Below are 72,089 nucleotides of genomic sequence, written 5' to 3'. Positions count from 1 at the left end.
ATACTCCGAAAAATGTTCAGAACCTTTAATTTGGGAGAGTAAAACTGAGGAATATACTTATATACATCTGTCATCTCAAAGTTTATTGCCTCAGTTACAAGGAAAATGTTCAAAGAACGGCAATGGCAAAAGCTATGCAAATGGCTAAACGGTATTGTTATGAGCTTATTAAGGAGCTATTTATAGTAAAAGGACATGCTTACTGTAAGTCCAAAAATGCGAGAAAATACGGCAACATTAAAAAATTTTTCACACTTTTTAAATATTTTCCTTTGTTTTTGTTAAATCTGGTTTCACTTGTGTCGGGAAAGTTTTTAAATAAGAAGGTTCCCAATGATGAGGCTTTGAAGTTTTCTTTCATCATTCTAAAATGATGAGGTCCCATGGACCAGAAGGCATCTCGATCTTTTACTGAGAAGTATTGCTTACCTATAGCAGAGAAACCATGTCTTAAGTATTAAGGGTTTATTTGAAACAGTCTTTTAAACTTTCGGGAGTAAAGGGGGAATTCTCAAGATGGTGAGAATCAAAATACAAGAAAGAACTGTAAAGCTAAGGTGCTTATTTTTCTGGGTATCCTCACTTCAGAGAAATTAATGATTTGTTATTGGGGAAATAGCCTATGGGCAGAGGGAATGGCCAGTGAAGAGGTCCTAAGCTGAGACCTACTTCGTATTTTTGGACACCTGTGTGGCTGGTGCACAGTGAACTGGTCAGGGGTGATTGTGGGATGCAGATCACATAGGATCATTGGAGGGTGTAAATGGAAGAGTGACAGTCTGACTCTTACTTTCTAGACCACTCTTACTGAGTGCAAATATACTTAAGGGGGACAAAGTCTGAAAGCATGGAGACCAGTTAAGAGGCTATGGCAATAATCTAAGCAAAGGACAATGACGACTTGAACCAGAGCTGTACAAGTGAAAGTGGTGAGGAAGTGGTTAAATTCTGGATGTATTTAGAAGGTAGAGATGTCAGAATTTGATTTGAGTTGTAAGAAAGAAGAGCCAAAATGATTTGTGGCTAAAAGAACTATAAAGATGGAGTTCTTTTGACCTAAGTAACAGGTGAGGAATATAGAATTAATCTTTGGATCAAAAAAAAATCAAGTAAATTTTTTTTTTCATTTCCTAACTGATAATAACCTATCAAGAGAGTTGCAGCAAAGCAACCAATTTAAAGATTTATTAGAAAAGTTTGGGTTGCAAATTTTAATTTAGTAAATGGAGTGCCCCTTTATTTGCTTTGCCATTTTATTAACATAGGTTTTTGATAAAACATCCTTTTCAAAACCTGTTATATATTCACTGTAAAGCCTTCATATTTCAGAATGCTTAACAGTGTTGTTTTCTTGTTTTCTTTTTTAATACTGGAGGTTACTCCCTAATAGCTCCATTACTAATGTAATCAAGAGAGCACATTTCAAATCTTTGCCACACCTACATGGACATAATTAAGCGTTTTTTAGTTAATCTCTAATTTCATTTTGACAACAGAGACACTTCACATAACACAGGAAAGACTTCCTGAAAGTGGAGAATTTTTATGAGGTAAATTGGCTTTCTTTTAGTATTTCATTTTTAATTTAAGAGGTTATAGGACAAATGTGTTTGAAGATCTGCGTGTAGGCAAATAGTGTAGTGAGAACAACCATCATAGGATCTGGAACCAGAAGTGAGAAGCCCTGCCTTAGCTATTTACAAACTGTATAAGCTTACAAGATCATTCCAATAGGCTGAAATAATGTATACAAAAGTAGATTGCAAATTCTAAAATATACTATCAGTGTTATTAGTAATTTTTAAAATATACATAATATCCTCTAGAGCACTTCTGTTTCCTGTCACTATTCTCTGTTCATCCTTATTGCTTAAAAAAAAAAAAAAAAAAAAGTTCCTAAGAGATTCATCTTATTGTATTCATCCAAGTTTCTTCTGCAGGTAATGTTAACTCGCAGTAGCTACTTCCCAATATTATCAGTCTCTAAAATTTGTTTCAGCGTTTATTTTTACCTTTCTATTCTTATGAGTTTTCTAGGCAATCTCACCAGTCTCAGAGATGCAGAATTGAGAATGCCCTATTTAAAGGTTAATCTTAATTCTCAGTTCATGAGGCTAATGTTTCATTTAGTCAGGTGTCTCAAAGACTCATCAGCAGACACAAATACAAACAGCCATATACATTCTAATTTTTCATAAAACGAAGAGTTCCCTTGAAGAGAAGTGAATCTGCAGATCACTTTTTGTAGCTTAACTGATCTTGCTTCCACCCTTACCTCCTACAGTCTACTTTGACTCAACATAGCAGCCAGAGTAATCCTGCTACAATGTAAATCAGTTCACATTACTCCTCTGCTTGTAACAATTAAAGCCACGTATTTATAGTATAAGCTCTATGGCATCTGGGCCCCTGACCCTCAAGCAGCTCTTGTTAGCTCTCTGACCTTATCTCCTATTGTTCTGCCACTTATTCTCTGCTCCAGCCATACTAGCCATGTTGCTGTTCCTCAAACATACAAGGCAGGTTCTCCTAAGGTCTTTGCATTCGCTGTTCCCTCTGCCAGCAGAGCTCTTCATCTCATACCCCATGGTTTACCTTCACCTCCTTCCAGTCTTCCCTCAAATGTAACTTTGTCAATGAGGCTACCAACACTCTGTCCCCTTTTCCCTATTTTATTTTTCCCATGGTACTTTAAGTTGTACCCGAATTATTTATGTATGCATTCATTCATATCCCCCCTTCCCTACTAGAATATAAATTCCATAAGGGTTGTTATCTTTCTTTAACATGTTTTAGCACATAGGACAGTTTCAGAGACAGCGTAGGCGCACAGAAAACATATTCAGTGAACTAGTAAGTGAATGCATTAGAATGGTAACATGGTGTGGTTCTAAAAGCACTAGGCCAAGGGGTAATAAGACTAATTTTCAGCCCTTTTCAGTTAATTTGCCATATAAATTTAGACAAGACACACTTTCTGGGTTTCAGCTTCTGCCATCTATAAAATGAGGGAGTTAAGCAAATTAATCTTTAAGATACTCTCCTGATGTAAGAATCTACAATTCAAGATCCTATGTATACTGTAACCAGTTATGTGGAACCACACCTCAAAGTTAACCATTAACATCTCTGATCCAAGGTGTCATGGCCAAAAGAGTGTATCGATGGATGGAGTTGTTTACTCTATCAGCCTTGACGCTAATATTCTTGAGCCATATAGCAGATGGTGACCTCGATTCTGGGCAACAACAAAGTAGGGACAACACACGAGTTTTAAGTGGGGGTACACTTCTGACATTACCTTACATGTAAGGAAAAGTACGAAGTGGGCAGACAAGAAATAACATTTGCACGTGTTCCTTTTTTCTCCACCCTAACAATGACCATTTTGATCATTTCGGTCTTCTCTTTGACTTTTCCTTTCCTTCCCATTCCCCCTTCTCTTCCTCTCCCTCTCTCTACACATACACACCCTTTTGCTATGGATTTGAAAGGGGCTGGGTGGAGAAGGAGGAGAGAATAAAGGAGCACAAGAGATGAAAGAAGATGGGGCTAGTGAAATGTAATGTGAATTACTTAAAATAGATAGGAAGATGAACTTGAGAGTTAAAATGGAAAATTAAAATTTAAGTCAAATCACTGTTTTGGCATCCTGAAAGAAAATTTAGTGCCTGTTTGAGTCACAGATGCCCCTAAGGGTATGCAGGGTTCTGGGCAAACATTTTTGTGAGGTCTGTGTCTATAGAAGCAATTTCCTTAAAAGATGTATTTTAAAAATTTATGGGCCCATGTAAGATACAGTGATTTACTGATGAAGATTTAGAATGACAGGTAGAGGGACTTACGATTGGCTTATTGTTAATCATTGTGCATGAAGATTTTCCATTGTGTCCATGCACTATCTCTTCCTATTCAGGTTGAAAAACCATCTCCTCAACATTCTTTAATGTCAAATGAATTGTTCCTGTCTTATTTCAAATTTCCTACCTTTTAAAAGAAAATTGGCAGAGCTGTTACTACACATATGCAATGGCTCTTTATAATTTCTGTTTAAGCACCATAGTTCTTTCCACCTCTGTGGTGTCTTAGTACCGTTTATGTAATACTGATCACATTGTTTCTCATTAAGCTCCAACATCTATCATGCTCATCCTGAATACTGGCTTCAGTAGTTTTCTCAGAGACTGTGCTCTCTTAATGATGACCATAAACACAAGTCTTACCCAAAGTATGCAGGAGAATGGGAATGATCATTTGTTTTCTAGTTATGTTAAATTTACCTCACGTCTTCCAGCCATGTCTTGTTTTGATTTCTTTAGACCATAATCACTGAATTCCTAGAATGAGATCTCTTTCCATGTTGGCTGTATCCAGCTTTTCACACATTGCCATCAGCAGGGAGGACAGGCCAGGTGCCTCTGGGCAGAGCCAGACAAGAGTGCCATTCACATGCAAGGGATGTGCTTGACCAAGCAAGAGCACAGCATGTCTACATGATCAAAGGTCAGTGAGGGCAATGATCACAAAAGCAAGTTGTAAGCCTCGGAAGACAAAGTACACACCTCCCTAGGGGACTGCCTTATCACAGGCATGCAGCATGTGTGGGCGCCCACCCTGGGTGTGACCAGTACGGTGAGGACTGCTGCCACCCTGTGGGTTCTGGTACTATAGACAATGTTGGCACCTCTGGTCGGAATATCCCAGCTTGGAGAGAGCCAGAAAGGGAAGACACTGGCTCATGTGAGTGGGTCCCAGAAGTTCCCAAGAATGAGCTCAAACACAGAAGGCACTGATGGCAGGCACTACTGAATGGCATACTAAATTTTATTATTTTAGTTCTGCCAGTAATTACTTGGATGGTTTTTGCTTTTGACTTTATCATAAGATCTATTAAATCATTATAGGACTAAAGAGTCTTATTATGTAAGCAGCTTTTTCAAATAAATTCAAATTATTTCAAAATGAAGTAATGGCAGGCATAAACTTATTGATAAAAAGCTGATTACTCTTTGATTTATGAAATTTATATAATCCATAAAGTACCACATAGATCCAGATTAGTTTTTTCTCTTTGACATTTGTTTTCCCACATTTCCCATTGGAATACGTCTACATCATGAAATAGTTTATATAGTTCTGTTGATGTCGCTAACTGGAAACTACAGAAGAAAAGCGCATTTATATTATTTTTGTTTGTAATTTAGGCTGAAATAGTTAAAGTATATATTCAACCTTTCTGTACTTTGGAACACCTTCAAGTATGAGAACACATTATGTTTAATATCTTTATAAAATATTATAGATACATTTATTTTCGAGGAGCAATTGTTTTATCTATGGCATAGCATTGATGCATATAGAACTATGGAATGCTTCTCCTAGAAACTACCTTGAAGAGATCATATTCCAGAGGGTGTCATTCATGACAGGCATTCATGACAGGCATTCATGACTGAAATGTATTGATATGCATATTAATTTCCTACTGCCACTCTAACAAATCTCCAAAAATTAGTGGCTTTAAACAAGGCAAATTTATTGTCTTATAGTTCTGCAAGAATAGCATGTATTTCTTACTGTTCTGACACAGGTCAGACACAGGTCAAGGTGTCAGCTGGGCTGTGTTCTTTCTGGGGGCTTAAGGGGAGAATCCATGCCCTTGATTTTTCCAGCTTCTGGAGACTGCCCACATTGGCTCCATCTTCAAAGCCAGTGATGGCAAATTTCTCAGGGGTCGCTCTGACATTCCTTAACACTCCTATTGCCTCTTTGCCTTCTCTCTGACTCTGATTCCTTCTGTGACTTTCTTATAAGGATCCTTGTGATTATGTCGGCCAGCCAGGATAATCCAGGATAGTATTCCAATGTCAAGATCCTCAATCACATCTGCAATGTCTCCTTTGCCATATAAATTATAAAGTAGCACAAATTCCAGGAATTAGAACATGAACATCTTTGGGGAAGCCATTATTTAATAGCTTACCACAGTATTCAAACTGAGCTATGTGAGCCTGTGTCTGTGGATATGCAGTTTTCCTGGATATTTCCTCAAAATAGCTTTCCCCAGAATGGCTCTTCAAAGGGGTCCATGACTCAAAATAGTTTAATCACTCTTTCCCACAAATTTAATCTTCCTCCCCTGTCTCTTGTAAGGAAAAATTAAAATCCCAGAGATAATGACTTGCATAAGACCATATAAATGATGAGAGAGTATGATTTCCTGACCCTCGTTTGACCCTTCGTAACTACGGCCTTTTGAAGATAAATCAACAGATTATAGTGGTATTCTTCCACTCTCTGAATAAGAAAGCATATACTTGAGCTTCCTTGGCAAGCTTAAGTGTGTGACTAATCAGTGCTGCTGGCTGCTCGGTAGCTCGGGTCCAAAGTTATGCCTCAGTAAGAGTGGACGAGTCACTTTGCTAAAAAGCACAGTGCCTTGAAGGTGAGCCCTTATATATGGTACAGTGTCAGCGGAAGAAGAAGAACTCAGATCTGACATGATATCTTAATGTTGGGGCTCAGAATGTTTTAGTTGTTCATTGACAGGTGTAGGAGAAGAATCTGCTAACACCTACAAGGCCCTGAACAGTTTGTAATGTGCCTCCTGTTGCCGTATTGCAGCACAGTGCTGTGGATGCAGGGTCACACGTCAGACTGCTGGCGCTGGATTCTGGCGCCATCACTAATAGGTGTGTTACCTTTGGTGAATTGCTTGACTTCTCTGTATCCCAGTTACCTCCTCAATAAAACGGGGGGACTTATTTTATTGGGGTCAAATAGGTCTGGATTCCATGATTCCATGAACCACGATTCACCAGTTATCTAATAAAATAATTATATCAATACAAAAGCATTTCATTAGTATAGGACTTTATACAAAATTTTTTCTGTCATTTTCTGTTATTTAAGGCCATTTCAGAAATCTGTTTTCTAATATGTGAATGTATTTATCAGTTTATTGTAAGCAGTATCATTTTTTTTTTTTAAAGCAGTTGGAATGTAGTAAACACCATACAAATTATTTTTGCTACCACCATTACTACCACTACAGGTGCAGCCACCTGTCTGGACCACTGGAGGGCAGCAGAGTTAACTATTTGAAATCCATTTCTTAATGAAGTTCTAATGAACTGAGATCAGACTTTAATCTTACTTGGTCTTTAGGACAGAAAAATAATTAAGGTCAAGGGTAATGTAATTTGTACCTCTGGACATACCACCATCCATTGCTCTTTGTTCCAGAGGTCACAATTATAGATGTGTGCCCCCATAGCTCAAGGAGACACTTGTGTAGCTGTCTACTCTGAGGACAGCCTACCAATATTTGTTCTTTCATGACCAGTGCTAAATTGTATCTCTATACTTTATATTTTGAGGTAGCAAATACTACTTAGTCTTGCTGTTGGAAGGCCTTTGGTTGGCTGTGATATTTCAAAGTTTTACGGTTAATATGGTTTCCCTTTGTGCAAACGATAGAATGCAAACAAGCATTTGAAAAATCACATTATTGTTTCTTATTACAATAATGCATCAGAATTTTTAGAAATGGAATTGGAGATTGAGAACAGAGAAAGGAGACAACGAAGATGACAAGTATAAGTATGACTCTGAAATTGGAAAACATACAGAAAACTGAGTAAACACGTCTAAACACTGCGTTGTATTTGTCTCCTGGAAAGGAGGCAACTTAGATGCAGCAGTGGGGTTGGGGAAACGACAAAGTTGAGGTTGAGAAATAGATATGACAAGCTGTGGCATTTGATGCAGTAGTCAAATGCAAAATATGAGATAGTATCAGTACGGAATTGACCTTAATTATATGTTTTAAAATTACATAAATCCAATAAGCATGAAAAGAAGGAAGCACAATGTTTTTAATGAACAAGTTTGTCTAACTGGCAGTGAAACAAAAGAATACTCTGGACAAAAAAAAAAAAAGGCTGAGAATTTAATTTATTTAATTTGAAATGGATGTATACAATGAAGTCTCAAGGATGTGTACCATCCTTGAAATGTTCAGTAGATGGCATAAAATCTTTTGACGCCGTGTAAAGGAGCCAAAGAATATTTACAATCCTTTGCTACAAAGCTATAGTGGAAGATCATGATGAAGTGATTCAAAATATAAATTGTATATTTCATTTCTAAAAGAATCTAATGTAGAAAGGGCTTCCAGAATCTAGTGAAAAGTTTCCTGGTATTAGTATATAAACAACTTTTCTCTTCTTTCTGATGATATATTTTTTTAACTTCATCTACTCTTTGATTTTGCTGTCAACTGGAGTATTTACTGTGTCATAGTCTCTGAAAAATAATAAGATAATCATAAGCATACAGTAAAGTGTTGATTTAACTAGTGTGTCCCAATATAGAGGAATTTCAAAAATTCTCAGATACATAGAGCCATAGAATTTTAGAGCTGGAACAGACTAGAGAGAACAAAGAATACACGACCTTCTATGTTTATGTGGCTCATTTGTACCAGAGCCAGACAAGGACCCTAGTTTCCATCCATATTTCTGTTTTTTAAAGATCCCTCTTGGAATGTCATATCAGTACTGTAGATAGTTAGGTGACAAGTAGAATAGCTTTCTTTGGCCACGTGTAAAAGATATTAACATTTTTAAAAAGTGGAATGCCATCAGGTGTCATCTAAAAAAGCTTAAAATCAAAGTCAAAGATATTTTTATTCAGTAGAAACAACCTGGGCCTACTATGATTCCAGGAAATTGTGTACATATAAACATAAACATAAAACTTTTATTAGATTTAGAAGGGACCTCAAGAATTTATTTGTCCATTTCCTTGCATTCCAGCAGGTAATGTCTCATTATTCCTATTTTACAGATTAAAAAATTGAGTCCCAGAGAGACTGAGTTGCTAAATGAGTAATGAAAAGGGAGAGAGAGGTCTCCTGTCCTAGTAAAATGCTATACTATGCGTTTCTTGCTGGTCAAAAAAAAATTATTTTGTTTCCTTAAAACTCATTTTCTATTTGTTTCCGTTCAGTTCGAGGGACCCATAATTTCACATAAAACAGACCCCTTCTTCTGTAATTGTGTAAAAGTAGATTACCAAGTAATTGATTGCATTTTAGGTAGTCAAGTTCTCAGGTCTCTTTGAAAGTGAATTTTGAAAGTCAGCTTGACTATTGATAGTTGGCCCATTGCCCAGTAAATAAGTAGCCATCGTTTTGGTTTGAAAAAATAAATAAAGGCCCTTGATTTGCTTATTTTGTCCAATGAACCAGTTGCTTGCATGAATGTGACAAAAATCAGACACAAGACACTACATATACCAGGAATAATCAAGATAAATTAGAAAATTGTCTAATATTAGAAGTGCGAAGCCATGCAGAAGAGTCAGACAGGTTTTCCTTTTTGGAGTTCTAGATAATGAGTATACAAAAAAGGTGTCAGTCTTGCTGTCCCAAGTGGATTTTGAATGCAAAGTTGCAATTTGATAATAAAAAGGTACAGGTGGTGTTCCTGTAGTGGAGCACATGGAAAAGCGTTCTTGAATAAACTTTATATGTCATAGCTATAAAAATACTCCTAGCATGAAGATGCTACAAATAACATTTATGAGACTAATGATAATAGAATAATATGTCGCTTTTCCTTGGTTATGGCAGGATGACTCCAGACCTTCTTGCATGGCTTCTCTCTTACAAGTTACCAGTTTAGAAAGGGCTTTTTATCCTGGTTCCCAAAAAATCAGATATGTTAGCTTGGAGAAAGAAGAAGAAGCAGTGAGAAGTACCTGGATATTACACAGAGATAGAAAACAAACAAACAAACAAACAGCAACAACAACAACCCCCCCCCCCAGAAATTAGAGACAGAGAAATGTGATACAAGACACGGAATGCAAAGATAAAGGGAGAAAGTAACATTTATTAGCACTTATTTTATGAAAGGCACCATGGTAAGCATTTTGCTTATTATGCTTAATCCTCACAATAGCTCTATGAGGTAGCTTCTATGTGCAGATAACAAAGTGGCAATTGAAAATATTAATTTTTGCACAACAACTAAGCAGAGTCAAGATTCAAATTTTGATATGACTCCAAATTCCATATTATTTACATAGACCAATATAAGCAATACCAGACCATCAATGAAATTTCAAAAAGAGAGATTGGCACAATTATCAGACAAATTAACTTTGGAAACAGCCATTTTGGATGGACTTATGCAAAGAAATATCAGAGACAGAAAAGAATGAGAGATTCCATTGAAACTCTATCATCATAAAAATGAAGTATCTATTAAGCAACTTGAATTGCGAAAGGTGCTACAATCAAGGTTTTAATTCAATATCTCCCAATTTGCTTTCCTCATTATGCTCATCCACTTGGTCTCCAAGGAAGCTATAGTGACCTTGCAAGTCTTCACCCATACAGAAAAGACTGGGTGCTGAAATATCTTTCCAGTCCTGACACGAAGGAATACGGATGTGTCTGACATCTTCATTTCCAGGAATGAAGCCAAATAGTTTCTTTATGCGCTGCAGGATGACAAAACGTGAGTGCTGCTCTGCTGCTTGTTCAAAGAGCTCCCTCTCATTGCGGAGGTGGTGGGTCCAGTAGCATTGCTGCAGAGAGGTGAGGGGAGAGCAGCACCTCACCAAGCAGCGGGAAACTAGGGCAGCCACAGTTGCCAAGGTGATCAAAATCCAGGCCAGCATCTTCACGTAATTATTTAAAAGAAAAATAGAAAACATCACTACATCAAATATTCAAGAAACAGCCATCGTAGGAGGGAGTCTTACAAGACTGAGAACTAAATTGTGAGTAAGATATTTGTTATTCTAGTTTTTAACATATTAACAAAGTGCTAATCATTTGAAATGAATATGGTTGTGATGTATAGGCCCAACCATTTCTATTTGGTTTTTGGATTACAAAAGACTTGACAGTTAACTTGAAAGGAATTCTAAGCGTTGTCTTTGAAGTGGCACCAATATAACACACCAATTACCCTTGCATAAGGTACATAAACTATGTTCTTTGCTTTTGGCTTAACTTTACTTTTGAACCATCAGGTAAAGGTGCTTTCTCTGGGGGCTTAATAAATATTTGTAAATGATGGTGATGAAAATGATAATATGATAGATAATAATGGTAGCCTCCTAAGGCGTCTTCAATAATGTGCCAACAAATAGTCATTGATATTTCTTCCTGCGTTCCTCCTTCCTTTTATTTTTTTGTGACCAAAGAAGGAAGTCAGTGAGCAAACTCTTATGTTCCTAAATATCTAGCACCTTATGGTTTTCCTTTTCATTCCCCTTCTCCTTCAAATAGTCATTTGCTAACTAGTTTTATGACTTGTTTTGAAATACACTTTGAAATGAAAATGAACTAGATTTCATTTGCAACTATTTAGTTCCTGACATTAAAGACAGATGTGAATGTCTGTTTCTACTCTTAAAATACTTTTCTTAAAATCATTTTTTCAACATTTAGCTATTGTTATGTAAAGTGAGAGACACAAGTTCCACACATTTAGGGAAGCCAGTGGTAGGTAGCCACAGTCTGGAAGATGAAGGTCTCTTCCACAGTTTGTGATTCACCAACAGGCCTAGAATTACCAGGGTGTGCACAGCGGGATAGCTATACTCTTGGAGGCTAAAACCTACAAAATGATAATCATCACAATTAAACACGGTGGAGCAAAGGCCATCTCAGATGCCTATTAATTCATCAACTATCATTTATTGAGCTCCAGGTTGACTCCCCTGCCACCATGTGCTGCGTATGGTACTTGGTTATGGGGACTCGGATGTGACTAATTTAAGATACAGTCATCCTTTTCACAGTCTTTAAGCCAAAAGAGGGAGACAAAATAGCAAGGTGAAAAATATAGTAAAATATTTCTCTGAAGGTGATGCTCAGACTTAAATTATTAAAGAGGAATTCACCAGATGTGAGAAGTTGAGGAGAGTTCTACTAAGAGAAGAAGACAGAAAAATAAGAGTATGAAGAGTTGGGAAAACCTCAAGAAATTTGGATTTATAGGGTCATAGGAGTCATGAGGAAAAGTGGTCAGGGGTCAAACACTGAAGGACCTAGTAGGTCATGCCAATTATTTGGATTCGTACTTAGGCTGGTAGGATATCACTGAAGGATGTTATATGGGGCATGTAGGGGAGAGCTCATCACAATCTGCGTTTAGAAAGATAAATTTGACCTAAGTGTAAAAAGTAGATTGAAATGGAGTGAAACTCAGTTCAGGAAGGTATTTTAGAATGAGGTATGGGTACAGAAAGGATTTAAACTTCTGTGTTGATCTTATGGTCAATACAGAATAATTCAACTGAAATACAGCATATGTTCCTCAAATGAGATTGACATGCAAGATAGTTGCAAAAGATGACCTGGTGAAGTGAAATGATGTTTTCAATATCTCAATCAGCTGTTTATTAGCTTTATGAATTTATGAAAGTTACACAAACTCTAAGTTTTGGTTTCTTCATCTGTAAAATGTGGTTGATTTTACCTATCTCTTAAGATTATGAGGATTAGAGTTAAGATATAAAATATTTATACAGTATATGATGAACATCTCAATATATATTAGTTTTGTTGTCACTAAATTAAAAAGTCCACTGGCTAAGTCACTCAGACTGTAAAACTGTCTTTTCACAGAAGCCTGTTTATCATTAAATAAGATTTTATTTTGACTATAAGAAAATCTTACCATTGTGTATTACCTTTTAGTTTTTCTTGACTTTTCACCTATATTCACATAGCTCCTCTGCCTGAGCTTTAGGGCCAATACAAAAAGATTGAGACAAAGCTTATCTTAATGGCATCTCTAATTTTGCTTACACTGAGCCATATGCAACACTTCATTATTTTGTGCGTTGATAGTAATTTTTTTTAACTAAATATCATTACACTTATAAATTTTAATAACTGAAAAGTGATGAGTCAAAAAATACCTTTGCAATCAGTAGGTTAAAAGATCATATTTTTTACTATATTACAGTATTTTTTAGAGAAAAATATGTTTTTTCCCTAAATGCCTTGAAGAAACTGATGAAAGCCTATAACTTTTTACTAATGAAAATGCAATTTTACACTCTTTATATTTAACCTGTAAGTGCATTTAGTTTGGAACTTCCCCCCACCTCACCCCACTCCTCACACAAACCTATCTAAGGATACTAAATTTAAAACCATCATTGGAGTTTATTTTTAATTATATTTAAGCCTCCTGTAAATTTAGATGATATTTTAACATATAAAAATGCATATTCAAGGATATACATGCAGCAAGATGAAATTTAGTAATGTAGTAAAAATAATTTCGATATCAATATCTAGAATTTATTGTTTTTATAGATATAGATTCAAGACACAGTTTTGAGCACTTTAGATATATTAGCTCATTATTTGTCATGCTAACCTGATGCTATAGATCTTATTAATATCCCCATTGTATAGCTGAATAAGTGAAGCATGGATAAGTTATATAACTTGCTTAAGGTTTTGCAGGTTAACAAGTGGCAAAGACTCAAACTCAGAGCCCAGCTTCCTCACTGCTGCTCAGTAGAAATCACTTGGATGAGTGGCATCTATTATCAAATGATATGAGAAACTGCAGGAATGTGAAATATTACCAGTGACTGTAGTTAATATGGAATGAGAGAACAGACAAACAAAACAAAACAAAACAAAACAAAAACAACAGGAACTTACTTGTGACTGATATCTGTGCAGAAGAGCTACTTCATCTCTTATCGGAATCACATTAGATGGAGCTGATATGAAACATGGAAACCCAGCTACAATTTCTTCCCTTTTGCTGGCACTCATATTGTCAAACACTGGGTAATGATCCACAGATGCAAATTCACTTGCTGCACATTCGTAGTAGGTGCCTGTCATCAGGGTTGCTGCCAGCCAAGTCAACGGAGCAACAAGTGCCCTCCCAGTGATGCTGAAGAACCTAAGGCAAGCCAGCTTGCGCTCCAGGAGGCTGATGCTCCGGTGTGGAGGGGCACAGCTGCAGCAGTATTCACTGGTAATTGTCCACATTTGGCTTCTCAGAGCATAGCCAGCAACCAGAAGGATCAAGGCAGGAATGACTAGAAAAGCAGAACCATAGTAGAAGTTTTTCCCAACCTGACAGGGACATCTGAACATGAAAGAGGAGAATACCTGTTGCCCGCCAATAGTCAAAGCAGCAATCAAAGAATTGACAAATGTTCCACTTCTTTGCAGAGAAGATACAATACTGTTGAGAGTTGGGCCCATTATTGGGAAGCTCTTACACAAATCAACTTGTAGCCCTTTCTGATCATTAGACTCCTCCAGCTATAACCATTTTATGGGATCTTACTGGTTTAACTGGCTGGGTCAGTTGACCAAACTCCTTACATGTTTAAAGGGTTCTATCATCTTTCCTTATGTACTTTGAGAATCCTGAGCTAATAAATGCACTTCAGATTACAGCTAGAAGAAATTAAAGAAGAGATTCATCTGGTATGAGTGACAGGGAAAACTCCAGTGTATCTTCCCACTAAAAAGAAAATGGCTTACTTGCAAAGCAGACTGCTGTCATTTTCCCATGTGCTGCATTGTGTGACACAAAATGCTCCGCACCAGGAAATAGAGCACTGGAAGCAAAACAGAGAATATTCTTACTATTTGTACTAGTCCAGGATTTGGTTACCATAGAATTATGGCATAAAGAATAATGGGAATTGTCGAAAATTTGAGTGATCCAAAATTGAGGGCTATTTAGAGTGTCCATAACCCAAGAGTTCTGCCAGAACATTCTAAAAGCTTTCTCAAAAGAAAAGAACAAGGCTTGGATACCCCTAAAGCCAAAGCACAACAAAAGCATTCTAATTTTACATAAAAATCTGTTTGTATGGACAGTCTAATATATGAATGTATTGCTTTACAAGTTAAGTTGCAACTTTGTTTATATGATATCTTTTTGTTATATAAAAATATGATATTGGGGTATTGATTGTTATGTATCTATACAGAATAAATAAAATGATCAAATATGTAGAGCATTTTCTATATTTATTTAATCAGCAAATATTTTTTGTATAACTTCCATATAAAAGGCACTGGACCAGGCTTGGTTTGGCTTATAAAAAGTGAATGAGATATAAATTTCTTTTGTCAAACTCTCAACTGGACATGATTTAATACATAATTAGTGAAGTGAAACATATGCTGAGGCTTTCATCCAAAGTTAAGTACAAAAAGACAAGGAAATAAAATATTTGAAAAACCAATGAAAGGAAGAGAAATTAAATGATTCCATGGTCATCTAATAGAATTTCCAGAAGAAAAAAATGAAGTAGTCAGAGAAGCAATATTTGAAGAGAAATAACTGAGAATTTTGCAGAATCAAAGACACTTCTCACATTAGAAGAGTGTTCGATATTATGAGTAGTGTAAATAAAGATAAACCCATGTACAGACACGTCATAGTAAGAGTTCAGAGTGTGAAAAATAAAGAGATATTATTAAAAGCTACCAGAAAGAAAAGATACATAGCCTACAAAAGAAAGACAATAGACCTACTGGAGTCTTATCAACAGTAACAATAGAGACCAGAGGAAAATATCTTCGGTGTGCTTAATAACAGCTAACCTATCATTCAAGACAGACAAAAATAAAGATACATAAGACTAAGGGAAGTTACTACACACAGAAGCTCATTCAGAGGATTATTAAAGCGTATATTTCAGTAAGGAGAAAAATGAACACCGAGAAAAGACATGTGAGCTAAAAAGTAATGATGAGTACAAATACGATATTTTTAAGACATTCCTTTAATTATTAGTTATAGAAATAACTACTTTTTAATTTAAAAGATAGAAGTAAAGCAATACCTGGTTATAATAAGATGTCACTATTAAAATGGCTAAAATTAAAAAGACCAACCATACCAAATGTTGGTGAGGACTGTGGAATAACTGAAACTCCCATACACTGATGGTGGGAATGTGAAATGGAACAATCAGTTTGGAAAATTGTCAGTTTCTTTAAAAGTTAACTATACATCTACCATATAACACATTTATTTACTCAAGAGAAATGGAAGCATTTGTCCACATGAAAACTTGTACATGAATGTCCATAGCAGTTTTATTTATAATAGCTGCAAACCAGAAACGACACAAATGTCCATCAACAAATTGCTATATATCCATGTAATGGAATACTAATCAGCAAGATAAAAGAAATCAACTATTGACATACATAATAACAAGAATGAATTCAAAATAATTTCCTGAATCAAAGAAGTCAAGCAAAGGAATACCTAATGTGTGATGATATAAAATTCTAAAATATGTAAATTAAACTATATGGAAGGAAATAGACCAGTGCTTGCTTAGGTAATGGGGGAGGAGAAATGAGAAGAGAGAGATTACCAAGGAGCATAAGAAGAGTTTTGAGCATCGTATCGACTTGTACCAGCAAGATTTTAATTTATGGAGGTGATTCAGTGATGACACAGAGAGGCCAATGCCATTGACAGAAGAATTTATTACTTACGTTAACCAAGAGAAAGGGGCATGCCAGGCCAAACAGGGCCACATGGGGAAGCACTGTGTTTGGTCAGGGGGCAGAAAGGAGGAAGGGAAAGCCTAGGCAGAAGTTTTACTGGGGTTTCTGTGAAAAAGACAAGACAGGGCAGGAAAACCAGGCTAGGACTGGCTAGTTTAAATGATTTTAGTAGGCTTTGGGGGATAGGAGCTGCCACTACTTGTCTGGTACCTGGGCTTGAGTTGATCTAGAATAGGGGAAATATTAGCTTGGTGTATAAGAGATCAGAAGGTGGTTCAGAATATGGGCTCTGGATTGTATGGGAGATGTAAATTATTTTGGCCATTACTGTGACACTGTAATTAATGGATGCCAATTGACAAAGAATCTAAGAGAACACAGTTAAAGCAGGGTGATGGAAATGTCAATTATATTGATTGACTTGATGGCTTCAAGGATATATGTATGTATATGTCAAAATTCATCACATCGTACATCAATTATATATCAAAAACCAGTAAAATTTTAAGTATAATTATCAAATAATAGAAATACAGTATATAAAGATCACTCAAAAAATGGAATGAAAAGGGAATATTGTAGGAAAAGAGAATAAACAAAGGAAAAAGGGTAGCAAAAAGAAAACAAAATAGTGGTAGAAATGAGACCAAATACATCAATAATCACACAAATTTTTTTTTAAATAGCTAACAATTACTGAATGCTTACTATATGTCAGGAACTTTATCTTATTTAATTCTCACAATAAGCCTATGATGAGGTATTAATATTATCCTCAGCTTTTTTATAGATGAGAAAACTCAGGTGTGGCGAGATTAAGAGAATTGCACAGGGTCACACGGAGATGAGTGAAAGAGGCAGGATTAGGACCTAGGCGGTCTGGAATACGCCCTTAACCATGACACCAGGGCTAGGGTAAACTTAACCTACAGAGTAGCTGAAAAACACTCATGGTGCTTGTAAGTGACCCACCTATAAACTAGACAACGCACAAATCTTGAAAAATAAAGGTATTTTGAACACTATCACAATAAAAGGAACAATCCATTATAAGATATGACAATCATCAACTTGTATGCCCGTGGCTGCATAGCTTTGAAATATATAAAACAAACACTGATAAAATTATAAGGAGAAATTCTTATAAGTTTTTTTAAACATATCTTTATCAGAAATGTTTTATCAAGTAAACATTAGAAAGAATATTAAAAATGTAGAACAAAATTAGCAAACTCTGTCTAAGATACATGTAGTATCCCATACCCTCAAAATAGAAAATAAATATTTTTATAATTTAAACAGATTTAAAAGCCATGGTGATAGAATACTATAGAATAGTGGTTGGTAATCTATAGTTCAGGGATCAAACTGACTTACTGCCTATTTTATATGACTTTTGGGCTAAAAATGGGTTTTACATATTCAAATTATTGGACATTTAAAAAAATTTTTGTGATATGTGAAAATTACATAAAATTCAAATCCAAATGTTTATAAATAAAGTTTTATTGGCACATAGCCACCCCTGTTTCTGAAATGTCTATGGCTGCCTTCCCACCCCAGCAACAGAGTTAAGTAGTCATGGCAGTCTATTTCACTGTAAAGCCTAAAATACTGATTATTCGACCCTTTACAGAAAAAGTTTGCAGACCTCTGCTGTGAAAATAAATTACCTAGAGTGACAGCTATGGATATGCATAAATCTTAACAAAATAGCTTTGAGGGAAAAATGCAAGTTGTAGGATACCTGCAGTAAAAGACATTATGTAAAGTTTTAAAATAAAATAATGTTACATAGTCTGTGGTTACTAACATATGCAAAAATCTTGAAACAGGCACAGTAATAATGAATACCAAATTCTGGGTAGTGGTGACTACTGAGGAGGAACAAATAGGATTAAAGAGGGTATATGGTATTTCAGCTGTATCAGTGCTGCTCTATTGCTTAAAACAAAGCCTAAAATATATAGAGCAACTTGTTCAGTAAAGCTTGGTAGTAAGTACCACATCTTCCTTATGTTTATAATTTCAACTTCAATTTTTTTTTTAATAAAGTATCTGGGAAGTGAGGAAGCAGAGAAGAAAATTGTAGACCATTTTCTCAAGAAACTATGTAGGAAAGCATGAAGGTTGGAGAATTGATTTAGTTACCTCCAAAGTACCACTGAGGTGTCGAAGTCTCGCTGTAAAGGAGTTTGTTGGTGACAAACTCTTAACTCCTTATTGTCGTTTACTGTTGGAAGAGTTAATGACTCCAGTGTATAACTTGTCAGTGATTGTGGATGATTACATCTATGAGTAATCAATTTGGGGGGGGGGGGTGGATTTATAGCCAAACGATCTCCTTGTTAAAGATAGTTTGCTGTTCCCTGTCTACCTATCACATAATATGTCTGCTCCTCAACAGGGACCCACCAGCTCACTCACTGTGTGTATGCTGGCACATAGATAAGGGAAATTGGGTTTGACAGCTATAGTGCTCCTTAGAGGGGATGGGGTGCCGAATAAATCAATAAATTTTATGTAAAATTCAGTTAAAATAAATACGAAAAGCAGGCTTAAATAGAAAAGGAAGTTGCAAAAAGATAACGAGCTGCTGGACAGATAGCTGAAAGGGGCTTTGCCTTATCTGAGAGTTTGTGGATGATCTCAGATGGCAATCATATGGCTGACAGATTAGTAGATGTCCTGCTCTTTTAGCTTCTCCCCAAGTCTCTACTCAGTTGCTCACGTACCTCCCAAAGAACCAGTATTGGGCAATGGCCCAATTCACTATTTACTTTGGTTTACTAACACTGCAACACAGATATGATGAGATTAAAGAAGGCATCATTTTTTCAACCCCAGCTCTGAATTCAATCCTAGGCCACTGAAAGAACTCTTAATAAAAGAGGAAAATCTTCTCTTCTGCATTATTTTAAAATTACTCTTCTTTCTAGTTTGCTGCCAGGGCAGACATCATGGATCATTTATGTGTTTGAAACAACCTCTGTGCTTTCTTTCTTCTATTTAAGTGAAGGGTAATTTTACATAAAAAGAAGGAACCTGGGGGACACAGGCTTACTTGGACTATGAGAGCAGCTGAAGGTGACTGAATTTCGCAGTCTGAAGAACAGCCAAACCGTGTCGCAGAGCCAGTGCCTACATCTTTGCTTGTGGAGATCGTGTGCTTGTACAGTAATGCCAGGCAGTGACTCTTTCCTTAAGCCCTATGGTCCTGGCTGCAGGGCCAGGGGAGAGGGGAAGGCCTATCAGTCTGAAAGAACAGTTGACTTTTTCCAGTACCCGCAATGTCCTGAATTCTCATGGTGGCCCTGATATCACCATAACGCCGCCATTAAAGTTTAGTAAAATTGATTCCTGTGCCATCTCTCCCCTCCCACCAAAATACACAGGACTTTTCTATGTTTTTCTCAGGGATCTCCCATCCAGAACCCAGAATTGCCCCAAGCTGGCCCTAGCAACACATTGTCACCTTATTTTAGTAGCTTTTGTGAATCTATTTTACTGTAACATGTTATAGTGTGTGAAGAAAAAAAAAAATTCTTTTCGATTTAGAGTCAGCAAATTTAGCCCAAATCCTTCTTTGTTGCCTCCTATCCAGCTAACCTTGAACAAATTTCTTAACCTCCCTGACTTTTAGATTTCTATCCTATAACACGGTAATGATTACAGTACTAACTGCTTCACAGATGGTAGCTGAATTAAAATGAGATAAAGAAAATGAAAACCATGTCTTACTCTGTAAAGTTTATAGAAATATAAGGTGCTATTAATTTGCTACTGAAAAGCTTCCCATACCTTACAACCCAGCAAAATCGATTTCCTGAGAGTGGGGTCATAAAACATGGCATTAATGGAAATACCTTAGAATTCCATTCAGTATAGTAAACTACAAGAATAATCTATAGTAATTAGTGTTTATACAGTCATTATAATGTGCTTTATACCAGACATTATCTCTTTGATACTCACAATTATTCTGTGAGGTGGGTATTATTATTGCCATTTTGCAGATGTGGAAACTGAGCCAGAGAGCAATAAAATGGCTTGCCCAAGTCACAGAGCCAGTAAATGGCAGAACTGCAGCTTAGCTTGAGCCTCCCAAATCCTCCCACACTCTTCTTCAAAGTCATCAGTAGTCCATCACTTTACAGCAAGAATTTTCCAGAACACACGGGGCTAATTGACTCAAGCTGAAAGAAGTAGGAAACTACTTTCTTAAACGGAGCTTTATGCTTCTATTTCTGGAAATGTTTTTGATCCTCCATATCCTGCAGTTGTCAAGTTGAGGGAGTTTCTTGTTTTAACTTTAAATTCTATGCTTTTGCGTAAATAAACAGAACTTTAAATAGCTAACATCTCAGGGACTGTCAAAAGAAAACTGAGGGCTTACTTTCGCTGCCAGAATCATTATACACTATTAAACTAGAATGCCCATTTTGAACAACAGTTTTATAAGAAAATATCAGCACCCAAATTCTATCACTTCTTCAAATTTCTGTGTATGAAAAATAAGTTACCAGATATACTTGAATTTTGTAATCACACAAGATGGAGGGGGGGGAGTCTGTGATGCCCATTATTTGGGAGATAATGTAATACCCATTAGAGTCGTTGATTAGGTCTGAACCAGTGTTTAATGCCTATAGATTGCTGATCCTGTCTCAAATTCACACAACAATCAATACAAAGACTGAATAATGCTAACATTTAGATCTATCTTGGATTGTAAAGGTTTCTGTTTGTGATTTTAAAACAATGCCTTGGCATGCGCACAAAACACCACTCTCATACTCCCTTGGGTTGAAGAATTTCAGTAGCCAATGCTTCTGGTCTGACTTCCCACTCTCAGCTTTTATGTCTCTATAGTACAACTGATTCTCACAAGCAGTATTTATTTGATGGGTGGCAAGGTACATGGCTACAGCACAGTTCTGCTTATGACTGTTTTCTTCAGTTCAGCAAAGAGCAAAAGCAGTACGATGCATAAGTAGTACACGTGTCTCAAAGCAAAGAGGAACTTGCAAAAACAAAACAAAGCCAAAGAAGAGAAACAGAAGATCACATTCTTCATCCATCAAGCACTATGTCTCGCCCTGCGCACAGAAGACCAGAATACCATAAAATAGTAAGATCTTTTTATAAACATTCTCAAAGATATTTTATTCTATGTCAGAGGAAATGTTTTCTTAAGTGATTTCTGATTTATTTTGAAAGGCAATGCTTTGAGTAGTTATTTAGTGGAGCAGAGAATGTTTAGTGGAGTGAATCAAAAGACACCTCTGGGAATAGTTACAATAACCTCTTACATACTGTAACAGAATAATTAATTCTTTACCATATTTCTGGGTCTTCTCTTCTGACTAGTTTTATCTACAAAAGTGTCAAGATTTTTTGTCTCTTATAGAAAATATGAAAAGGGTAAGCAATTCTTTTTGTTTCATATTTATAATTTGTTTTATTTCATGCTTCATGATATACAAAATAAAATGTATAGAAAATTGTTGATTATATATTAAATTAAATAGGTATAGGTCATCAAAAATGCATTACTAAAAGATTGGCTTTAAAAATATATTTCTTAGTCTTAAATGTAAGTGGTCATTATTATAATTCAACATGTGCTATTATCTTTTCTATATGTTCCAAGTTCAGAATTATTTTAAAAACTTAATTATTTGCAGATTAGATTTGTATGTTCTTCTTTAATCCTCTCTTATTGTAGTTTCAGGCATTCAGAAGTTATATACATTAAAAACTCATTAATTTTAAAGCTCTGTTCATTATTTCAGGAGACTGATGGGCATTACATAAAATTAAGCAAATTCAGCCACGGGTACTTAAAATTATATGACTGACCCATGCACACCTCAATTGGAAATGCCTGCAGATGCCACCCCTGGCATTCTGGAATCTTGATTTATTTTTTTTGTGGGACTCTCAAAAACTAAAAAAGTATAGTACATAGTTCATATTGTACCTAATCATTTGATAAATACACATTTTTTTTTGTCCTGATATATCCCCAAACTCCTGAAATAATTATTGATGTTTTATTTCTCATATGTGAAAAAGATTATTTTTAAAACATATAAAGTTATGTTGATTTTTCCTGTGGTCATATGGTTGGATCTGAGACCCTACTGGACAAGTAGTTCGAAGTACACCCTTGGCCATGAAGCAGAATGGAGAAATCTGGCCTTTATGGGCATTGATCTTAAATTCAGCTGAAATATAGTTAGTATCCACCCATCATAATGAGAGAGAGAGAGAAAGAGAGAGAGAAAGAGAGAGAGAGAGACACACACACACACACAAGAAAATGTCATTATTCCTTATAAAGGGACACCATGCAAGACTCTGGCATGTAGGTAGGGTATAATTTTCTCTCCTTTTCAAATTCTTTTGTTTTACTGCTAGCGAAACAACAATGTTATTGTTCTCTGTCTCTCTCTCTCCTTCACTTTTGCTTATGTTATACTGTCGTATTGATACATAGCAATAATTTATCTTCTGCTGTGGTTCTTTATATGTTAAGCAGATGTTTCTTGTATAGTTTACAGCCATTTCTTGTGGCTTATGATTAGGTTCTTGGAAAATTTAAATAAGAGCAGAATTAAAATTGAATATACAATAACTCTTTTCCAATTTAACAATGTTTTTGTCCAGATCACTTGCTTTACATCCTCTGTTTCCTGGTAGGATTACTAGTATATTAATTATGAATTATATGTATTAGTGTCCTTAATGTAGTGTCAATTAATGTATATAACATATATTATAAATACATTTATGACATTTTAATTTATATTTTTCAACATAAATTATGTCCACATGTGCTATATAATATTTAGATTTCATCTACTTATTTAGTGATAATAAATATTCTACTTGATTAAAAAAAGTATATGAATCATGTCATAAGGGAGTACATACTGGTAGTATTGGGCCAATTTTGGAAATATTTGGGTCAAAATTACATAACATTTTATAGAAGCTACTTTGTTGAATAAACAATTTTTTTGGTTTGTTGAGCCATTTCTGCCCATGATTTAAAAAAGAAATTGAATACATGTTATCAGGCTTTATCTTCCCCTCCACGGTAGACTCTTCAAGATACCTGGGCCTAGAGGTAAGGATACCTCTTCCAACCTGAAATCCACGTTTGACCTTCCATGAAAATACAAGATTATTCACAAAACACGGTTGTTTTCAATGGTGGGACTCCCTCACACCTCCTTCTCCCACCCACTTCTTCTCTGAACAGTGGCTTCTTTTGTGTACTTCCGAGATAATTCCTATGTCAGAATAGAGCCTGGAGTCTCAGACTCCATCCTTGGCTCTGCCAATTGCTGGCTAGTTGGGCAAGTCACTCATTTCTCCTGAGGTCTCATTCCTTCCTTTGTAGGACTGAGAGCATTGGAATAAATGATCTCTAATATCCCCTTTCCTTTCTTAGATAGTATTCAGTAGTAGACACAAAACAGAGAGACTTTAAAAAATGGATTGATTGAGCTTTATGTTTTCTGTTTCTCATATTTTCAACCTATCTATGCTAAACCAAACCTCAATTAGTCTCAGTTTTAGTTTTAATGTTTAATTTACTCTGAAAACAGGACATATATTTTTGGAGATCTGTGAGGAAAGTAAAAATTCTTTTTTCTCTAAGTATAAAGAAGAATATCACAAATTTGCTACTGCATTTTAGTGCATCCTGTTGGTCTTTTTGGATGATCTGGAACCCATTAGGGATCGTACAGACTCGTGAGAGGTCTCACCCAGTTATTCCTTCCAAATGAAAACATGGGCGGCATGTACTCAAGGCCATTGTAGAACAAAATGAATTTATATTAGCAATTAGTATTAAAAAACTTCCACGTGAATGTTGGAAGTTGCAGGTTATATGAGCAAATGCATAGGAAGATGTCCTTTTGTTAAGAAATTAATTTTATTTCACAGTTTTTTTTCCTTCTAGCTATGTATCCAAATATGAGTATAATTTGTTCTTAAAGGTGAAAATTGTTGCAATAATTAATAGGAGGGTGGAAAAAATGAACAGATGATCTGAAGGCTGCTTCCAACTAGAAAGTTTTGTAAATAAAGATAAATAAAGTTTTGTAACTAAGAAGAGTATACTATTTGAAACTTTGCATGTAATGTAAAACTATCCATTTTTCTCCAGAACAAAGATCTCTTTGTCCTCACCTATGGAGCCCTGGTTGCCCAACTGTGTAAGGATTATGAAAAAGATGAAGATGTGAATAAATATTTAGATAAAATGTAAGTAGAAGTCTTTCATTCTTGTGGAATATACATTGTTTCTTAACCTCCTCTGAATTTTGTCCACTTTTAAGGACTTCTCTTGCTCCATTTCACCAGTTCTTCTATTTCAGTAAATAACACCTTAAAGCTAAATATAATTTCTGATAGGTGCCATTTTGTAGTCATAAAGTATAAAGTAATAGGAAGGAACTTCTTTCCAAGAGTTTCAAGCATGGAAATCATTTAGTTGGAAATCATTTTTTTTGCTAGTTACATAAACTTAGGATTTGGTAAAACTGAAATTGTTCTTTTAACAATATGATGAATCATCAAATCTGCTTCTTTTCAGAAATATTTTGTTCTAACATAACTCCTTCCAGTATCAGTATGTGCTTACATAAGCATGGATCATATATGGAAGGATATGCAAAATAATCACTAATGGTCATTACTTGAAGGACCTGGAAAATGGGAGATTATGGGTAGAAGGGAGATTTACTTTTTCCTTTGTAGTATTTTATTGTTTGGATGCTTTTCCCATTATTATGTTTTACTTGAAATATATACTAAATAGAGGAATCTATTTCTTCCTTTTAAAATAAAGTTTGTCTTTATTAATGGAAATTCCTTCTTAAATTCAACCTTTAATTTTCTCGGAATAATTATATGATGATCAGATTATTGCCTAATCATCAAATGTCTTTCGACATTTTTCGAATGTCTTAATAATGGCTCTTAAAAAGGATTCTAACAGGACGATAGCTGGAAAACCTGTCCTAGGTAGAAGATTTAGTTAGACAGGTTGAGTGGAAAATTTGGCCTCATTAAACATTTTAAAGGTTTAAAAAAGAATTCCTTGTATTTTCAGTTAGAATATAGAGAAAAACATAAAGTTTGAAAGATTCTTTTCTCCGAACCCTTAGTTTTCTGACTTTCTATATTGCTTATCTTTTTTTCTATTGAAAAGTTTCTTTTCATTGTCTTGTATTTATTTATTTTGGTCCACATACCTTTTGTTTTTGTTTTTGTTTGTTTTTTACATTTCTTCTTAGTCAGGAGCATGCCCTCCATTACATTATCTGTAAAAGCAAGAGTTGCTTAAGTTATTTTACACTTAGGTCACACTTATACCTGTGACACATGACATTTCCATACATTACATCATTTAATTTAGCTTATGTGAAATTTGGATTGTTTTGTGGAACAGCTTTAGAAAATGAAGATATTCATTTATTTGACTAAAAAAAGAAACCCTCTTGTTAGCTACTACTTGAGAATACATTTTAACAAATATGGATGAAATACTAGTTAAAGAATAAATTTTGAGAGGTTTTAGAAAGGACTTGCCTTAAGAAAAACAATTCACATTTGGATTTCCTTAATAGCTTCTGCTAAGAGCATCTTACATTTTTAATTTGATATATAAATACATAAAACATCTCCTTTGCAGAAACTTACCCTTTGACCAAAGAAAGATATAAATGCAACACTGACCATTACATTCTGGCTTCCCGTCGCTGTTCCCAGTGACCAAGCCTGTATATACACTTGAAAACTGAAAACAGTCTTTAACTCCTGATACAACTATTTCTGTAAAGTATGCATTTTTTTTTTTTAAGTCTTTTCAGGGTGAACTTCCTAACTAGAACAATAAAACACTTTTCTTGAAAGGCAAGTAAGCTAAAATGAATGTCTCTAACGACTCAGAAATATAAACAGAATTATCTCATAGATTTAGTGAATTCATGAGCACTCGGACATCAAATCTGTCTTCCCCAATCACCCTGTCACCAAATATCGCCGTGCTTTTTAGACCCTATGAAGCAAATATTGCCTCTACGAACTTTGGTGTCTTTATCTTGCTGGGCCTTTAGTTGCTCTGTTCGAATAGTTTCACTTATCTCTGTATATGTAGCATGACATTAAAAGATAAATTTTATTTCAGAGTCTTGACAAAAGCAGTCTTATTCTTTTTCTTTTCCACCATCACGGTTCTATTTCCTTAACTAGATTGGAAGTTCTTAGTTTTATCTTGTCGAGGGTGTCTATTCAGCCATCTTAGCCACATATTCAGTTACATGATCACATCTCAATAAAATGCTTTCAGAACTGTCCACAGTTATTTGCTGTGAGGTGGAGCTAATACAAATATTTTCTCTCAAGCCCCATAAATTTGATTTCCCTGGAATGGAAAATGAATTTTTTTTTTAATTTGGCTTTTTTTTCCTTTTTACTAAACTTCAGAGTCCCAACTACTGAAATCTGCACTGGCAACAAAAATTGATTTCTCTATTCCCTTCTTCCCCTCTTTCCAGAGCCCATCCCAGACACGCCTGCCCTCCTATCATGATATCGATGCTAGGAGAAGAATGAGCCTCCAGGTACCACACCTACAGCAAAGTTAGCTAGACCCACATTCTGTTTCCATCAACAGCTAACAATAAGAAAGTTAGCTGCTGATGAGAAACATTAGGCTATGAACACCAACCGACTTTCCTTACCTTTAGTTTACACCGTCAAACTTGGGCCATCTTCAACTCCTCAAATCTCTTTGTTTGTAGACTAGTTAATATTTCCTGGATGCACTGCTCTCTGTTTCTGTGGTCTGTGGGACAAAGAAGGAGCCCACTGCCAAATAGTCATTTGGCTTGTCACATTTGTTTTAATTTGTTATCTATTTGTACAAGTGCTGCACAGATGAATCCATTCTTAAACATTGAAAAACTTCACTGATTACTCAAATGTAATTTTTAGACGACTCTTTTCTTCATCCACAGGGGATATGGTGTCGGAACACGGTTAGTGGAAAACTTTTTGGCACGAACTTGTGTAAGACGATGCCACAGTTATTCAGAAATTACAGACATAATTGCCCAGGTAAACATATTTTTAGCTCTGTCAATATGTTTTGAAAATCTTTGATTCATCCTGAGTTTGGTGGTTTTCTGCTCTGATTGAACAGGTTCCATCTGTATTTGTTTTTAGGTGCTAAGAGAGGAGGTTCTGATCAAAAAGCATTTTATTTCAGCACAGAGATAGGCTCTTGTGAACACAGATAAATGCTTCCAAGCATTTAAGCATCTATTGATTTTTCTGACCAAATCGTATGTGTGGGCTATATGTCCCACACTGGGAAAAACGTTTTGAGAAGGTAAACAGAATGGGAGCGTAATGAGACAGCCTCATAGCATGCACGCCCCAAACCAATTTCTTTACGTAATCATTTTCAGCACATAGAAGGAGGTAGCCTTTGACTGCCTTAGAGAATATTGTAGCCATTTCAGTCTCGGAACAATGTTTTCCCAAGAGAAAAATAAAGTTTCCTGTATATGTATGTGTTCTAAGAACTTTCACAGCCCTGATATATGAGAGACAACTTGAAATCATCTGAGACTAACTCAAATTTCTTAGATATAAGATGAGACTGGGAAATGCATCCTTAGCCAGAATTCCTTTAATCTGCAGGCCTATGGTTATGAACCTATTATTGTTCATTTGTGGGAGACCTAGAAAGTATGTATGGATATGAGATATTATAAGGTCCAGGCTTGCTGCCTGCAGGTTTTCACAACTGACCGATTAAGTCAACTTCACTCTTCTTTTCTCTCCTGATCCTTAATATTGTTATACATTGCCATACTGACTCTTCACATTAATGGCAATAATAGTTCTACACAACACTTTGTGATTCTAAATGTAATTTTACATAGCTTTTGTCTTTCATCTTTGCAATATCCCTGTGAAGTAGGCAAAGTAGGAGTTGGTATCCTCATTTCCCAAACAAGAAACTGAGCCCCAGAGAGAATATGATAGAAATTAAATACTAGTATATGTGAAAAATAATTGCACATTAAAAAATACAACTCAAATGAACAAATTTTCCAGTTAGTATTACTTTCATTATTTCATAGCTAATGAATCATGTGGCTGAAATTGAAATCTAGGTCTTCGAGTCCTAATGCAGTGAGTTTGCCACACTACTAAATGGATTAATTTTTTTCCCTTCCATATTTGCAGAATGTCACTAAGATCCTGAAGCAGTAGTTTGAAAAATAAAATAATTTTTACTGAACTAATTCTATGGGCAGTACTACAAGAATACTAGTTATTTTAATGGAAAGTAAATATTTGAAATATATAAATGCACATGGTTGTGTCCTATTTCTGTAAAAGTGCCGTCTATTTCTGTAAAAGTGCCATTGGAGTTTCAATGGGGATTGTATTGAATCTATAGATCACTTTGCATAGTATTGACGTTTTAACAACACTAAGTCTCCCAGTCTATGAACATAGGATGTCATTTCATCTGTTTATGTCTCATTTAATATATTTCATCAGTAGTTTATAGTTTTTAGTATCCAAGTTTTTCACCTCTTTCGCTAAATTTATTCTTAGGTATTTTATCTCTTTTTGGTGTTGTTATTGTAAGTGAGATTGTTTTCTTAATTTCTTTTTTAGATAGTTTGTCGTTAGTATATAGAAATGACTGGTTTTTGTTTGTTAATTTTGTATCCTGCAACTTTTCTGAAATAACTTCTTAGTTTTAACAGGTTTTTTTTTTGTAGAGTCTTTAGAGTTTTCTATGTATGAAATCATATCATCTATAAAAAGCTATAATTTTACAACCTTTTTTCTAGTGTGGATGGATGCCTTTTATTTCTTTTTCTTGCTTAATTGCTCTCTCTGGCTAGGACTTCCACTACTCTGTTGAGTAGAAGTGATGAAAGTAGGTATTCTTACATTTTTCCTGATCTTAGAGAAAAAAATTTCAATTTTTCACCATTGAGTATGGCACTGGGGAAAGGATAATCTCTTTAACAAATGGTTCTGGGGAAAACTGGATATCCACATGCAAAAGAATGGAATTTAACCCTGATCTCACACTATCCACAAAAATGAACTCAAAATAAATTCAAAACTTCCACTCATGCAATATTCCTTCTTATCAATGAAGAGAATATTTTGTTACCCTCACTCTTTTATGCAGGGGGATTATTGCCTGGTCTTTAAACTTTCCTTCAAAGGCCTGCTTTCTTCCCTCTTAATCATTTTCCCTTCTCTAGCAAAATGTTCTTTTACATGTGGGAATGATGTCACCCAATCCAGGAGCATTTTAACACAAATGAAGGGTTAGATTTTAGTATATACTCACCCACTGATACTTTGCTTATAATTAGCTGCTTTCATTTAAAAGTCTGGCCTTGGGCAGCATTATCTCATTAATCCTTGCTAACTCTCCTCAAAGGAGGCAGGTGTCAATGTTGCAGAGCTGGTTTTATGGAGAAGTGGGCAAGGTCAGAGGAAGTTTACCATGGTCACATGCTGCCCATGGAGCATGGCAGGATCAGGAATTGAATCTATTGGTTTTAATTTTGTTTGGCTGCCGTCTCACACCATCTACTTATACCAAACACTACCAACATCCTTCTCAATACTTAGCACCTATATACACAGAACTAGTTATCTGTCCTGATTCCAGAGAAGGAAAGAAGGAAGTAGCGAAAGGATGCATTTGAAGAGAATTGACTTGATGAAGAAACCTATGTCCAGATGAGTGAAGTGAGTCTTCTAAGAGCTCATTAGTGAAAGACTGCAAATAGGAACAGTTCTGACCTCATGCTTTACACTACACTCCTCTGCCTTTGGGAGAGGAAGTTTATGTAACTAACTTCAGCTATTAATAACATTCCCCTCTCTCTTGTTTTCTTCATTTCACCTTTTCCAAAGGGCAGGTAACTATCTCTAAGCTTCTGAGAAATTATTTTGACAGGCTGCAGACCTCAAATTGCGCCATCTCATGGTATGGAGAGAATTCCCATAACAGTAACCAAATTATTGATTAAAAAATTTTTGTTAGCCTAATATTTTATATATTAAAGAAATGACAAGCTAATTCTCAAATAATTTTCCTGCAACATTACAATGTAACTGCTTTTAATGTGATTTTATTATATACTAGTCAACTTTTTGTGCTGATTGCCTCAAAGTATAACAAATTTTAAATAAGACATATAATTTGTAAAATTGTTAGTGTTATGGTATTGAAAAATTTTAGTAATACAGAGCCTTTCTGAAGAAAAGCTAGAAGCAATTCCCATTTATTATCTGTTTTTTTTTTCCTTACAAGAGCTTTGTGAAGGGAGCATCTATTATGAGCCCCAGTTTACTAATGATGTAATTAAGACTAGATGACATCATCATGGACACACAGTAAGAAAAGTCAGCTTAGAATTTTTTTTTCTGTCCTGATTCCAGATTTGCTTTTTCAAAAAAAATAATCGTTTCTTTAAAATATACCCTTGAAGATTTTCTCCTATTATGATTATTGTTTTGAGAAAAATGGAATTGTGGAATTTGCAGTAGAGTTACCTTAGCTAAGTTTAGTTATAGTTATGAAATATTAGAGAGTTTAACTATAATTTAACAGGAATAAATCTCTCAGTTTATTATAATGGCAAGTATAAAATACAATTGTACCTCTCTCTGGTCTCAGTTCTAAAACCCACCTCCTTAGTTGCGCAGAAACGTATTTCATGGTTTCCAAACCCATTGGTGATAAAGATTTATTATTAGGAGAAACTAATTAGAGATAAACTCAATCATTTAAATTAAGATGATAATAAAGATTAGGCTTGACAAGAAATATTATAATGTTGTCTTTTAAAAGTAATTTAAATGCAAGGAGCTCTGATCCTCATTAGATTCCATTAGAGTCAGAGCACAGTATAACTAAATCTGAGGTACTAAAATAAAAGATTGAAGTCCACATCCTGCTCAGCCACATTCCTATTGTGTGACCCTGCGCAAGCCATTTAGCCCAGCCAGACCTCAGTTTCCATATCTGTCAAATAAGACCTTTTACCTGCAGTTGCCCTGATTTTCAGGTATCGCTTTCTCTAGCTAAAATCTGGACACGAAGTTATAATCATAAATAGCTGAGTGTCCTGGTTGTAGCTTCCAAAGCCTCCCTCAGAGCATCCATAATTTCTAATTACTGACAGTGTTAACAACTGCTTGGCCTAGCATACACTCTGTTCATCAAAGCTGGGAAAGCTTCTTACTGTCAGATCAATGCAATTATGATGATTATTCTGAGGGGTACAAATGAAATTTATAATTTTTCAGTATAAACATGACATCATTAGTATTGTCACAGTAAAATGAAATTTTTAAATAGACAAAACATGATTTAAAATATATAAGATATATCAAAATATTATTAAGACTTGAAATTCTGATCTTTGGGTAAAAAATTGGAACCCAATATATTGTACTTATTGAAATTTTAGGAAGGAAAAATGTGATCTTTTCCATTTAATAGTATAAATTGAAATATTGCCTTAAATAATAGGAAATGTTCATAAGGAGGCAATATAAATGAAAATGCCTAAAGCAGGGAAGGAAATCTAAATGGTGAATGTTGTGAGCAAAAGACTTGGGAATATGATCCAGAGAAGCATCTAAATGGCAGAGAGGATTTTTCAATGGATGAGTCATTTTTATTTCAATAAAATGGTTCATTTAATATTAGAATTTAATCTTCATAGAAGAATTCCAGCAAATCATACTGGTTATTTTTTTATCCTGCTTCTGATCCAAACTGTCACAGTTGAATCTATACAAGTTAATTAAATATTTTGAAGCCTTGAACTCCCAAGTCCCTTTAGATAGTGACATCAATCGCCGTACAGGTTTGTGCTCAGAAGCACATTCAAATCTGACTTGATTAGACGTTTTCAAAAGGGAAGAGTGTGCTTGCCTTGGAAGGAGAACCAGTGAGGGCCCAGTCAGGAGACAGAAACCACACAATTATTTCAGCAGGGAAGGTTCAATGTAATACACACACACACACACACACACACACACACACACACACACACACACAATTTATAGGGGATTAGCTACTAAGAAAGAAAAAAAATGCTGAAGAGTACCCTAATACTGAGAGGGAATATCCAAAGAGGGAACACATTTCGAGGGGGGGTCCCTCTTCCCAAGGATGACGTTCAAATGTCTTTGAAGAGGGTGTAATTGTAGCCCATGGAAGGTGGAAGAAGCCTAGCAGACTGAGACTGGTAGGCAGGAAGCTATGGATCAAAACTGCTAAGCAGGGACCCCCTACTGGAGTGTAAGTGGGCTGACACTGGCCCTTCCTTCCTTCCTTCCTTCCTTCCTTCCTTCCTTCCTTCCTTCCTTCCTTCCTTCCTTCCTTCCTTCCTTCCTTCCTTCCTTCTTTCTTTCCATTCTCTCTCTCTCTCTTTCTCTCTCTTTCTTTTTCTTTCTTTCTTTCTTTCTTTCTTTTTTTCAAATAACATTTCTTTTTCTTTTTTTTCTTTTCTTTCTTTTTTTTTTTTTACATTTTATTTTTCCCCCTCCCCTCTGGTAACCACTAGTCAGTCCATTGTCCATGTCCATGAGCCTCTGTTTGTTTGTCCTTTTCATTTGCTGCTTTTAGGTTTATATCCCACATATAAGTGATATCATGTGATCTTCAACCTTTTCTGTCTGGCTTATTTTGCTTAGTATGATTATTTCAAGGTCCATCTATGTTGTTGCAAATGGCAGTATTTCATTTCTTCTTATGGCTGAAGATGAGCACAATTTTCAATGTGCAAACATTTCTTTGGAAATAGGCTTTCTGTTAAACACTGAAATTTATTAACTGCAGCCATCGTCTTTTTTCTACTGTCTCTACAACCAAATCTATTTTCTCACTCTCCCGTGACTATTAAATCTACTCTCTCTATCTTATTATGGTTACAAGTATCTTAAATGGCATTACGGCAAAGAACTTCAGAATATGGCTGGCTGGCCAGTACCTTGTGCTGTCTTCCTCGGAATTATAAGGAAGTGAGAAGCAAGGCACAATGACGGATTGGCACGTAAGCTTACCACCCACCCAGTGAAAGATGGTCTGAGACCTTGGGACTTAGTCTTATAACCTGTGTAATGGTCTTACAGGTTTTAAATTGACTGGGTCCACTTTCTGAAACATTCATAGATAATAACATGAAACTTAGTTTGCATGGTAGGAGACAGGAATTGAGTGCCAAAATGAATAAGGGAGCATGACAGAACAACCTTGGAAAGGTAAGGGAACTCCTGATTAACCTTACCTAGAACATCTTACAATGAAAATAGAGCAATGTAAGTGAATTTTAGTTTAATGTTTTAATCAGTCTGTAAATATAATTTTATTGTGGTCTGTGCCTATTGATCTTCCAAAAATTCTTTTGTATATATTTCTATTCCCCACCTAACCAGAGGAAAAATGTTTTACAAAGAATGAGAATAATGCAGAGTTTTTTGAGTTATGGTGATAACATAAACTTTGTTCGATTTGACACTTTATTGTATTAACCATGAAATTATCTTTTATTTATGGAAAATTTCATTTCCCCATTACATCTGTGAGCTTTTCAAAAGGATAATTCCAGTCATTCTTAGAGTTTGGCCCACCGTGCCGTGGCAAACCAGAACATTGCAGGCATTCGTTACATATTGCTAAAGTGAATTTAGAAAATATTTGAAGACCTTATCACACATCTATACTGTTGCTCTTCCTATACTTTTCCAGAAGAGGGCAGTAGTCCACATTTATCTTCAAATTAACTCCTACCTCTTTCACTCCCACTTCCCACCTGATCTGCTGAAGTCCCCTTATTTTAAGCAATATTCACGACATTGAAAATCCAAGAGTGTCTGATTGCTCACAATAATAAATCCGTGATAACAAGATTTGAACTGCAATAGAATCCTGGAGAGGAAAATAGCTGATTCTCATTAAATAATAGACAGTGAACTAACTCATCTTTATAATTTTATTGAAACCTTTTATTTTTTTCTCACTATATATATATGATTGTGGAAAGTTTCATGAGAAGAGAGAAATTTATCCTTGCTACACTGAGGTCAATTGTGATTACAAAATGCAAATCATTAGATATTACATTTCCCTTAACTTACTTATTAGGCATATATTTCTCTCAGTTTATTATAAGGGTAAAGAGGAAATTTAATTATGCTTCTTTCTGGTCTAAGGTCTAAAAAAATCTTGTGAGTTATACAAAAATATATTTCATGGTTTCCAAACACAGTTATATAATAAAAGTTTTATTAAAAGAACCTAACTAGTGATGAACTCTATCATTTAAATAAATTATTTCCATTATTATGGAAAATATTTAAAATGCATCCTCAAATTCATCATGGAAGCAAACTGTCAGGTAGACTCCTTTAGGTTGCTGTCTTTCGGGTTATGGCAGGTCATAAAGGTTTATTGTAAGGCTATTCTGGTACACAACAGCTAGGCCTCATGGAAGAATGGAAACAGGAAAATCCTTTAGTCTATCTTATCTCAGGAGCAGATATTTATTTGCGCGGCTAAGCTGTTCTCTGCTTGTTTTTCTCTTGCAGCTAGCAACTCACTAATAGCTTTCTATTCTTTTCCTTCTCTCCTCCCCAGTGCTTCTGCTACCTCACAGTTTTTGCTGCCTCATGTCTTGTGTTTACTCTCTTTTCTCTGGATATTCTTTGTCTTCTGCCCAATCATCCAAACTGTGGTTTTCTCTGTGTGCCTCATATTCGGCATCCCGAACAGAGAGTCTCTATCTAACCTGTTCAGTCAGTCAGTAGCCCTCTGTTAGGTAGAGTTTTCATGGTAGGCCACTTCCAGGCTTGCAGCCAAACTACGGGCTGACCGCCTGGACTCTCAAATGCCCATCTTCATTCAGTAACTATGGCCAGAACAGAAGGATAATGAGACACAGAACATGACCATCATAGGAAACCCCTAAGGAAGGAGATTTGCATATGAAAAACATTCTGAGATTTTCCAAAATAGGGCAAAGTAATTGTCACAGGCTTTGTTCATGCTGTCTGGAAAATTAGTAACAGTAATTTATGAGCCTTATTTGCCTATGAGCCTGCTGCTCACATTATTTATCTTAACTGGTGCTGGTGTTTGTTTTCCTTTGTCCCAGAAGCTAGAATTCCTGCACAGAATAGTGTAGCAGCCTCCATTTCACATGCTAATGATAAGATTTTGAAGTAGAAAGAATCATCTTTGCTATGCATTTTGCAGATAATAATCAAGTAAGCAAATTCACCGCCCCTCCCCCAAAAAATGTTTCCTCTAGAAAGCATTCTGGGGGAAACCACATTGTTAGTTGAAAGTAAATATTTTAGATCTTCAGCAAGAGTGGAACAGACATTGCTCAGAATAGTAAACCCAGAGAGACACTTTGGTAGAAGTAAGATAACCAAAATCTCCTGGGAAGAATGATGTTGTACTACAATATAGCATTAGATTTTGTTTTGAATTTCTTATAAAGGAACCAATCGGAAAAGTTTGCTGGTTCTCTAATCCTATTGGACTTTTGCGCTCTCTCTCTCTCTCTCTCTCTCTCTCTCTCTCTCTCTCTCTCTCTAAATCTTTTTCAGTTCTTTCTTTTGGCATTCTGTGTTTTTTCAAAGAATGTTACCAGAGGTGCCCTGATTTTTTAGGTAAATAGAAAAGCTGTCCAGGTGAAATGAACTTGAACCAGGCATTCAATCAGAGACATCAGCATATCTTAGGTTTTTCCCTTTCTCTTAAAAACAAAACAAACGGCTTTGTTCTTTATGTATCTGTAGTTTATTTTCCCTTTTCTTTTTTTCTCTCCTTATATTTAGCTTTCTTCATTTTCCAAATAATGTAGCTTCTAAAAATATACTTTCCCCCAAAATCATCATTTTTCACAATTCTGGGTGTAAACCTAAATGTAATACTCCCAGTACAATGCACACTTGAATTATGTTGACAATATAATTCTATGCACAAAATAGGAGGCTTTTTTTGTCCCTGTTCTTTGAATAACCTTTTTTTAAACCAGGATAAAAATTTAAATCTCAATTTTAAAGTTGCCTCCCAAATGACACAAGACAGGCCGAATCCCCTCAAGTGGTCACTCAAGTGGTCTCTCAAGTCTTATACTGAGAGAGAGAGGGCTGTTGACTGAGCACAGGAAAGAATTCAAGCACACACCAGCATTAGAAACAAAAGGAAAGTTTGTTGGAGAAGGAATAATATTCCACAGACAGACATGGTCTCCTCTCAGAGACAGAGAGTGAGAGAGACTAAGAGGGATGGAGAGGGACCAAGAGAGCAAGGCCCCAGTGTTCATGAAATTTAGTTTATGTATGATTCTTAGTTTTTATGAATTACAGTTTAAAGACTTTGTTTACCAATTTTCCTTTAATGGTATGACTATCCATTGTGAAAGGAATGGATATGTAGCATGAAAAGCATGCTAACCTTTGTTCCAAAGGTTCTGCATGGTTTTGGCCTTAAGGAATGAATGGTTGGGTTTGCTTTGTGTAGGGTATGACTTAAATACTCTACTTTCCCTTTACCGTGTGGGTAATGGCTTCTTAGTAACCCCAGCTGGAATCTTCCTTTGTTCTGTAAGTTCCCTCATGGTCTCCCTATAGATCTGATCAACATGCTGCAGGCTCTGAATATAGCTTGATTTAACATTTAGTTCTCATGCCTCCTCCTTACATTACAACCATATCCCCCCACCCCCAAACACTCCTTCTTCTTCCACACAACTTATTTTAAGGGATAGACTAAGAAATGCAGCCTGAATGGCAAAAAATAGAGGGAGATCTAGAACCTTTTTAATTACAAAATAATTCTTGCCCTGCATTAAAATCTCTCATTGATGTGGAAGACTGATTTTTGCTGATAATCCTCTCAAAAGGTGGCTCATTCATGCTTTCACCTCCTCAGGGCTGGGACACATCACCGCCATGCCTAGCTGTCAGCATCATCAGATGATGTTGTGCGCTGGCTCCGCCTTCTACCTTCTTGGCCATTGAGTAGAGGCTCTGTGCTCCCCATACAGATGCTAATGGAGGGCAACTTCCACTCAGCTCAAATCTACTCCACTTCAGGCAGCTCAGTGCTTTACCCAGGATAACCTGCCAGAAAACCCCACAGTGCTTATCTTACTGACAACAAAGAGCTAACACTTGTGACTCTTTTAGATATAAAGATCCCGCTGTCCTAAAATAATTAGGTATCTTGCCACTGTTTTGTACGAGAATAATTTGTAAACAGATACTTGGGATTTAGCCATGTGACTCCTGTGAGGAACTCAGGGGGTGGGGAGAAGAAAAGTCAATGGCTCAGCTATTAATCCTAAGGGCGTCCTGTAAATACAAGTTCACAACCAACAGAGTGGCAACTGGTGACCAGGTCACAGAGAGCAGTTCTCAGCACAGAAGAGGCAGAAGTGGATGTAAGAGTCAGAAAAACATGTGTGCCTCATTCTCAACACCTTCCTGAATAACTGCTTCCTTTAATTCCTCAGCCTAACAGTGAAAGCTAATCTAATCAGATTAAGCCTAAAATACAACATGTCTTTTTGTTTTTCAAAGGTTAACTGAAAATTTAGTGGTAGGAGCCTACTGATTTTTTCCCCACTTTTCCTAACATATGGTATTAGAATAAGTGGGAGCCCTTGATAAACATGGATTGAATTCCATGGAAGTCACACCACCACACAGCATTCCAGAGAAGGCCGGCATCACAGCTGAATGCCAGGCCAGTTTCCTACTTAGTAGCATTTTTAGCAGGGAATAAGGGAATGGAAAAATTTAAACGAAAGAAAAATACTTTATAGTCAAAAAATTCTCAATATTTAAAAAAAATTATGAATATTAACAGCAAGGGCAATTCATAAAGTATTTTGAGAATTCTTACCACTTGGGCCAGAAATATGGCAGATAAATTATTAAGAAATAAAAAACCTCTTTAAATAAACATAACTATTTAGGCTTAATTCTCCCCTCTGAGTAGGCAAGAACAGCCGTATATGAAAACCCACACACTTGAACTATTCCTCTTTGTACCTCTGCGTAGGGTGAAAGAACAAAAGTGTAGGAAGCTTTCTTTTGTGGAAAAGTGAGTAGCCACAGGGTCTGTGGGTTTTGAAGACTGGTTGGGTCTAATCCAACAGATCACATCAATTACTTACGGCAGAGTTCCACTATGAAGACACCTTCAGGAAAATTACTCTTCAGCTTTTATTATGACAGTATTTGTGTAACATTATTTTTCCTCTAGTCACAGGGTTCAAGTCTTAAGGTTCAAGTCTTGGTAAATTCTATAGTTCATCTCTCCTTACTTATGAATGTTCATCTTCCACTCATTTATGATCAGGACTTACAGGAAAGTTGGCTTTAACTAGGCATCTTGTTTCCTTGGTGCTATTATCAAAGATGTTCTAGGGGAAAGTTTTTAATCTTCCAGATATCTCAGCACATGAAAATCTAATCTAAAATTTGCATAATGTTATTAAACAATGTTATCCCAAAAATTTAATTTAAAAAAATGAATAAAGAAGATTTTTAAAAATCTAGTCTATTCCAACTTTCCACTGGGATTCTTGGTTTTCTTTCTATTGCTTAACTTATTTGGATGCAACTAATGAGAGACTGACTTATGAAACAAAGTGTGTGGATTTGTCCATGAAAGAATGTCCAATCTATAGATAAGACTAAGGGTGTTTATTTGAGCCAAATTTTGAGGACACGCTGGAAGCAAAATCTCAACAAATTGAGAACTTGCTCCATGGAATGACAGTTTTGCAGCTTATTTTATACATTAGAATCAAAGGAGAAGACTTAAGGAAGGTGCATAAAATCCATCGATGGTAGATTAAGGAGGCGGAGAAAGCAAAGCAGGGAAATCTCTAGGATTGGAACATGGAAAAACACATACTTCTTTTCCATGGGTGGGTACAGGGTAGTTAATTAACATTTACAGCACACAGAGATGGTATGTGGGGAATGAGATAACAATGAGGGGTTCTGTGGTCTTGTGCCCTGGTGCCTGTGGTTGTGCCTTCGAGAGGTAGGGAAAGAAAATTATTCCAACGTTTCAAATGTATGATGTCCTAGAGGCATAAGAATAATAGGTAAAGTTTACTTACAGAAAAGATAGACCTTTGCTAAGGACGCTGTAGGCCTGGGATGTGACTAACTGCCATGGCCTGCCCAGTTAGGAATTTAAGATCGGACCATTCTGTATAGTTACTTTTGGTAACTATAGACAGAAATATATGCTCTAAAATATATCAACATTTAAATTTGGGGACTATTCTAAATCTTTTATTAACTTTATTACTGAAAATTCCTTCTTTATCAATTGCCATTTTTATCTAAGGAGATATAACAAGAAGTTGACCTCATATATGTAGTGAACTAGAAGAATATAGTTTGAGGACGAATGTCCCAAATATCTAGAAACCAAAGGTGAAAAAATTGCACAGCATGGAAAAGAGGCTTGGGGTCCAGGGAGAGGCCAGGAAACCTGGAGATGAACTTCAATTCCCAGAAGTACACTAAGAAGCCACTTGACTAGTCATTCATGTGCTACTGGCTGTTATGAGTAAGGACAGCAGAGTTGAAAGAAATTCTGAGATGTACTAATGTGATACTCTGCCTTTAAAAAAATGAGGAAACATGCTTTTAACAGCTAAATGAATATTTGAGAATACGCCAACACGATGCAACATTTTATGCGGTAGAAGTTAAGAGTCAGATAATTTCAGGCTCTATCTCTTATCTGAGGCTTAAGCTTAATCTTTTTGAACCTTAGTGCATTCATAAAATAGAAACAGAATAGAAAAAACAAAAATAAAAATAAACCTTCTTTCCAGTATACTTGTGAATTTTAAATATAAATCATATGTAAAGTATCCAGCACATAATATGTTGTTATAAACATTAATTATGTTTTTCCCTTTTTAGTGGGAGAACAAAATTTAGCATAGGATCTCTCTTACAGCTAGGCAAGTGTTCTTTCTGCATAACTCAATTTTAACAAACAACTGAACATTGAAAATATTATTTGAAGATGCCTAAAAGCAGATTTCCTTCCAGACTCAAATATGATATTTTTTATATTTGTAATAATGATGTCCTAACCCCCTCCAAATAGTTTAAATAACCTAGTGCTCTTGATTCAGATTTAATTTTTTTAGTAAACAATATTTCACAGGCGGTACTGTATTCTTACTTGCATTGCATCATTGGGAGGCACATAATACCCAGTTGTCCCATATTTAGGGATGCTAAGATAGATAAGTGATTGCAAGTTTTGTGGTCTTCCCCTCATCATGCTTTCACTTAGAAGTTTAGAATTAATCATTTATTGTTTAGATCCATTATGTCATTAGGAGTTTCAAAATGGTTATTTTCTAATTCTAAGCTTTTCTAATTCTGAAAAGCTCTTCAAAGAATAAAATAAGGATCAGTAAAGCAGAGAGGTATAAAATTGATATGCATAAAGCAATAGCATTTTATGTACCCAAAAAACATCACTTAAAAGACTTAATGGGAAAAAAGAAACCATTTATCATAGCAGCAAAGAATACCAGAAATATATGAAACTCGTAAAACTTATGTGACAAAAGGTAGCCTTTAATAAATGGAAAATAAATAGAAAGGCACCCATATTCTTAGATAGGTTGATAAAAAAACAACAAACCAAGGTGCCTGATTCAGTAGATCTAGGATAGGGCCCAATATTCTGACTTCGTTCTAGCTTTATGCTTTAGAGCAGCTGTTCTCAAGATGTGATCCCTGGACCAACAACATCAGCATTATCTGAGAATTTGTTAGAAATGCAAATTCCCTTACCCCAGACCTATCAAAATAGACAATCTAGGATGGGGCTATGTGCTAACAAGCTCTCCGGATGATCCTGACTTGAGCTAAAGTTTTAGAACCACTGCGCTAGTGCTTCTCAAAGATGCATAAGAATCACCTAACGTCTTGTTAAACTGCAGATTTGATTCAAAAGGTCTGGAATAGGGTCTGATTCTGCATTTCTAACAAGTTCCCTTGTGATGCTGAGGCTCTGAAGACAACATTTGGAGGAGCAAGACTGAAAGGCCAATCTATTTCTGATTTACACAAGGCCAACCAATCCTATTCCCTCCACTCCATTTTTCTTAGGTGTTAATAACAAATAATAGGTCACTTCTCTCAGTAGTATATTTCTTTTAAACAGAATTTAATCAACAGCAGAGTGTTCCTTTTGAACCAAATTTAACCAGAAATAATTAAAAATTAATCTCAGGCTTCGGTGAAATATTTTGGAGAGGAACCTATTCAGCATCTATCAAATCATGCCACAGAGGGTATAGGACTAACTGAAACCTAAAGGAGAAAAAATTGTGAAGGAAAGCCTGTGCATATAAAGAATCTGTATATAAATCTATGTATAAATCCAATTTGACTCTAATTTCTCTCTTTTCTTAAAGTCTGATTATCATATATCATTAGTGTTCAGGCTAACTATTGTTTCATAGTGCTCCAAAGTTTAGTGGCTTAAAAAAACAAACATTTATTTAAGCTCATGATTTCCTGGGTCAGGGATTTGGACAGGACATAGTAGGGACTGCTCTATAATGTCTTCGGCTTCAGATGGTGTGGCTCAAATCTAGAAGGCTGGAATTGCTTCACTAGGACCATAGTTCTGGGGTCTTTTTTCTGGCTCTTGGTTGAGTCATTGGTTCTTCTTCATGTCAGATCTACTGAGGCTGGAATGTCCAAATGGCTTCTTTATTCACATGTTGGGCATCTAAACAGAAATGACTAGAATAGTTGAGGCTGTCCAAGTCTCTCCTTTCCTTTCCTCTCTTTTTTTCTTCTTTTCTCTTCTCTTCTTCAGAGCTTTGTGGATCTCAGGGTAACTAGAATCCTTACATGGGAGCTGGCTTCCACTAGGTTGAGCATTGTAAGAGCCCAAGGCATAAGCTATAACGCTCTTACAAGCTGGCTACATTCTACAGGTTTATAAAGGAAAGATTCGAGGGGAAGAAAATGGGACTCTATCTCTCATTTGGAGCCATTGAGCCATATTTAATTCACCATGCTTAGGTTTTATTAAAGTGAAATCCAGATATACTAAAGATGCACCAAAGTTGGTTTGTCTTGAATCAATATAAATGCAAAATTAACAAATAACAACAGAAAAAACACCACTAGCTGTAAAGCCTTCTTTGAAAGTTCATACTGGCTCAAGAGAGCCCATGGTTAGCATCTCTTTCTAAATCTGCATTCAGTGACATCACCTTAGTAGCTTGAAATTACATCATAGAATTGGCAAACACTTCAAATCAGGACTCCCCCTCCTCCCTCCGAGAACCAGTTGTTAAACATTTATCACGCCATTTTCTGAAACACAAATATTTCAAATACTGTGACTTCACAGCTCCCATTTTCCACCCTCCCACCTACACACACACACACACACACACACACACACACACACACACACACACACACCTGCCCCTGCACCTCCAAATTACCAAGGATATGTTCCAGGACTTATACCTATAGGGTGCTATCTCCAGTTTGGGACAATGTTCCATGGTAATGAGTTCATTCCCAGGATTCTCAAACTAAGAGACAAGGACTCTCAGTGACATAAGGTGTGAGCCACACCAAAGCACATGTGCTTTTTCCTTAAATATCAGTCCCACTCAGAGATTTAGGGGGAATTAAAATATATTTATATCCATATCTACATCTATCTACATATATCATAGACATTTAAACTAATGTGAATATATTACATAGGAGAATAAAAAAATTGCATTATTTCTGATAAACGTAGAACTGCCACACAATTTTACACTGGCACTACTCTGGAAAGTTTCCCCAGACTCCAGTGAGAACCAACTTACCCATTCAGCTTAGTAGGCATTGTGCCCAGGGCCCACGATACCTGCAGGAGCCCACATAACTGTTTTTATTTTTTTTTAAAGTCAGAAGAAAATAATTAAACTTTGGGGTTAAAAAAATATACAAAATTAATATATTTGTCTTTATATCAATATGGCCATGAATATATGTGTGTGTATTTTAATGTAGAAAGGGATCCATGAAGGCAAAAATGCTTAGAGCCCACAAAAGTCACGATACAGCCCTGCCTGCAGGGACACACTTTCATTGAACACTGAAAAGCTCAGTGAAAAGCTCTGAATTCTAGGCATTACATCCTTTTGATGCATTATATTTGGAACTGATGTCTTCAGTTTCTGAATTTCAAATGGTAGAATTTTATACGTCCTTGAAAGGCAGTAGGAAAGATTTCCAGGACAAGGTTTTCTGCTGACTAAGAGTACCTGGCTCACTCACAAGTCACTACTTCTGCCCCCAGATACCATGACCAATATGTACATAGGGCGGTATGAGTCTTGCTGTCAAATCATAAAATTTTAGAACCTGAAGACGTTGAGCCTGACCACTAACCCATGCAAGAGCACCTTTGTCACCATCGTTGACCAGTCACTCAGCCTCAGTCTGAGCACATCCTGACATTGTCCGCTCTTGGGAACTGCAAAGCTGCTTCCCTGTGTTAATGTGTTTTAAAGAAACACTGAATGTGAGAAAACACAGAGTTACCCAGGTTGCTGTTGATGCAGTAGGAAGATGTCAGAATGAGTGTATTTCTGGACACCATGAGCCAGCGACAGCAGGTGAGCTACACATCGTGGGCAGTACCCACAAGGACCAATGCGGTCTCATCGTCCTCAAGGCTGAGTTCCAGTCCATCCTCCACCACCCTATGGAGGGTGCTGTAGTGTTGCTGGCTTTGGTTGAAAGAATGCAGCTGTGAAGCAGCCTCCCAGGCTGCAAAAGTGGGCATGGGGAAGACATCTGGCCTCTTATTTTCAAAAAAACATTTCAGATTTCTCTCACTCAACTTGCTGGCATAGTCCAGGAACACTTTTTCCAACTGCTCCTTCTCCTTTTGGGCATACGTCTTCCAGAAACTCATCTGAAGGTAGCTTACTTTAGATCGGCAGCGAGCATAACAAGTGGTGAGCAGAGAGAAAAAAGATGCTGAGCAAATCAGGCACCATCCTAGAATCTTAGAAAGAAAGAAATATTGAAGACATGTAAAAGCAATGCCACTTCCCATGGATCTGGGGAGAGGTTATTGGGAAGTATATGGCTACATCACCACCACAGTCAGTTGAAATTCTTCATCTTAATTTTTTAATGACACATTTTTAGTAGTCAAGATAAAGTTAGAGTTTACCTAATTATTCTCCATCTTGCCCACCATTTCTGGTATGCAAAGAAACAACTGGCAGGCAAATTATAAAAAAACACAAAGTATAGATTATCCAAGAATCAGATAAACCAAGACCTCAAATAGTATTAGCTATTAGAGGAAAGAATTATAAACATGATCATTTGAGCAAATGACCAGTTCCTTAGCCAGGTGTTTTCAGGCATTGATAAATGCATATACGTGGTTAGTGACTGATTTTTTCCCCATGTTCCATTGTTTACAGGGGACAGCAACCCTCTCTGAGAGAAATATCATTACTCATTATCAATGATAAAGCAAGACAAACATAATACAATAAGGAAACTGAAACTATAAGAATTGAAAGCCTGCATAAAAGATGAGAAAAAAAAATTGCAGTCATTTCGAACCATCAGGATTATTGATCCTGAATTTGAAAATTAGAAAAAATAAATTTCTCTCTGAATATGAACCAGTTCAGCTGGGCTTTTTTCTGAATATTAAAAATGGAAGTCTAGATAACTTATCTTCTAAACTTTTGCTGTTATTTTAATTGTATTTTTCACAATTGGAATTAATTTCATATTTAGACAACTAACAAAGGTCTTTCAAAGTTTCTCTCGACATTTCAGTGAAATTACCCTTAGTATTTCTCAGTAGACAGGCCTACTTGATAATAGATACAAAAAATCTGCAAATAAATCCATTCAGACAGTGACAGGACCACAAATTACTCCAATACTTTAAACCAGTGGTTCCCACACTCTGGCTCAGATAAGAGAGTCATTGTAAAGGTCTCAGATGCCACATGAATGTCAACTCTGGATTGGCACTGGTTGGGTTTAAATATGAGCTTTCCCCTTACTATGGGTGTTCTCTGTGTCTTAGTTTCCTCAATCATAAAAATTGGGGTTACCTACCTCAGAGGGTAATTTGGGGGATTAAAATGACATGATGTAGACATACAGGTGTATTTAGTAAGTATTAGCTGTTGTCACATTGTGTTATTTTTCAAATGTATATAGGTGTGTGTAAAAGCATTATTGAACTCATGTATCTTTCTGTCATTATGATTAACGAAAGAGGCACAGTTACCATTGTGTGAAAATCCTCATATTTACCTTGAATCATTTGCGATTGGCTACCTCAGAGCTTCCTCTTTTCTTTATCCTCTTCCTCCCTTGTTCCCCACCACTAGGCCTCCTGTGGGCCAGTAGGCCATCTCACCTCAGTACCTGAGCCAATTCTGTTTGAGTTATATATACTATTTGATGAGCTTCAGACCCCCCTCCCTCCGCCGCATGATCCTAGCATTGCCTTGCTCTCCTGAGCCCTCTTGTTCTTCCCCAGTTCATAGTGTTCAGCATGTAACCAGATATGGTAGATGCTCCCACCCCAGCCCTCAGTAGTGTTCCATTCTGCATGAGCCTCTTCCTCAAACCCTGGCAGTTTTCTCACCAATTTAGAACACATACTACTGTGTGTCAGCAGCTTTATGCCATTTATGTTTGCTATCTATATACCTTTCAGCAACCCCCCAAGGTAGGGTATAATTACCCCCAACTGGAGGAAATAGGGGCTCAGAGAGGTCAAACCACTAGCTCTAGGTCATATAGCTGGTCAGTGGAAGAGTCAAGACTCAAACCCAAGCCTAGCCAGCTCCAAGGCCAAGCTCTTTCCACTACTACTACACTCTACCTCTCTTAAGAGTAGAGCATCACCCAGCTGGATTTCTTGTTTCTCTGCCCCTCCCACGGATGGGGCACTTTTTTCACTCCCAGATACATACCCAATTATTACTTTAGACTGTTTGTTGCTCTTCCTGTGTGAACCACTGTGGTCGACACCTGCTATTGTTACAGGTCTTCCTGTTCACATCCCTCACACATCCTCCCCTACGAATCATCCCCAGGCCCTTCTCAAGCTGCTGAAAAGCAAACAGGTCAGTGCACCCAGGCTAAGCTATGACAGCACATGCATGATTTCCTTATGTTGATGTTTAGAGAAGAAAAGCTCACACAGTAATAAGTGCTTGGATCTGGCACTAACTGAATGGAGCCTGGTGCCTAGGGACATAAATCATAAATCACTCATTGTGTCATAATGTTCCTAATTAATACCTCCCTTCAATAAAAGAAGGGAGCCTGGCATGTTTGCTTTGTGCGTTAAACAAAAGACTTTGTAGTATTTCTAGGTTTATCAGTTTATTAAAAGTGTATGACTATACTGACAACCAGCTTAAAAATGTATGATGTTAGAAACAGACTTTGCCTTGATGTGTCATTGTTAAGATAAATCCTTGTTGAAAAGTAAAATTATACCATTTTCAGTGCATTTATTCTGAAACATATAGTATTCCTGACCAACTGGGGATCTGTTTATCCACTCTCGTTGCTTGCTTTGGTTTTGGAAATGAAATCCCTACTACTTACAAGTAGAAATTCAGTCTTTTCCTGAGGCCAGGGCAAGGCTTTACATCTGGATTTGTGCTCTTGTACCTGGAAGGATGACAAGCTACTTCCCCTCATCAATTAGGTAAAGCTATGATTTCCTTCTGTTAAATAAAACAATGCCCCAAATCTTCAGCTTCTAAAGTAATATAAGGACTTCTTTAGCAGTGCAGCACAAAGAGCATAATAAGTAATCTCCCTAGAGAGGACCACTTTTCCCCACGGCTATTTAAAGACTGTCAATTCCTCCCTCATATGGGAAATTCTTCTCAATCTTGACAATATTTATACATAGAGATAGCAATTGCCAGAAATTATTCAGAGGAATTTCTATATTAATTATAGTACATGAAACTTTGCAAAGTATTAGTTCATTTGGGTCAGCTATATTTTAATAGATGAATGCTATGCATGTGTGTTTTTCTGAGAAATCAGTTTGAAAATAAACCATTGATACAAGGCAGTAATTTCTAATAACAGCTGCCCTTAACACTCAATTAAGAGTTAGTGTTATGCATCATTTATAAAGTCAACCCATAGAGGTTGTTTTAAAGTACTTAAGTATTTACATATACATAACCCAGAAGATATTTTCTTTTTCAGAAATAGAGAAGACAATTCAATCATCAATTTTACTGAGCCATCCACCCTCTAAAAAGCTTTTCCTGAGATTGTCTTAACACTGCATCTGTTCCAGTTTTCATGTATCAAAATGTTCTAGCAAGATTCAGACTCAACCTTGGCTAAAAATAGAACAGAGAGAATACTGCAAGCTGCTAGGAAAAGGCGAGCCTGTCTTTTCGTTTTTACCTGAGACTGGGCTTGCAGGGACAGTTTCAGTTCTTCGGTGTCCACGGGTGTCATGCTGGTTTTGCCACATGATACTTTGTAAAGTTCTTCCCGGCATTCTTTGGGCTTGCCCTCGCAGATCAGTCCCAGCAGTCTTGAACTCTTCGTCCCGCTCATGGCACATTCATAAAAAGTCCCATTGAGTAAAGCCACAGAGAGCCACATCACTGGAGCCACCAATGAACTCAGAGTGATCTGGCCAAGGACATAGAAGAAGCGGCAGCTGTGGCCTCTGGGGAAGATTTTCCTGGGATTCACGCAGCAGCCTGTGAAGAGTCTCCACGACCTGCCGTTCAGAAAGAATCCCAGGATTAGTAACACCCAGGCGGGAGCAAAAAGGAAAACCAGCCCGTAGACCACATTCTCAGAGCTGCAGGGGCACTTAAATGCCACGAGGGAAAAGAGACGCTCACTTCCCAGGGTCAGCAGAGCCAAAAAGCTGTAGCCAATAACAGTTTTCTGGTTGAGGATGGATTTTAAAATCCCATAAAAAGCATCCATGTTGGATATAAAGAGGGAAAATGTTTTGCCTTATTTATTGGCAGAGCAGCTATGGCTGTGCTGTGGCCAAGGGTGGAGCTCTTCCTTCATTAGAAACAACAGTCCTCCTTCTCAGACTGAATTCGGCCAGATAAGGAAACAATGTCATTCCCTTGGAATGAGTCTTTCCCAATTGCTTTAGATAATGCCTCCTACTGCTGGGTATTGGGTCATGGAACTAAAGCCGAAACACTGAGAATTAAGAGTGAATTCAAAGTGCACAGGCTCCATTTTATGTTATTTTTGTGCAGCTTAGATTGAGAATTTGAAAGAAATTCTCTCTCTCACAAATAAAAGCCAAAGAATTTTCCAGTCCGAGGAATCAATATTAGCAAAAATGGGTTTCAGCCAACTGGTTGAGAGCCAGATCATTCTCCAAGCCTGAGGTTTCATGATGGTTTTTTTCTCTTGCTGCTTGACTTAAAATCTGGGAGATTCATTTTATATCCTTTTAAGCTGGCTGGTGTCAGAGACTTCAACCAAATTTTAGGATCCGGGCTATTTGAAATTTATATGAAAAAGTGTAGGGAGCATTAGACTTTTGAATAAAAGACAAAATGAGAAGAGTCCTCATCATTTCTTTCTTAGGCTCTCGCAGTAACCTCTTGATTGCTATCTCTGTGTTTGACGTCATACCCACCTGCCCCCCGCCCCAACCCAAAATCTATCCTCCATGATGACGGGAAGGAGAGCCCTCTAAAACGGAAGTTTAATTCGGCTTTAGCTTACTCATGGCTTTGGGCATCCCCACTGCCCACAAGCTGATAAATGCCAACCTCCTATGAACCTTATGGCGTTTCATGCCCATGATTTGTTCTACCCAGAACAGCACCGCCGCCACCTCCCCTCAGCCTCACTTTGTTCACCTGAAAAACTCTCACTCAATATTCATGAACAAGGTAGAATTTTCTTCCTTTGCAATTATTTCTGGGATTACTTCCTATAATACATAACATTGTACTTGTAGGACTTAACCGTACTGTCACACCAATTTGTTTAATACCTATAACTCCTTTTCAGCTATGAGCTCTTATAAACAGGAACTACATTTTATTAACTTTTGTATTCTGAGCCTAAACATGATGTCAAACACAGTATGGATGCTCATTCAATAATTTGTTTTTCAAATAGTTATTGAACTCCCACTGTGTGCCAGGCGCTATGTTAGACAGACAGTGCTCATCGAGTACCTATTGAATGAACGAATGAATGAATGAATCTTTTAGTACTTCTATTTAGAAACAATTTAAGGTAATTGTTTCCATTTATCTTTTATACTGGTGTCAATTTAAAAATTAAATGAATTAAGGCACTTGAAAGATGACAACATAACAACCCGATACATTTTCATTAATAAATTTCAAATTCCAGGCTGTGTGTTTTGTGAAGGCTAAGCGTGATCCTGAACTTCATGACCACAAACTCCATATGCTTAACCATTGTGTTGCACTACCCGAAACAGGGTATTTGGGTGCCCTATTCACAGGTACTTGTTCTAGGCCAAGTTTCATTAATTTTTTCTCCTCTTTGTTAGGTTGCTTTCAAGATGTATTTGGGAATTACACCAAGTGTGACCTGTAACAATGCAAGCAGAAATGAATTTTCCCTGATTCTAGACAAGAATCCTCTGTCGGAGTTTGTGGAAGAGCTCCCCGCTGGGCGATCCTCTCTGTGCTACTGCAATTTACTCTGTGGGATTATCAGAGGTGCTCTGGAAATGGTAAAGCACATACTTGCTGGGTTCATTAGTTGTCTAGTGCTGGGTAACAAATTACCCAAGAATATAGCAGCTTAAAACAACAAATATTTATGATCTCACATGGTTTCTAAAGATTGGAAATCTGGGTGCAGGTTAGCTGGGTGGTTGTGGCTCAGAGCTTTTCATGGCTTAATACACATACAGTCAAATTGCTGTTAAGGGCTACAGCATCTGAAGATTTGACTTAGGCTAGAGAATCTACTTGTAAGCTAGCTCAGTGGCCTCAGTGCCTTGCTGGCAGTTGGCCAGAGGCTTCATGAAGCTCCTAACTACATAGGCCTCTCTGTAGATCTAATTACAACAGGTGCTGCCAATCCTGGTACAAAGTGGGAGGGGACTACGTGAGGGTGTGAATAACAGAAGGTGGGGATCGTTGTGGACCATTTTGGAATCTGGCTTTCACACCTGAATTATTCATTGATTTATCTAAGACAATATTAGCATCTGCTGAGTCAGGCACTGAACTGAGAGATGAACAAGTCACAGTTGCTCCCCTTTAACAATCTTCTGCACAGAAATCAGATGTGTAAAGAAGTGTTACTAAGGGCTATGAATGCACCTGGGTTGGGTTGGGAGGGAACAGGGGGCAGGGAAGGCTTCCTGTCATTTGAAGGGTAAATAAGAGTTAGGTGAAGGCCAGGTAAGAGGTAAGGGGAGCAGGGGAAAATAACATTCCAAGTAAAAGAAGCAGCATGTCCAAAGGCACAAAAAGAACATTTCACTCAAGGAACAAGGAACTTGAATCAGTTCAGTATGACTGACATGTAGATTGAAAGAGAGATTGTCGTGAGGAGATTTAAATATTTTACAGATTTAAATAATTTAAAAAAGAAGGGGGATTCATATGACAAGTTGGAATTCGGATTTTTATATTGAAACAACAGGGACCCATTATTGGTTCACAAACAGGATAATGATATTTTAAAATGTGTCTTAGGAATTTCACTCCTTTGTCAACAAAGTGAAAGTGTACTTGAGGGGACAATGCTGGAGGGAGGAGGAGAATAGTTGGAAGTTAATGATTGTAACCTCAAGGAAAACAAACAAACAAACAAACAAATAAACAGAAAAAGCCCTGACACAAGGAGTGGAGAGAAAAGGACCAATTTGAGTAACTTTAAGAAGGTAGGACAAATTAAGACTAGATTATCAGCTGACTGAAAGGGAAAAGATTGCAAAAAAAGCGTAAAGAATTATTTTCAGGTTTCTGAGCAACTTGTAGAAATGGTTGGACTCTATTACCCATGAGCAAAACCAGCAGGAGGACGCTTGGGGTTGGGAGAGACAAAGTGAGGAGTTCGGGTGGGAAGCTGCTGGTACTGAGCTGTGTAATACACACGTACGTGATGATATCCGCTAAGCAGTTGTTACACGTGTCTGGAAGTCACAGAGAAAGGCGGACTGAAAAGGCACTGGAACTCTCAAAGAATGTCTAGAGAGAGTGTAGAGTAAAGAGAAAAAGAAGTCACATGTGGAACCCTAGGAAGCAAAAAAATATAATAAGTTAAACAAAGAATATAAAAACTGCAAAGGATCCCCAGAAGGAGCAACCAGAGGTAGGAAAAATACCAGGAAAGAAGGGAGTCATAGAAACAAGGGAGTATTTCGGAAAAAAACAAATGACTGACAAGATCAAGTACAGCAGAGACTAAGTAAAACAATACCGAAAAATATTCACATTTAGGGACCAAAAGATCAGGAAGGACCTTGATAAAGCTGTTTTGGGAAAGTGAAGGGAGAAGACAATCTGTCAAAGACTGACTGATGCACCAAGGGCATTTAGACAGAGGTTATAATCAAGTCTCATTTTTTCAGAAGCTTAGCTATTTTGAAAAGTGGGACCAGATAGTAACCAAAGGCTAGACATGTGTTGAGCTATCCAATGATGAGGTACACATATAATATTCAATTATTGGTGATAATTATGGGACAAATACAACAGGTAATCCAAATGAATAAAACAATAGAAATAATGTTTATTTACACATATCTTCCCTGTCCTACTATTTTTTAAGGCATGCCCTACAATTAATGGCCATGAAATCAGGAAAGAGGAAGGGAAGAATTCTGGGAGCTTATGGGATGAACCATAAAACCAACTTAAAAACGGGGAAAAAAGTATCCATCTTTCATGGATAACAATTGATTATATATGCTGAATGACAAATAGATATCAGACCTCACGTGGCCCCAAATATCCAGATAGCTTCATTATGGTCTTCTTGTTATTTTAATTGATTTTATGTTAAATTTTGATAAAGACAAAAAAAGATCTTATAGGGAAAAAAATGAGGGTGAATTTATCTTCTACATTTCAGAGTGCAGTCTATATCCTTCTGTTGGGTGGTAGGCATCACAAAGCATGTTTTTTTTTTGTACCATGTACGAGCCAGATAACTTGGCAAATCAAAGTTTATGGTTTAACAAATCCAGGCGGGGTGGTCAAGGAAACCTTAGTGAGAGAGGGTAGTGAGTCAGATAAGAGTCAATAAATATTAATTAATTGCCTACCAGACCCAAGTTTTCCCACTTATTATTTGCTTTTATTAGGTGCTTTTGCTTATTTATCTTATTCACCCCAAAGACTTAAAATAGCTGAACAGTATTCTATTGAGGGTAGGTCAGCAATATCATGCCGCTCTTATGTGAATACATTTTAATGAATAGAGAAGTAAGCCCTTAGGGTTTACTTCAAAGTCTGGGAAATGGGATATGCTTTACAGAGGAAAAGAAGGCATGGGTATCAAATATTCATGTCTGTAATTTCAATCTTTAATTTTATATTCATAATTTATTTAGTTGATATTTTTTCAAACATCTCAAAGCCATAAGTGGTTGCTAAATGTTTGTTGTTAGGACAAGTGATTATGTTATTTAGCTAATGACAGAATGATTTATGGCAAGTTCTTTATGAATTCATTTATCCTTAGAAGTGCTGCTTGCAAGGCAAATCTAGTCAAGACTATCTTTGAGTTGGGAATTTGTGTTCTTCTTGAGATGGATCTATAGTTCAGTCCTGTGAGCAAAACTTGGCATGGGCCCACATCTCTAGGCTTGCCCCAGTGTTGTCCAAGTGGAGCCTGGCCTTGAGCACCCTTTTCTTTGCAGGCTTGTATGGCAGAGCTGACAAAGAGCCAGACTGTCTCACAATAAAAGGCTCTTCGTCCATAAAACAAGCTCTTTTTATTATTCCATAAGAAAAGTCAGCACTTTATGAGATAAATAAAGCTGAAAAAAGAGACAGAAAAATGTAGCGAGTTTTTTTTTTTTTTAACCTGAATGACACTGGCCTGTATTTTTTTTTTCTTTCCTAGGTTCATTTGGCTGCTGATGTTACATTCTTGCAAGACAGACTAAAAGGTGACAGTGTGACAGAAATAGGAATAACATTTCTGAAAAAGCACGATGAGAAAAAACACAGATGGAAAAAGTGAAGAAAATTCCACTGGCTAGCTAGTTGAGGAGTTAGTTTAGCTAAACATATAGCCATTGAAATTTCAACTTGCTTAATAGCATGAGCTTTAAAAAGCTTATAAATCAGCCAGAAATTTGAAATACAAGGTACTAGGATACAAAGCTCCCACCCCTTTTGCTTATAAATCACACATTTTCAATCTCATGTCAAAATTTCTATTAAAAATAACTCCTTATAAGATAGCAAGCATGAATTGCACATATTACATAGTCCAGCCTAAGAGGTCTATTCATTTCACTTATTTATAGTAACAGAAATAAAACACCATGTCATCTATACAGTTGGTATATTTATCTCTTCTCATTGGAAAAATGAATGAAATCATACAACATAGAGTTCACTATTTCTAGTTGTAGATACTGTACATTGCATTCTCTATAGAAGCAGTTCCATTTGTAGCAATTTTCCACTTTTTTTAAACACAATGGGTGTGATTTTTCTCAATATTGGCTCAACTTATAGCTCAGCCTCCTGAAGCTACTCTTGATTTATAATCAAGGCAAGCTATTTATTTGGATACTAATTCTGAAACATTTAGAAGTAGCATTTAATTTTAATTCATTTAATTTGCATTAGATTATTTCCTTTCCTCATGAAATATTTCTGATGGCAAAGCTAAGAAATCACTAAAATAAAAAGTAAATAATGTTCTTTGAGAATATAAAGCTTATTTAGTTAGACTTTTTACTAACATTTTTATCCCATAAAAACCAGAACATATTTAAAATTCAAAATGTACTGGATTAAATAAACCAGACCACTGGCATACAAGGACATCCTATATGGCAGTCCAGAATCTACTGGATTCTTCAAAGAACTAAAATTAAAGTTACAATTAGTGTGGCACCATCAGATAAAACTGGTATATGTGATATGGTAGTGAGAGACCTCAACTAGGACTCAGGACCCTGAAGATACAGTCCTAGTTCTGTTTAAACAGTGCTTCGGCTGATCCTGGGTAAGATATAATATCTATTTCTCTAAGGGTTATAATCTCTCTTTCTCTCTCTCATTCCTTCTCTCTCCCTCTCTCTCTTTCTCCCCATCTCTCTGTAAAATGAGAGAAAAGGATATGATAAATATCTAAAATGATATATATGAGTTTAAATGACATCAATAACCACTGAAATTTTTAGACATTAAGAGACTATGGGGAAATTGTTTGTTCCCTACCTACCTACCTTGCTTTCTTGTCAAAAGGACATTGAGGTAGGTATTTAGGACCAAATAGGGTCATGAGGACAGCTGAAGCATCAATGGAAAGACCTTCAAACCAGTTCCACACTAAGACCTGAAGGAATCTATCACTTTGATCAATTCAGAGATTTTTATTATCTTGGAAAATCCAAAGGGAAGAGAGGTTTGGGGCAGAGAGATAGATTAGTGCTTTCAAGTGACATCACCAGATTGTTGCCCAAGCTGTTTACTGAGGAGGGCTGCTTATTATTTATTTAAAGTTACCAGGAATCAGGAATACTTCTCTCAGTAGCGTGTGCACTTGTTCATTGTCTTCTCAAATCTCTCCATTTAATCAATTAGTAATCAGAAGCCTGCTCTTTAGCAGTTGCAATGAACTATTATGAAAAAGTGGAAAGTTCTCTCTTTTCCCTGTTTATGGAGGATCAAGTATCTTCCTGCAATTCCTTTACTTCCTCCTTTATTCCCTCTTCCATTTCCTTTATTTTATTTATGCTTCATGTAGTAGACATTTGTTGGCTGCCTATAAATTCTGCCTCTGGATACAATGACCATTTTCTGGTCACAGTGTCTCATTCTCAGTTTAAAACCACCCTTTTTTCCAGCCAAATATAAGCCAGTCAGGACATGGCATTTCCCAGACCACAATCATTGCTATAGACATAGGGAGGATGACAAGGATGACTGGGCTGAAGAGAAGGAAAGCTTGCCTGTTATATGAGCCAATAAATTTACTATATTCTTTGAGAGTAGACTTGGATTTCTGTTATAGTTATGCAACAAAGTTCATTGCATGATAACTAAGTGATAGATAATTTGCAGCATATTGGAGAATACCAAAGAGAACAAACTGTTTATTATTACATTTTTCACATGGTTGAATAGCTCCACAAAATAAAACTTGGATTTACAAGTCAGAACAATCCTCTGATTTCTGGAGCCTCCCAGTGGCTTAAATCTTTCAAGCCAGTAGACTCTATTTAGTGACTTGCTACTTCAGTGTAGTGCGTGAATCACACTGATTTTAATGACTTAAAAGAGGAAATGCTTATGGTCTGTACATGCCAAAGCATACAAACACCTGGAAATGCCACTGTCTCAAGTTTAGATTCAATTAAGATTTTTATCAAGTGCTAGGCTCATTAATTATGTGGTATGTCACTTAATTTTCACAACAATCTGACTCATTAAGTTGGTAATAGTGTGTGGGGTGTTGCAAATGAAACTACTAAGGAGCTAAATTTGTCAGTGATTTATATACGTAAAGATGTGGAGCTTGCACATTTGAAATTTATTTGATTTTATTAAACAATGTCACCCCAATAATTTTTAATAATAATAATAATAAAAAGGTATGGAAATGGTGAGAAAAGGGTATTGGCAAGGGCTTCTGAGTGTCTAGTTTGGGAGGCTGAACGAAGGACCATAGGAGGCAGAGCCAGATTCGGAAAGAAGCTAATAAATATTTTATATTTTGAGTTTAAGGTGTCATTGAAACATCTAAACAACACTAGGAGCTCAGAAGAGAGGTCAGAACTGAAGATGGACTTTGGAGTCATCGGTATATGGGTAACAGTGTAAGCAGTGGATGTCATAGCAACGTCTAGGGAGAGCAGAGTTGAGAAAATGTAAAGAGCAAAGGTAGAATCTCAAAAGGCAGCGAGGAAAGAATAGCACAAGTGAGGCAGAATTTTCGTTAGCAATGTAGATGGGAGAAACTTGTTACACTGATACCAAGTGAATTTCAAAGAGAATAGAATGGTCAGAGGTATTAGATGCCCTCGGAAAGCCAAAGAAGTTAGGCCAGAAAGGGATGCTGGAAGATAAGGAGAAAGTCTTTGCCTCAGAGCAATTTCAGAGCTAAATGGAAGCCACAGCCTCATTGCAGTGGATTGAAGAATCAACAGGAGGTGAGATTATTGTGCAGAGATGATTCTTAGAAACTGACTTTAAATGAAAAGAGACATAGGATTCTTACTGCAAAGTTAGGCTGTTTACTCTTTTTACTTTTTAAGAATGCAGGCGTTTGAAAATAGAGAAGGTGGAATAGGGCGGGATTTGGACCCTAAAAGAAAGATTTTGTTCTGAACTAACCTTCCTGAGAAGGTGAGGGTGACCATAGACGAGGATGTTAAGGAAGGTGTTAAGGAAGACCTCGATGTTAGCTCAATCTCCCTTGCAAAGCAAGATTCAAGGTCTATGGGAGATGGAGGCGGGCATAGGCTCAATGAAGAAACCTTCTGCCGTATGCCACTGCTCATAATGTCAGCTCTCACACCCCAAAGCAGGAAACACCCCAAATTTGGTTGCAGACTCTTTCAGGAAGCTTTTCCATGCAGTGAATGGATTGCCCCAGGTGCAACTGAAATTCTGAAACTGTTCAAATAGGAATGATCCCTGAAGAAAACCATGGAAAGCCACATAATGGACTGCAAAGACTTGTAAGGAGATTTCCAACAGTGGTTAAAAAAAAAAAAATGGTGTTGCTCCCTTTGGGAAGGATTTTTCAAGTGTTTGTGCAGAATCCTGTGGAAAGCTGACAAATGCCAATGTTTTAAGAAACACTCCAGGAAAAGCAGCACAAAAGCTGGAGCCAATAAATAAAAGTGACCACAGACACAATTTTTACTTCTGCAAGAATACTTAAAAATCAACAGAAAGAGGAAAATCCCCACCCCATTGTCAATAGTCCTTAAAAATTGTGACCTGTAGCTGTCTTCTGGCTGCCCAAGATGTTTCAGACAGTCTGGAAGAGCACCAGGTCTAAGCAATATACCCTTCAACTCTCTCGAGAGGCAAAAAATTGCCCTTTTAAACTTTTCTGAACACCTGCTGGGTAGAGTCCCTCATGAGGATGTCAAATCAAAATGAATGAACTGGGGGAAAAGGAGCCCTAAAACTAGTCACTCAAGTTTAGACAGCCCAAGGGCAATTCTTTTTTGCCAAGAATTCAACTTCTCCAGGTCCAACAGTTGATTAAGATGATATTTCTATGTGTGGATGGGGCCAGCTGTCTCGGTAGAGATTTGTACTCTATAAAGTTAAATGTAGTTGAACATAGTTGAATTAATTCTCAGTGATAGGCCTGGTAGTTGCCTTTTAGAGATAGAAATATTCATGGAAAATTTGGCTCAGAGGCAGGGAGACAGACCATGTAGTAACTCATAAGATTTTTTCCAGTTCTGGAATGGTAGACTTTATAGAAAAAAACTCTAAAGATGAGAGTTTAGGGCCAAAATTGGTCTTGGAGATTATCTAAAGTATGCTACTTTTTTTAATGAATGAGATTACTAAGACCAGGAAAATTGATAATGATGTTCTGAGGAAGACCCCAAAGAAGAGCAAATTGAATAAATAATTTGTAGTCTATGGAATTGCTTATTCTTATATAGACACAGCATGCGCTAGCACCCACTACCTCCTCAGGTACCTGACTTCATCACTTATCCCCTCTTTCCTTCCGCTTAGCTCATTCTAGTAAGCCTAAAAGTATGATGAAGTCTCTATCATTCTAGGAAAAAAAAAACCTGCTCTTAACACTGCTTCCCTAACAGGCCACCAGTGCCAGTGCATCCCTCATGCTTTCACTGGCGAACTTTAAGAAAACATGATGTAGCAGATAGAATGTTCTATGGACTGAAAGTCTACCACCACATTTCTGAAACCCTGATCCCCAATGTGATAGCATTTAGAGGTGAAACCTTTGGTAAGTAATTAGGGTTAGATTAGCTCATAGGGGTTAGGCTCTCATAATGGCATTGATATTCTTAGAAGAAGAGAAAGAGACATAAGATCTTCTCCCCTCTTTGTTCCCTGTGAGGACACAATAGGACAGCCATCTGCAAACCAGACAACAAATCTGCTAGCACCTTGGTCTCGGCCTTTCTAGCCTCAAGAACTGTAAGAAATAAAAATTTTAAGCCAAAAAGTCTATGGACTTTTTTTTTTTAATTTATTAATTTTTATTATGGTGCCATTGGTTAACAAAATCCAATAAGTTTCAGGTGTACAATTCAACAGTAAGGCATATATATATTACATGGTGTGTTCACCGCCAATAGTTAGATTTCTTTCTGTCACAATATATCTGACCCCTTTTACCCCATCTACCTCCTCCCTGCCCCCCTCCCCTCTGGTAACTACTTTTGTGATAGTAGCCTGAACTGACTACGACACGGTGCTAACATTGAAATTGGACGATCCTATGTTAAAATGTTTACCCTAGATTTCTCCATCCTGATTCTTCTCCTGTATTTCACTTGGCTGTTAATTCTAAAACCCCTTCATTCCTTCAGTTCCTCTTCTTTTCAAATATTTTGATACACACAGGTTCTGTAGTTGGCACTTTTCTCGAGGTAAACATTCTACCTGGGCACTGTAACCCTTACACAGAAAACCTCTCTTTTCTGCTCTCTTCACCCATCTGCTCCTATTCTCTACTACTCACTCCACCTAGATGTCCCAGAAGCACATATTTAGTGTGTCCAAAACTCAACTCATTATTTTCTCTCATCTGCTGCTAAATCTCTTTTCCTCCAATACTTTGTTTTCTGGTTAATGACTCCATTGTCAAAACTAAAAGCCTCATTCATTTTTCACTCCTTCCTCCTTATTACGACTTATATCTAATTTGTCACTAAGTGCTTTTAATTCTACATCTTAAACTCCTATTGATTTTTCTCTCCCCCTATTTCAGGGACTCATCTGTACTCTTTAAGCTGCTTTCTAACTGGTTTCCCACCTCTAGTTTCCATGTCATTTCACTCTCCACATTGGAATCGAGTGTTCTCTAGAAAATACAAATTAGATAGTGGTACTGCCACACTGCAAATCTCTCAGAGGTTTTCTTGTCTATAGGATATAGCTTCTAGAACATACTATACTTTTTATCCATCAAGAGAAGTCAAAGTCATCAACTTCCTGCATATGTCACTTACTCAGTGAAGACTAACCTAGCAACAACCATCACCACACTCCGCCTCTGAACCGAGCGAGTTGCCTCCTAATCTCTGGTGTCTTTAGTACCTTTCACGTATCTCTACCTTAAATAAGCTGAGTATTTTCTTATATGTCTTTCTTCCCAATTTCTCTATGAGTTACTCTTTAGCAAAGAACATATCTTATTTCTCTTTGTATTCCCAGAATCTGGCATGGTCCTTGATACTCAGTCAATACTAGATAGTATTTTTTGAGTGACAAATATACAAAATGAATGAAAAAATGAGATAATAACCTATAGATCTAATTGGCCCATCTTAGAAGATTGTTTGTCATTTTATATTATTCATTTGGCCTTCTATTGTTAATGCCAAGCTTTTAGGACAGCGTTCTCTAAAATACCGATATAAAGCCCATGGAAAATGTTCTTGAAATTACAGACTCCTTTGGTCATGAGGATATATAGGATGTCTTGACTGATCATGCACAGAACCACGTAATTTGCTTTGCTCAAGAAGGGGGGGATTAGGCTGGAGAGCATAACTTTACTGCATATTTGGTCTGCCTCTTAATTTCCTGGAGTGGCCAGAGTTTCCATGACAAATAGAGTAAATGATTTTTATTTTACCTGTCCTTTGTTTCCTTAAAGGGCTCATTTTCTTCAATGCATATGCTTTGAAATGAAAAAAACATATGGACTATAGAAATAATGAAAGTGGGTACATGATCAAAAGAGATTTTATTTATCCTCATGGTTAGAGTGAGCATATCTTAAAAGAACCACAATAGAGTGTTTATCATATAACCAAATCTCGCTGATTAACACCTCCTTCCCTGAATGTCCCTTGAATCAATTCTCTGTTTTCTCCCTACACTCCGCCACTGCCTTAGTTTTTATCTTTACCACCACCAGCAATGGCTTTCTCTTCTTCCTCATTCTAAAAATCAACTACCATTTTGTTAATTATGTGTGATAATGGAATTGTGGTTATTTATGATGTTATCATTCTTACAGATATATATTAAATAGTTTTGGAAAATGATATCTATACTTATTTTAAAACTAATTCACAAAAAAATAATAATCAAATATGGCAAAATATTAAGTGTAGGCATATGCACTAAACCATTTATTTGTATTAACTAAAGAACAAAAACAGTGAAATGTCTATCAACAGAGGACTGATTGAATAAATTATGGCATATCCACATTATGGAGTACTATACTACTATAAAAAAAGAAATAAATAATATTTATTATATAGCATGATGATATGTTGTCTAGGATATGTTGTTAAGTAAAAAAAAAAAAAGAAAAGAAAAGTAGAGAAAAGGGTGCATAGTAAACTAACATTTACCTAAGAGAGATGGGTTACAAATAAATACATATACATACATATATATTTATATACATATACAAATATATATGTATACATATATATATATATATATTTTCCTTTTAATGGAAGACTTAACCAAAAACATTTTTTAAAGGTTACCATGTGAGGAAGAGATCAGTGTGGAAGCAACAAGGATAAAAGCTAGTCTTCTCAAAATACATCTTGCTTGGATAATTTAACTTTGTAGCCATGCAATCACTTTACACAATAATTAAACATTTCAAATTAAAGCAATTCTTCACAGATAAAAGCAAAACTAAATAAATAAACCTAACTGCATATTGAGTTAGTGGTATAAAATATAGAGAAGAACTAATTCAAGTTATTTTAAACACAGTAATTTGATTCTATAACTTTAGAGGAATATACCTTAAGGACAAAAAGGAACAGCCAAGAATCCAAAATAAAAAAATCTGAAACTTCTGAAATTTCTCCCAGTAATCAAATTGTTTATAGTACTGTTGAAGTCATTATTTTAGATGTGTATCATGGTGTAAAGAAAAGTACTAATCAAGTTGGGGGTGTTAAGACTTGGAATTTTTGGCATAAGAAAAAGGAGATCAAAATACATGTTCAATAAATTTAAATTTAATTTAAAAAACTTTGTAGTCCAGGTTTTAATTGGAAACTATCAGAATGAATTTATGATGTATATATAGCTTCTTAAAAATCCAGATATGATATCACAAGTACAGGCAACAATAGTATAGGCAATAAATTTTATTACATCAAAATTAAAAATGTATGTGTCAAAAGACAAAATTAACAGAGTGTAAAAGCAATCTATAGAATAGGAGAATATATTTGCAAATCATATATCTGATAAGGAGTTAATATCCAGAATACATAAAGAATATACAAATTGTCAATAAGTACATGAAAAAAATACTTGGCATCACTAATCATTAGGGAAAGGCAAATAAAAACCACAATGAGATACCATCTCACATCCATTAGGATGGCTATTATAAATGACAACAACAACAACAGAAAATAACAAGTATGAGCAAGGATGTAGAGAAATTGGAACACTTGTGCATTGTTGATGGGAATGTAAAATGGTTCAATGACATTTATATTATAATGTACAGTTTGGTAATTCTTCAAAAAGTTAAAAATAAAATACTGTATGATTCAGCAATTCCACTTCTGAGTATACACACAAAAATATTATGAGCAGGATTTCAAAGACACATTTGTATACTCATGTTCAGAGCAGCATTATTCACAATAGAAATAACCCAAATGTCCATCAGAGGATGAATGAATAAACAAAATGTGGTATATACTTATAATGGAATATTATTCAGCCTTAAAAGGGAAGGAAATTCTGTCATATGCTACGACATAGATGATCCTTAAAGACATTATGCCAAGCTTAATAAGCCAGTCACAAAAAGACAAATATTGTATGATTCCACTTAAATGAGATACCTAGAGTAGTCAAGTGCATAGAGACAGAAAGCAGAATGATGGTAGTCAGGGACTGAGGGGAGAGGGAATGAGAGTTATTGTTTAATGGGTATGGAGTTTCGGTTTTGCAATATAAAGAGAATTCTGGAGATGGATGATGGTAATGGTCTCATAACAATGTAAAAGACTTTATACTACTGAATTCTACACCTAAAAAGGATTCGGATGGTACATTTTATGTTATGTGTACTTTACCACAATTAAAAAAATTTTAAATAATAATAATAAAATTTTAAATAAACAATAAGAATTAATTAAAAAGATATTTAAGAGCATTTTTGTAGTATATGGACCTTATTTGAATCCCAGTTCTAATAAGTAATACCTTTATGAGGTATGTGAGAATTCAGGTACTGACTCTATTGATATTAACAAGTTGTTATTTCATAGATGTGGTGATTGTATTGTGAGGTTTCTGTTAGTTTCTTTTGTTTTGTTATTTTAATTAAGACTTTATTGCAAGTCACAAAGCTTTCCCATATACCCCTGCCCTCATGTATTCATAGCCTCCCCTATCATCGATAGCTCCCACCAGAATGGTACATTTGTTACAACTGATAAACCTGCATTGACATATCATAATCAATCAGAGTCTATAGTTTACATTATAATTCACTCTTGGTGTTGTACATTCTATGTTGTTTTTTTAAAAAATTTTCTAACTTAATATCTTTAACAGATATATATTCTGTAATAAATACAACACACTATTTTAATATTTCTTTAAAAAAGCAAGGACATCTATAGAACAACAACAATGAGTAGCTTCTGGTAAGTTTTTAAAAAAATTTATTTTTAGATTTAGTTTTACATTACATTACATTCAATATTATATTTGTTTTAGGTGTACGGCTTAGTGGTTAGACATTTATATTACTTATGAACTGATCTCCCAAGAAGTCTAGTACTCACCTGGCACCATACATAGTTATTATAATATTATCGACTATATTCCTTATGCTGCACTTTACATTCCTGTGACTATTTTGTAACTGCCAATTTGTACTCGTTCTGTTTTTTTTTTTTTTACAGTACCCTTTTCTTTTGAGATATGTACTTAATATTTACAGACAAAATTAATGTAGAGAGGAAGCAAGAGAATTAAAATGTTAATCAAGCCACAATCAGAGACTGCAATGTGCTGATCAACCCTGTGGCCAGGCCAGGAGGACACCTTAGGAACAAAGGAAGGTTTCTGCTGGGATTGCAAACAGCCCATTCTCCACACCTGTGAAGGGGAACCAGGCACCAACAGGCTCATTCCCTATGGCTAAACCCATGGGGAACCTATGGATTAAAGGCTGGGAACTGCCTGATGGCCTTTCACTCTACATATTCTTACCTTTTCATGCTACATAATGTTTTCCTTTCTCACTGTGAGTCCATATCAAAGGAAATGGGTTAACAAAGTCTTTTAAACTATAACTCACAGGTTCTAAAGAATGATATATAAACTGAATTCCCCGAATACTCAGGGTCCTTCTCCTGCCTGCCCCCTCTCTATTGTCTCACTGTCCCTCTCAGTGCCTTTATTCTGTCCCTCTCACTGTCCTTGTCTCTCTGTTGTCTCTATGTCAGCCCCTACTCACTGTCTTTCCACATCTTTCTTGGACCCTCTCACTCGCTGCCTCTGAGGGGAGACCACATTCTGTCTGTGGAGTGTTACCTCTCTTCTAATAAATTTTCTTTTTGACTCTAACTTTGGCATGTGTGTTGAATTCTTTCTACACTCACCTCTAAAGGACTCTCTTCCTCTCTAAGTACAGGGCTTGGTCTCTCCACACCATGGGGAAATTTGCACTGTTCTGCATCAAAATTATATGACATTTGGATGTGCCTCAAAATAATCTGTGAATGATGGGAGTGTGTTGGAGCATAGAAAATGTTGGTAATGAGTTGATAATTGTTGAAACTGACTTATGGGTACATGAGACTTCATTATATTACTTTCTCTACTTTTGTTTATTCTTGAAACATCTCATAATAAACTCTTTGTAATATTAAAAATTGTTAAATCTATGTCTATGGTACTTCATCATACTATTTATCTTTCTCTGTTTATATAATTTTCATAACATCAGGTAAAAAAAAATTCCTCCACCAGGATGATCCATTTATATCTAACGGTATCACCAATTTCTTTACCGCCTCTCCATTATAGACTGGGTGAGGTGTAAGTCCCCTATGATGACAACTGAAGCCCTATGTGACCAGCCCTCTATCGTCCTCTCCAGTCCTTGCACTCAGAGCAATGCTTAAGTAATTCAATTCCTCAATACACAATGCTGTTGGTGCCTTTGTACCTTTTCACAAGCTGCTCCTTCTTCTTGCAATGCCCCTCCCCTTCTCATCTACCTGGTAAACAGTTCTTCCAAAAACCTCTTCAGGGCTCACATTCTCTAAAGCCTTCTCATATCACCTCTACCCCACTTTTTAGTTGTATCTTGCCTCATTCCATAAATATCTGAGGCAGCTCCCAGGAAACTTATCACTAGACTATTTCTCTGATGTTTACACACATTAATCATCACACAAATTCAACTGCATTATAATTATTTGATTACAAGTCTACTCTCTGAAACACATTAGACTATGATCATGTAATACATGCTTGATAAAAATTTATTAAATCAAGTTGGATCCCATTTTAAAATTTTTTAGGTGACATTACAAAGAGAAAGGAAGGCTAAAATGAAGCAAATCTATTAAATAACTAGAATACTGTTTTTTATACTTTTAAATCAGTAGAGAAAACAAAATAGTCAACAAAACAGATTAAAGTGATCACTAGAGATATTTTTCCTTCTCAACACCAAAAGATTCTTCTCAGAGAGCAAATTATTACAGCTGTTGTCATAGGATTGTTTTAAATAAGTTCAAAAAACCCTGGAAGATCTTAAGTGGAAGTTAATGTTAAGGACCATATTTTGGAACCTCAGAGAATTTTTGACATTGCAAAAGATATAAAGCACCAATTAGTAACATTTATTACATTTACAGATTCTCTTCATACATTTTAGTGATTATTTTAGTTATTGTTTCTCTTTTCTTTTTAATTTACTTTTTTAAAATGTATTCATGACAATAATTTAGAGTCAGTGTAAGTAATCTGCCTAGCTCCTCTCTGTGACCTCCACTTCCGCCTTCTACCACTTCCTGCTTCACACCAGCATCTCCTTTCTGCTCTTGTAACCACTTTTTTTGTTGTTGTTGGCATTTCTTGCATTACCAAACATAGTATGCTTATAGAGCTCTTTCCTGATTTTTTTACTTTGAGACATGACTTTTTAAATTTTCACATGAGAAACAAGACTTTCTCACACACGGCCTCTAATCTAACCATATACATAGGCAAACTTCTTGATCCTCTTTTTTCCTGGTACATTGTAATTGGAGTTAGATCAATAGTGGTTACACTACAATGACTGTGTAAACACTATTGACCACTGGACCATATAACAAGTAAGAGTAGATTTCCTTTCCTCCACAACTTTTGGTTTTCTCTAGAGTTAATAGTAGAACAGATTTTTACATTTTTTGTAGCTTTATTTTTATCACTAATCCCCATACTCTTCCCCCACTTGCATAAGTCTCCTCTCAATATTTTCAAATAAATTAAGTTTTCTATCAATTTATCTTCTTAAAAAAGTCTCTCCTGAGCTTTCTGATGTTGCATTGTTGCTTAGCTATTTCTATGGGGAGGAGAAAAACTGACTTAAATTTATAATAAAATTTTGATGCTGCTGATAACTGTAATGTAGGAAGGAAGAAGAGGGTGCTCACCAGTCGGAAGCTGGACATATACAAATCCCAGTTCTCACCAAAATTGTCTCTTGACCAGTAGGAGAAGAAAAGCCTGTGACACTCAAGTAGGGAAAATGAGATGTAATGTCACTCAGCATCAGAGGGGAAGATAGACCTTATAGTTATAAATTAGTAAATTTCAAAAGGCTGTGTATCAGTTAACTTTTGTTGTGTAACAAACCATCTCTTAACAATTTATTATCTCACAGTTTCTGTAGATCAAGAATTTAGGAACAGCTTAGCTGGGTGTTATGATTCAGGATTTCTCCCAAGGCTACAATCAGGATGTCAGTAGAGGCTGCGTCCACTTGAAGCCTTGACTAATTCCAAGACAGGTCACTCATATGGCTGTCATCAGGAGGTTTCAGTTTCTTTCCACATGGGCCTCTCCAGCAGCTGCTTGATTTTCCTCACAACCTGGCAGTTGAATTCCATGAGAGAGAGAGGGAGAGAGAGAGGGAGAGAGAGAGAGAGAGAGAGAGAGAGAGAGAGAGAGAGAGAGAGAGAGAGAGAGAGAGAGAGAGAGAGAGAGAGAGAGAGAGAGAGAGAGAGAGAGAGAGAGAGAGACAGGCAGAGACAGAGACAGAGACAGAGACAGAGACAGAGAAGAACAGCTGCAACACCTTTTATGACCTAGGTTCTGAAGATACATATCATTACTTCCACTTTTTTTTCTATTCATTAGAAGTGAGTCACTAAGTCTAGCACACAGTCAAGGGAGGGAATTTATCTCTTGAAGGAAGGAGTTTAAAAGAAACTGTGTACATTTTAACTTAATTCGTATTTGTTCAATATAGTATCTCAAACTTCAAGTAGCCTAGTGTCTCTCAGTTAAGAAATCTTTTTTGAAAACTATATCTTTTGCAGTTGCCCAGATACTTGGAATGGGGACAGAGATCTGAAGGACTATTTCTTAAACAAACTTTCCTGATTTTAGCTTCACTTCCAACCCCACTTTCAGAGGTAACTGGTACTGCTAATTCCTGGGCTCTTTTTTACAGATTCCATGGTACAATTTATATTGCTTCTTATCTATCTCTAGTTCTGGCTTAGAATTCAGATTTCTCAGGTCTGTTAGTGCAATTACCACTTAAAATCTGCTTTTCAATTTCAAAGATTGTGTTGCTTTTTCCATTTCTGTTCTTTGTTTGCTTTATGACATTAAAAAAAAAGATCTCTTTGCTTTGTTTTATTGTGGTTGAATACGTACTTTCAAACCAATGATTTTAACCAGAAGTATCTCTTTTAGTTGTTTTTCACTGCTGATAGCCATATTTACCAAGGATCATTTTTAATAAGTATAAACGGTTGAATCTCAAATTATAGTAGGAATATAAAGATCTGGAATAAAGGTTTAGAGTTTAAGAAAATGAAGGAACTATTTTATGGAGAGAGCTTCACCGCACATCTGCAGAGAAAGTTAGGCAGCTTCTAGCTGGGATAAATGTGCTCATGAGGCTGGAAAGATTGTGGAATTCTGTTGGTATGAATAGTGGCAAACAGTTTTAAAGTTTAAAAATGTGGTTGTTGATTTATTATCTATGGTTATGTACCTTGTGTCTAAAAAGTTCAAGAAATATTCATGATACTTTAACTTTTTTCTTCTTAATAAAACAATAAAATATTTAGTCTTTCTCACTTGCTTTTATCACCTTGTTTTACTTGTTGCTGTTATGCTACATTGGCAAGATAATGCTTTTTAAAAAGTTTTCAGAAGCCATAAAATCATTCTGGGAAAAGAAAACAAATAGTTTTAATATGATATAAAAAGATTTATGATCAAGAACTACAGTGAGTTTGAGAGGCCAAGTCATACGAGTTCAAAGAAAGAAGACATTACTGTGGACTGATATAGTTGGGAAATACATTGAGGAAGAAGTATGATTGAGATGAGGCTTAAAAAATGAAAAATATTATGTGTTAGAAGGCAGTCCTCTATGGATCTCTCACACTCTTATACGTCTTACTAGTATTCCAGCATGCAAAGCTCTGACTGCGTTTTACCCAGGCCTTTCTCGGGGTTGTGTTTGCGGCAAGCTTGAGAGAGAAAGTTAAGCTTCCCCTTGGATAAAGAGCAGGCTTTATTACTACTTCCTATAAAATGGTGGTGCCCCAAACTCAGTGTTCTTTCTAGCAAGACAATCTACTGGTGGTGCATTTATCCATGTTAACCTTCCAAGTTGTCCCCTTGGGGGCAAGAGGAACCAATGCAAAAATGATATTTTTGTTGTTTCCTCTACTGTGATAAATATAGTTTTTTATCATTGGCCCAGAAATTTCATCTCTTTGCCAGCTCGCATGATACAGTAGTAGATTAACTATTAGCTTATAAGTGGGTAAAATCAGATCCCAGACAAGACATTGGGATAGTAACAGAAAAGAGATTCAGTTGAGTAGAGAGGTGCATCTGAGCCTATGTGTTTCATGCTGTTAAAAAGTGTGGTAGAATGGTCAGAGGCCTGATTAAATAAGAGATAATATAATAGGGAATATTGAAAGATAAGGATAGACAGGTGGAATGGAGTAGAGGGGCGCAGGTAGATTTTAAAGGCTTTGAATGATAGCACTATGAACTGAATATTTGTATCCCCTCAAAATTCATATGTTGAAACCTAATCCCAAAAGTAATGGTGTTTGGAGGTGGGGCATTGGGAGGTAATTAGGTCATGAGGCTGTAGCCCTCATGAATTGGATTAGTGCCCTTTTAAAAGAGGCTGCATAGAGATCTCTCGTTCCTTCTGCCATGCAAAGTTACAGTGAAAAGACAGCTATCTCTGGATGAGAAAGCAGACTCTCCTCACATACTGAATCTTCCATGGCCTTGATCTTGGACTTCCTAGCCTCCAGAACTGTGAGAAACAAATTTCTATTGTTTATAAGCCATATTTTATTATAGCAGCCCAAACACACTGAGACAGATGGACAAGGGATCTAATGTGTTTAATAAGTTAACCATATTAAGCACTGGGCATATATTGGGGAACAAGAGCAGACAGTCTCTGTCTAGAGAAATCTGTCTCAATTGACCACAGACAACTTTGCTCCAGTAACTGTGATGCTGAGAGCCAACCAGTCAATGATAACCTCACACTTCTGAAAAGTCAGCCAGTTACAATCCCATAATTGTGAAATTCAGCAAATCAGCAATAGCTTCACTTTAAAAACTGTATTTCTCCTATCAAAACAAAAATGTATGCCAAGTGCCATAAGAGAACTCAAGTACACACCCAAATACACATGTATATATTAACATATATTTCTCAACCGACTTTAATTCCACAATAACATAGTTCATTAGGTCTTAAGCATCATTTTCTTAATTCCAGGACACCTATTGTCTAAAAGGGAGCATCACTTTCTCTTTTTTAAATCAGTATCTTCTTCCTTTCTATTGATTATCTCGAAGTGTCCAATGGTCTGACTCAGTCATCAGATAATTTAGGTGTTGTAGGGAATGTACAAGGTGGTTATTGAGTTAATTCAGAGTAAAAACCAAAGACCTTACAATGACCCAAAGGACTTATATGATCTGTCCCCTACCCTCTTACTTCTCTGACCTCATAGCCTAATTTTGTCCCCTAGCTCACTACTCAGGCCACTTCTTCATGTCTCTGTTCAAAGGTTATATCTCAATGAGGACAACAGTTCTTCAACTCCTGGCATTTCTATTGCCTCCCAAAGTGTTCTCACTTTTTAATTTAGTATTCTTTTCATCCTTACATACCCAAGTATTTACTTCTTTATAATGCTTACTGTCTATTATCTCTTTTTCCCCTCAGCATGTAAGCTTACAAGGTCAGGTCTTTGCTATTGGTTCACTGATGCAGCCCAAATATCTGAAATACGCCCAGAACATAGCAAGCAGTCAATAAATATTTGCTAGTTTAAGTGAATAAAATAGTAATGAAATCTTATAACTCAATAGGAAATAGACAGATAACTTAACCATTAAAAAATGCGCAAAAGTCTTGAATAGGCATTTCATAACAGAGGATATCTAAATGGCTAGTAAACATATGAAAAGCTTCCAAAAGACTTTAATGGTTAAAGAAATGCTATTTAAAACCACAATGAGAAATGCTACATATTCTCCAGAGTGACAAAAAGTAAATAATTAGAAATACTAAGTGTTACGGAGATAAGAAGCACTTATACCCGTAACTCTCGCAGCAGTGTAAATGGGTACAACTCTTATAGCAAGCGTTCAGCATTATCTAGCAAACTAGAATATGTACATGTCCTTGTGTTATCATGTAGTCCTAGGAACACACCTCGAAGAAACACTTGCCCAGGTATAACAGAGTACAAGTACATTAATGTTCTCTCCAGCATTGCTCATAAGAGTCAGAAACTGGGAGTAACCCAAATGTCCATCAGTGGTTAAATGGACAACTAGATTGTTATAGATGGTATATTCATGCAGTGGAATACTACATAGCAATCAAAATAAATAAGATGTTCTAGACACGATGTAGATGAATTGTCCAAACAAGGAGACAAACAAACAAAATAGACAAATTAAAAAAATAATAAAACACTTCTTAGAGGATTTCACTTATAAAAAGTTCAAAAACAGAAAAAACTAAAAATTAATAGTTTACGAATGTACACATAGGTGGTAAAGCTATAAACAAAAATGAGGAAATGATCACCCCCCCACCTCCCAAACACCACTTCCAGGTGGAGAGAGCTGAGATTGTGAAGAGGCGGAAGTTGTGGGGGATTATGCAATTGTACTATTTCTTTCCTCTCTGTGGTGATTGCCTAAATGTTTGCTTTGTCGTTATTTTTTAAACTGTACACAAATGTTTCATATAATCTCTATTTTTGATATCTCACAATTTTATATAATCAATTCCACAGTCCTTACATTGCTTTCACAAAAGATATTTCATAAGTAGGTAATAAAGAGAAAAAGACAAAATAAGATTAAGTAAAGATTTAGCATTCAAGTCAGGCCCAGTGTTTGACAAACAGCAAGCCCTCAGTGGGAGTTTGTTGCTGACAGAGCAGGCAGTGGTGGTTGCTGCTGGGGCTGACTCAGACAAGGGAGCATTTCTCCATCTCTTGTCTTTGGAAGAGTTATTCACAATAGGCCACCTGGTAGATAAGATACAAGATGTTGTGAAACTTATGAGTTCCAAGATGTTTATCAGCTAGAGACACTTGTGTATGTGGTTAATTTGATTTCTGGATGCTTCCCTCAGGACTTGCTTCTTTAATTAGTTCATAGACCATTATATTTCTGTCCGTGGTTTTGGATGGAGCAAGGAGGCCATGCCTACTCTTATGTTC

General features: G+C 36.3%; 3 protein-coding genes across 3 annotated transcripts; 1 reads left to right on the top strand and 2 right to left on the bottom strand.

Annotated features, from left to right (window-relative positions):
• Nucleotides 1-10,097: 10,097 nt before the first annotated feature.
• CALHM4 (calcium homeostasis modulator family member 4) lies at nt 10,098-14,526 on the bottom strand. The gene is made up of 2 exons (XM_016163659.2): nt 13,709-14,526; nt 10,098-10,692 (listed from the first exon to the last, which is right to left on the bottom strand). Exons 1-2 carry the CDS (start codon nt 14,264-14,266, stop codon nt 10,306-10,308), a joined length of 945 nt encoding a protein of 314 aa, XP_016019145.2. The 5' UTR covers nt 14,267-14,526; the 3' UTR covers nt 10,098-10,305.
• Nucleotides 14,527-21,544: 7,018 nt separating this feature from the next.
• TRAPPC3L (trafficking protein particle complex 3 like) lies at nt 21,545-55,897 on the top strand. Its single transcript, XM_016163662.2, has 5 exons — nt 21,545-21,677; nt 24,732-24,829; nt 27,589-27,688; nt 50,283-50,468; nt 53,822-55,897. The coding sequence occupies exons 1-5, from the start codon at nt 21,636-21,638 to the stop codon at nt 53,939-53,941; spliced, it is 546 nt and encodes a 181-aa protein (XP_016019148.1). The 5' UTR covers nt 21,545-21,635; the 3' UTR covers nt 53,942-55,897.
• On the bottom strand, nt 35,009-48,833 carry CALHM5 (calcium homeostasis modulator family member 5). Its single transcript, XM_016163660.2, has 2 exons — nt 48,170-48,833; nt 35,009-44,744 (listed from the first exon to the last, which is right to left on the bottom strand). Exons 1-2 carry the CDS (start codon nt 48,707-48,709, stop codon nt 44,355-44,357), a joined length of 930 nt encoding a protein of 309 aa, XP_016019146.2. The 5' UTR covers nt 48,710-48,833; the 3' UTR covers nt 35,009-44,354.
• Nucleotides 55,898-72,089: the final 16,192 nt, after the last annotated feature.

The sequence above is a fragment of the Rousettus aegyptiacus genome, unplaced genomic scaffold (genome assembly GCF_014176215.1).
Source record: "Rousettus aegyptiacus isolate mRouAeg1 unplaced genomic scaffold, mRouAeg1.p scaffold_m13_p_1, whole genome shotgun sequence".
Lineage (NCBI taxonomy): Eukaryota > Metazoa > Chordata > Mammalia > Chiroptera > Pteropodidae > Rousettus > Rousettus aegyptiacus.
Note: the sequence above shows the minus strand (reverse complement) of the source record. Positions and strands in the feature narration are given on the sequence as shown.

Coding starts and splice junctions, on each gene's coding strand:
- TRAPPC3L (XM_016163662.2), top strand. CDS start 21,636: ATGTCTCGCCCTGCGCACAGAAGACCAGAATACCATAAAATA. Junction 24,830..27,588: donor AATAAATATTTAGATAAAAT/GTAAGTAGAAGT, acceptor CTTCATCCACAG/GGGATATGGTGTCGGAACAC. Junction 27,689..50,282: donor TTACAGACATAATTGCCCAG/GTAAACATATTT, acceptor CCTCTTTGTTAG/GTTGCTTTCAAGATGTATTT.
- CALHM4 (XM_016163659.2), bottom strand. CDS start 14,266: ATGGGCCCAACTCTCAACAGTATTGTATCTTCTCTGCAAAGAAGTGGA. Junction 10,693..13,708: donor TGCACAGATATCAGTCACAA/GTAAGTTCCTGT, acceptor AATTACGTGAAG/ATGCTGGCCTGGATTTTGAT.
- CALHM5 (XM_016163660.2), bottom strand. CDS start 48,709: ATGGATGCTTTTTATGGGATTTTAAAATCCATCCTCAACCAGAAAACT. Junction 44,745..48,169: donor CCCTGCAAGCCCAGTCTCAG/GTAAAAACGAAA, acceptor TTTCTTTCTAAG/ATTCTAGGATGGTGCCTGAT.